At 42.3% G+C, this 71926-nt stretch overlaps 1 protein-coding gene across 1 annotated transcript; it reads left to right on the top strand.

Annotated features, from left to right (window-relative positions):
- Nucleotides 1–31348: 31348 nt before the first annotated feature.
- On the top strand, nucleotides 31349–71408 carry Igbp1 (immunoglobulin binding protein 1). Its single transcript, XM_048336159.1, has 6 exons — nucleotides 31349–31574; nucleotides 31881–32174; nucleotides 41490–41688; nucleotides 45239–45318; nucleotides 55030–55142; nucleotides 70906–71408. Exons 1-6 carry the CDS (start codon nucleotides 31384–31386, stop codon nucleotides 71052–71054), a joined length of 1026 nt encoding a protein of 341 aa, XP_048192116.1. The 5' UTR covers nucleotides 31349–31383; the 3' UTR covers nucleotides 71055–71408.
- Nucleotides 71409–71926: the final 518 nt, after the last annotated feature.

Below are 71926 nucleotides of genomic sequence, written 5' to 3'. Positions count from 1 at the left end.
ACTATCTGAATGGAGTTCAGAGCCTCTCTTTTTATATTTACACATTCCACCCTTTGAAAGAAAGCAACAGTTCTGCAAGATAGTACAATCCACATCGGAATCTTAAAAGTTCTAGCATTTTCTCCTGAATTCACATCCATGATGGATTTTGAGTTTTATGCCATTTTGTATGGCAATCTCTGTTCCTTACTTCTGTTTCCATGGTGTAGAGACCCACTACAATACCATACCTGAAAACAAAACCAGTAAACTGTAGTGACCCAGATAAATGCCAGTAGAAGCTTTGAAATTCCATTAGTTTATGATGCTGTTATTGTTGTTGTTTTGACAGTGCTGCGGTTAAAACTGAGGGCTTTGTCCTTGCTTGCAGATGCTTTACTGCTGGGCCATGCCTCCAGCATTTTTGTTGTTTTGCATTAACTTTCTTTTACTGTGGGCCAGGTGCGTTTCTAGATTTGCTATACAGTAGTCCCCCCCAATCCACAAGGAATCCATTCTAAGTCCTGCAGTGGATGCCTGAACCTTATATGGATTGTCTTACAAGACTTTTTTAAAACTCAAGAATTATTTGAAGAATTTTACATGTAGTATTTTTGTATACCTTGATTCACTTGACTCAAACCATAAGAAGTGAAACTATCTGAGATAGCAGTTTGAAGCCAGATGGTGCAGGAAGTTCTGTGAGACTTTTATCTCCAGTTAACTACAAAAAAAGTAGCTGGAAGTAGAGATGTGGCTCAAGTGGTAGGGAACTATCCTTGAGCAAAAAGAGGCTCAGAGACAGCACTCAGGCTCTGAGTTCAAGCCCTGGGACCAACACACACACACACACACACACACACACACACACACACACATACACACACACACACACACACTCACTCACTCACATGTGAAATTATAGATAAAAGGGGAGTATTATATTCCTCGTTCTGATGATTTTTTTGCCTGTACTGCTGCCTCACACTCTCACTTTGCTTGCTTGCCTATAACTGGCACATTACCATTTGAACCACACCTCCAGTCTTGCTTTTTGCTGGTTAATTTGAGATTGTGTCTTGCAGATTTTTCTGCCCAGACTGGCTCTGAACTGTGATCCTGCAGATCTCAGCCTACAGAGTAGTTAGGATTATTGGCATGAGCCACCAACATCTGGCTCCCTCTCTGATTTTTGAAGATAGGAAGCAACTCAAGTCTCCCAAAGCCAAGACAGAGAGCCTAGAAATAGCTCTGTAAGAACAGTCACTGAATATTAACAAACATTTTGCCTCTAGCAGAATAATTCTTTGCACTGAATTTAATAAAAGCAAATTGATGTAGAAATTCATATGTACCATAAGAGACTCATTAAATGATATTGTATTTTTCTGCAAACAAAATACCTTTCCTTAAATAAGAAAAAATCATTTTAAATAACAAATACTTTCCTTTTTAGTAGGAAATAATCAGCTTTTATTTTTTAATGAACAAAGATTTCCCTAACTAGTATTGTTTAAAATATTAACCATTTCAGAAATGTGGAGTACCAACTCTATGCATAATAGCTAAGGTTATGGGGGTTATGTAGCACAGTGCTAGAGCACTTCTCTAGTGAGTGTAGGCCATACATTCCATCCCAAGTACAACACACAAACACACACACATACACACACATCACAGTCTTCTTTAAAACACACAAAAAATTAACAAATAACTCAAAAATTAACATTTTAATGTTTTCCTAACAAAGTTTCATATTTTAAGAAATCATTAGAAAATGAAACTGCCAAGTAATTTGTAAGCAAATAGTCAATTTCCTATATAATTCATTTTTACCCCACTAAAGTTTTAGATAATATATAAAAACTCTGTTGTTGTTTTTTAAGTCAGAAGTGGAAGTTTAGAAGTGGTAGAGCACCAGCCTTGGAAAAAGCTAAAGGACAGTGCCCAGGCCCTGCATTCAAATCTCAAAACTGGGGCTAGGAATATGGCCTAGTGGCAAGAGTGCTTGCCTCCTATACATGAAGCCCTGGGTTCGATTCCCCAGCACCACATATGTAGAAAACGGCCAGAAGTGGCACTGTGGCTCAAGTGGCAGAGTGCTAGCCTTGAGCAAAAAGAAGCCAGGGACAGTGCTCAGGCCCTGAGTCCAAGGCCCAGGACTGGCCAAAAAAAAAAAAACAACAACAACACAAATCTCAAAACTGGCAAAAAAAAAAAATGGAGGGGGGCGGGCATCATAAGATTTCAGGACAGTGATTGAGACCAGGTTGTTGGACAATGTGAATAACAGTAATAGGAGATGGGCACTGGTAGCCCCACTTATAATCCTAGCTACTCAGGAGGCTGAGATCTGAGAATCTCTCCACTCAAAGCATGCCATCAGGAAAGCCCATAAGATTCTATCTCCAATTAACCACCAAAAAGCCAGAAGTAGATGTGTGGCTCGAGTGGTAGAGCACCAGCTTTGGGTTAAAAGGCAGTGCCCAGGTCTTGAACCCAATCCCAGTACTGGCACACACACACACACACACACACACCAAATAGTAATTGGAACAATAATCATTACCTTCTGTAGGACTTATAAGGATTATAGCACACAGTTACCAAAGCCACATTTCCACAGGACTTTATATATATTAAATGTTCTCCTCCCTAATTCAGTGACGTAGGTATAGAGTGGTTAAGTAACTTGCCCAAGATTACACATTGTTCTTTTAAGAAATTTTTAGTGAATGCCCAAAAGAGAAAGATAATTGATGCAAGAAAAGGAAAGTTGCTTTTGTCATTTTAAAGTAGGCAAAGTTGAGTGTATTTGTGGCCTGAAAAGTGAAGCCAGTGAGAGGAGACAAAGAGTGAAGGTGTTTGAACCCCACAAAGGAGCCCATATATGTTCAGCTTTGTTCATGAAAAAGGCATTCTCTAAGATCTGCAGGGGAAGGTGTTATACAGGAGAGAGCAGAGAGCCCAGTCAGGTGAAGAAGTTGATTGAGGATTCCCAAGCCACAGGAGGCCAGGAATGGTTAAGGACAACTGGAGAAAATCTACAGAATGGATTGCTTGGTGATTATCACAGTTGAAGTGATGGTGAGTGCTCATGTCTAGATCCCACCCCAGGCCTATCTAGCCAGACTATTTGAAATGGAGTGAGTGCTACCACCTGCATTTTCAATAAGCTCAAAAGATGGTTCTGACGACCTTTCAATGTGAGAAATAGACTGATGACATCTGAGATAATTTTTCCCAGACCTCAGACTTTTAGGCTTAAAAAAGTCTGGGTTTGTTATTGTTGTTGTTGTTATTGTAGTTGTTATTAGTGGTGGTGGCGGCAGTGGAGGGGTGTGTGTGTGTGTGTGTGTGTGTGTGTGTGTGTGTGTGTGGTACTGGCTTTTAAACCCAGGCCTTTACCCTTGGTAGGCACACACTGGATTGCTTGACTCATGCCTCCAGCCCCAGACCTGGGATTTTCAAATAAGTCCTTCAAATAATTCTGATGCCGACACAGGTTGGTGCACCACACTGAGGGGAATTTTGCCTCTAGGATGACAAAGACCAAGCAAGATGGGATTTGGAGACAGATTTCAAATATGGTTTTTACCTGTGCAATATTTGGCAAGTGTCTCTCTGTTCCTCAATTTTCTTATCTAGAAAACATAGTTACTTGGGGGAGGGTGGGGAAGGAACCGTGGAGCGGGGAAGGTAGGAGAAAAATGAAGGAGGAGGTAACAAGTTTGATAAGAAATGTACTCACTGCCTTACGTATGAAACTGTAACCCCTCTGTTCATTACTTTGACAATAAATAAATAAATTTTTAAAAGAAAAAGAAAACATAGTTAATAATAAATAGAACTCACTTGGCAAGGGTGTGAGAGTCAAATAACTATATATCAAAATGGTTAAAACAAACACTTGACACCTATAATATCAGCACACAGGTGATAGAGGCAAGAGATTTTTTAAGGCCAGCCTAGGCTACATAGCAAAACTCCATCTCAAAATAACTTTAATTCCGAGTGCCAGTGGCTCATACCTGCAATCTTATCTATTCAAGAGACTGAGCTCTGAAGATCACAGTTTGAAGGCAGTCTGAACAGGAAAGTCTGTGAGACTGTTATTTCCAACTGGTTAGCAAAAACAAACAAACCCAGAAATGGAGCTGTGGCTCAAGTGACAGAGCACTGACCTTGAGCAAAAAGGTCAGAAACAGCACCTAGGCCTTGAGTTCAAGCCCCAGGACCAGCGCCCACGGGTGTGCACGTGCGCGCATGCACACACACACACACACAAAACTTAAACACTCAGCATCTAATAGATATTAGCTATTAGTTTGACTAATTATATCATTTCATAAAAAGTAACACTGTGAAAACAGATTCAAGAAAATCACCTAAGAAGTGGGAAAGCCAATCTTGTGACCACTTCTGGAGGACAAAGAGGAGCTGAAATCTAACAAGGGTACCTTTTCCTTGCAGGTCTGACCAGGAATCTCTGGTTGCTAAACAGTCACTAACTGGCAAAGTCAAAATGTGGAACAACTTCTGGTAAAGTTAGTGAAGACAACCAAAAGGGAATGGTGGGGAAGTAGACATAAAACTACTAAGAGTCAGTAGGGCTGGAAATGTGGCTTAGTGGTAGAGTGCTTGTCTAGCATTCACAAAGCCCGGGGTTCGATTCCTCAGTACCAAATGAACAGAAAAAAGCCAGAAGTGTCGCTGTGGCTCAAGAGATAGAGTGCTAGCCTTGAGCAAAAAGAAGCCAGGGACAGTGCTCAAGCCCTGAGTTCAAGCCCCAGGACTGGCAACAAACAAAAACAGGACTTGGTAGCTCACGCATGTAATTCTAGCTACTCAGGAGACTAAGATCTGAAGTTGGCAGTTCAAATCCAGCCCAAGAAGGAAAGTCCATGAGACTTTTATCCCTAATTAACCACCAAAAAGCTGGAAGTAGTGCTATGCCTTAAGTGGTACAGAATTACCCTTGAGCACAAAAGCTCAGCAACCATGCCCTGAGTTCAAGCCCTAGGACCAGAACAAAAATTTTAAAAATTGATTAGAGTCCAAGAAAGACCAAATAAAAGAGTAGCTGAGGACCAGGTTTATATCTATGATCTTATATTCACCTAACTAAAGACCTTAGCATGCTTATTTATGTATGTAAATATGGATGGATGGACGTGTGTGTGTGTGTGTGTGTGTGTGTGTGTGTGTGTGTCTGTGTGTGTGATATTGGGAATTGACCTCATGGCATTGGCCAGCATTGTACCACCTGAGCAAAACCTTAGCCCAAGCCTTTCCTTGTAAGCTGAACCTCCTTGACAGGTACTTGGTGCCCTACCTCTAGCCATGAGGCCAGGCTGCTGCCTAGCCTCTTAGTCTGTCCTTCTTCCCCTTTACAACCTAATCCTGCCTAACTAAAGGTGACATAGACAGACTGTAGAAGCACCACAATCCAGGTCCAGTGAGAAACAGTTGAAGGATCTTGAGCTGTTTAGTTTGAAGAAGAGTAGATTTTGTACCTCAGATGGGTTGCTATAAGGCAGCAGGAACAGGTGCAATATGAGAAGGATCCAAAGGACAGAATTGGGACACATAAGAGGTAGACACCATAGGGAGATATTTCATTTCAATACACAGAATTAATTTTATAATAAAATAGTTCAACCATGAATCAACTTGCTTGCAAGGTGATGAACTCCCTGTCTCTGGATGAGTACAAATTGAAGTTAGGTGAGAGTTTTATAACCAAGTCCAAGAAAATAGCCTGTTTGTAGATAAACTGCATTTTTTTTGCCAGTCCTGGGGTGAACTCAGGGTCTGAGCACTGTCCCTGGCTTCTTTTTTGCTCAAGGCTAGCACTCTGCCAACTTGAGCCACAGCACCACTTCTGGCCTTATCTATATATGCAGCTTCATGTATGAGAGGGCTTCATGTATGCGAGGCAAGCACTCTTGCCACTAGGCCATATTCCAAGCTGACAAACTGCATTTTATCTGTGTTCAGCATTCTGGTTTTATTCTGTAACCCTTGGCTTTCTTATCCTTGGGCTTTAACACATCATTCTAACATCTGGTAAGCAGGTCACATCTAAATATAACTACGGAATGGATGTTGAGGAACACTCTCATTTTCCCATAGGCCCCAATTAAGTCTGTGCATGTCTCTCCATTCTGGCTACTGTCTCCTCTCCCCTCCCAGATGACCACAAAGTAGGACACGTTTCTCTAGTTTCCTATGTCCTGGCTGCTGAACCAATAGTCCCTTTCAAAGTGCATTGGAGATGACAAAATAGGCAGCATCCGCAGGTAATCCAGAAACTCTACAACTCCAATCAGGGTCCCAAAGAAGTTGTCCACATTCTATAAACAATTGCTTCTTCTGATTTAATGTGCATTAAACCTTCCAGGGATCTTATTACAGTGCAGGTTCTGATCTAGGACTCTGAAGTTCAGGACTTTTCTCCAAATCCAGATGATTCTGATACTGCTGGACCATGGACAAGAGTTATGTCAACAGCAGGGTTGTTACTGCAGTTGTAGTTAGCATTGTTTCATTGCTAGTGATCTTTCATTATGTCATGGTAATGCTTTCAAATGCTCATTTAAACTAGTATAAGTAAGTGAGGGGAGCCCACAGATTCTGAAAAGGGAATGAAAGGATGGATAAACCAGCTGCTCTTCAAGTGCGGACATCCCAGAGTCTCCCCCGATTTCCCTTGCCCAAGTGAAGGCCACCTTGGCACTCCTTTCAAATTTCTCCATTTAAAACAAAGGATTCATTGTGTTTCCTTAAATACAATGAGCAATAGATATCTGTATCTCAAGCCCTGTTGCTCATGCCATCACTAAACCAAAGGGTTGCTTGTAGTTGTTGGGGGTTGGTAGATGACAGGACAGACTCCAGGCTGGAGGCTCCTTCCATAAGAGGCCCATCTAGTCAGAAAAGGGTGTTAAGGAAAAAAAAAACCATGTAAGCCCACGTTTGTAATCACTGATGGGAAAGTTCCACCCCACACACCAAGGATACCCCCAGAAAGATTTTTTTTTCAAGCGTAGTCATCCTGTTCATTGCACACAGTCTGGGTTTTGAGCCAAACAAGTCAAGCATGAAAAACACAAAGGATTTCAAGAAGGGTAAAGGTTCTGAGAACTAGCTGCCTCCCCAGAGGGAAAGAAGAGCTTTATCCAAGGCTACTGGGTATACCATACTCTGGTTATGTGGAAGGGTGGTGGGATTCAAAACCCCAGGGGTGTGTTCTGCTGAAAGTGACTCAAATGGGATCCCTGTGTGCCTATCTCTCAGCACATCTGGGCCAGTTAGACCTTTGGCTGATTAATATTTAGGAGATGCCTTTCTACCTGCTAGTGTGTCACTGAAAAGGCAAAGATTGCAAATGGCAGCCCCAGCTGGTCATGAAGGTAAGATTTAGGATAAAGAAGTGACAGGATTCCCCCCCCCCCCTGCCCGTGGTGTCTGCTCTCAGGTAGACTTAGACTATTGCTGACAGTCTGTAGACAGACTGTGTTGAACTATGGCAAAAAGCTTGCTTTGGGAGGCCTATGAGGTTGGGCTTCAGGCTCCTTTACGTCCTAGTGCTGAGACCTTGAATAAAGTTACTTCACTGCTCTATGACTCAATTTCCCCACATGCAAAAACAAAGAGATACTACCTAACTTAAGTGTGGTATAGGGATTTAATCTAGTACTTTTCAAAGCACTAGAAGAGTATGGATAAGAGAAGTATTCCTTCGCTCGACTTGGCAGAATATGTTTACTAAGGATGTGTTTACTAAGAAGCCAACCCTATCCCTTGCACTGATGCCAAGTTGGAGAGGCTCTAGATGTCATGCCCAATAAACAGCCATATGATTAGAAGAAGTCTGGATAAAACTTCTCGCTACCTTCTTTTGTGCCTAACAGTATGCTATCTGTCAATACATGGCTAGTCCTTTTGGCCCAGAAGCAGGTCTGGAAGGGATCATAGATCTATGCCAGGATCTCCACAGTCTGGTCTTGTCACCAAAAGAGGTCATTTGCAAGACAGCTGGTCTGTAGACTGTTAGGAAAACGGAGGAAGAATGAAAAGTGAAAGCATAGGTCTCGGCCATCCCACAGGACTATGCGGAGATAATCACAGGCAGGAGAAGAAGGTTCATAAGGAGGTTTATAAGTGGGGCCATAGTTCCCATGGGAGAGGGAGCTACATGGCGTCTGCACCTTATCCAGGTGGCAGCTTCTCTCTCTGGGGGTAAAGGGGAAGTAGTTAGGTAGTGAGTAGGAGTGGCTCATTCGGTATGGGTGGATCTGGGGGCTAGTGGGAGGAGCTGAGGACCTGAGGCTAGGGAAATGCTAACAAAAAGGAAATGAAATAGGTCAGACTTGATTCTCAACTGGGTAGGACTGTTTATTGAGGCATAACAGCAAGGGACACTGCCTTCTCATGGGTATGGAGGTTGTTCAGGGAGGTGGGGTTGGAGTTGGGCTTTTATGGGGTCTAAGCAAGGACACAAAGGTTATTGGAAAGGGTTTTAGGGCTGGGGAGGTGGGGACTTTCCATTAGGCCCTCAGTGGAATGTTGATGGCCAGGCTTAGGTCTGATTGCCCTGCCTGCACATCAAGCAGGTCTGTGCTTACCTGAGGTATGCACCTGAGATAATAAAGTGGGGGAGGGGTCAATTCTTCACAGACCAGTGTTTTTTTAATCTGAAACTAATTAGTTTGTGAAATATTTTGAACTTTGCTCCTTCCATCCTCGAGTCCTCACAAGTCCTATTCTTTGGACTTTCTCTATTCCCGCCCTTCACTTGGCTCACTTCTTTTCAGTCTTTCACCTTAAGTATTGTTTTTGCATTCCTGCAGGAAAACCTTCCAGATTGTTAAAGGAGGCTGGATTTTTAGACTTCGGCTTAGCACTTTGTACTCCCACAAGTAATGAAACAATTGCACATTTCTATACAAGGTCTTTTTCTCCTCTAGACTGCATGGTGCTTATTTTCTCCATAACTGTAATCCCAGGATTTAGCAGAGTGCCTTTACTTGACCCTTCCAGTCTTAGGTTTCTAAGGTCGCATAGACCTCTGTAATGCCCAGTAAAAAGACCATGGTTAACTGTGAGAATCTGAGGGGTGGGAAGTCCTGTCCCGTGCTGACATCACTGGCACAACCCCCACTGGGGGGGGGGGGCGTCCAAAGGGAGTTCGACCTCATGCAGACATCACCGCCACACCCTCCTGCTGGGGGATACCTGGGGGGGTGGGCAGGCAATAGGATGTGAGAGGCCGGGAGTTACAGAAGTGGGGGTAGAGATATGTGAGAACCTGAGAGGCAGCAAGTTCTGCCCCACCCTGTCACTGCCACTCCCCCCACTGGGCCATCCCCGTGCTTCCACTGCGGGGCAGGGACTGTGTATAAGAGGGTGGGAGTTGTGGGGCGGGGGCAGAGAGAAAGGAAAGCGGGAAGAGGTGCCTTGTGGAGTGGAGCAGTGCCCCATGCAGACAGGAGAGGCCCAATCTCGGGCCTGCAGAGCGGAAAAGTCCAAAAGGTCCCAGTATGGGCTTGTAGAGCTGAGAAGGCCAAACCCTGGACCTGTAGACAGGAGAAGCATTCGGAAAGGAGATGCCTGCGCAGAGCCGGGAGGCCTGCTAAGAGCCGAGAGACCTGCGGAGACAGAGGCCTGTGGAGAACTGTGAGGCCTACGGAGTGCTCAGGCCCTGTGGAGAGCTGAGAGGCCTGTGGAGTGCGAGGAGGCCTGCCGAGAGCCCAGAGACCTGTGGAGAACCGCGAGGCCTATAGAGTGCTCAGGCCTGCAGAGAGCCAAGAGGCCTGCGGAGAACAGAGGCCTCCAGAGAGCCAAGAGGCCTGTGGAGAGGAAGAAAGAAAAAGAATTCACCCCCTTGGAGGCTGTAGCTGCTCCTACTTCTGAGGTAGCCCAGGACAATGCAGTTGCAGACTGACTAGTAAAAGTCCTTTGTCGCCTTTCACCATGTCTCCATGGATTTTCTCTCTCCCAGGCCATTGCATAACCATCCAGAGTCCAGTCTAGAAAGTCTTTGGGATACTCTTAAATGTGCCTGTCTTCCTTTTTCCTTCTCTTTGTTGGTACCATGCTTACTGAAATAGTGAAAGAATCTCCAGCAGCCATTTAGCCTCCAGAACAGTGAAGTGAAACATATTAGCCAGTAATCCTGAAAGCTCTTTTGGGTTCTGACAAAGGAGAGCATGCCAGTGAGAACACCCCCAGTCCTGAAGGGTTCAGATCCCAGAAAATGATCTTTAGTCCTGTGTGACAAAAATCAAAGTCCCTTGCTTGGCACATATAGTCAGGGACTAGCAGATGTATTGGAGAGGTCTACGTTGGGGAGTCTTGCTCAAGCTGTCATGAGATTCTGGTTTCTGAAGTTGGGGACTCAGGAAGCTTTTCCTCCTGCAGAGTGCCAGAGAAGAGTTCCAGAATGAACGGGAAGTACAAAGGGGAGCCAGCCTCCAGGCAGCCCTGAAGGCACCATCCATCAGAGGCTCAGATTGCAACTGTTCTTTCTATGTGCTAACTTAAAAATAAAATTCCATTCTGGACAAATTTCTTTATTGCATGCAAGCTGCTCTAATTTCAAGAATGTCAAATATGCAGCCAAATGCAATTACATTTTAAGCACAGCACTCACTTGGAATATAGCACAGATTTTTAAACCAATTTTAATCACATTACAGAGAGGGCAGACATGCTCACCAATCTGTAATTTCACCTTATCCAGAGAACCTTTCCTGATTAGATAGAAGAGTGGCCAATTCACTAGCTCTGCCCTACCTGATCTCCTGCTGTCAGCTATGCTAACCTTATGCGTGCATTATGGAGATGTGTTTGTTGATTATGCATTCCTATCCAGGTTACCTGTTTGCTTTGTTAGTCATGTGCCCTTTAGATCTGAGCAGCCTCTTAGCCATTGTATTCTCATGCCTCTCAGAGAGCATAGGCTTAGCCTAGCATTCCTTTCATGCTGAGCTCTCCCCAATCCCACCTGTGCCCAGATACATAATAAGGTTTCTTTGAGAATGAAAGTTTAGGGAGCCATAGGCCAAACCAGGATGGCTGCTGTACCAGTGATGTGCCTCTGGCTTCTAAGTACTCTCTGAATTTAGCCGTAAGTTCATCTTGAATGCCATAGTCTCACCCTAGTCAGACACAAGAAGATTGGCCATTGTCAGGCCAATTCACAGGTCAATGTCACTATTGTAAATGTATTCCTGTATTGGGTGGCTAGAGAAAGAACTGTCTGGGTGCTCTTGGTAATACCCAATCCACTGGCAAAGGATTGGGAGAATCACATCCAGGGGACAGTGAAAAGGTGGAGACCAGAAGCTTTCAGATTAGTTACAGAGTCTGTGGTGGACTGGCCTTGGAGTTTCTCCCTTTGAGAAATCTACATTGCTGGGCTCTAATTTGTTCTAAAAGGCTTTAGGACCACCATTCAGGCAGTAAAGCACTCCAGGCTTCACAGTCTGAAAGTTACACTCACCTTCCTCTGGTTGGCTCAGTTCTGTCTGTCTGTCTTTCCCTTACTCTTACCTCTACTCTGACTCTTGGTATCTCTGATTATCTGTCTTCATCTCAGTTTCTTTCTCCCCTATCTATATGTTATACTTGTCAATCTGTGTGTCTTTCTCTCTTTTCTTTCCCTCCTCCAGCCATCTTTATTCATGTTTCCATCTAGTGTCTCCTCTCTCTCTCTTTCATCTCCTTCTCCTCTTTTTGGTTCTCAATCTATTCTCTTTCTGAATGTGTTCAGCTACACAAATATTCGTTTTCCCCTTTGACAAACCCACAAATCTATAAGGATAGTTTCACCCTGAAATAAAGAGAAAGTAGCCTCGACCCCAGATGTCAGCATCAATCAGAACCTCCTTAGCTTTGGTCCTATTGTCTGTTGAACTTACAGAGCTCAGACCCCTCCCCCCCCCACAGAAACTGCTACCCCTCCAGAGCTCCACTTGTTGGATGATGATTTGCAGAGGTCCTTAGCATCAGGTGGAGAAGTCAGGAATAAAAGTGGACAAAATTGAGTAAACAATTTTTTGTGCTAGTCCTGGGGCTTAAACTCAGAGCCTGGGCACTTTTTTTTAAGTTTTTATTATAAAACTGATGTACATAGAGGTTACAGTTTCATACGTTAGGCATTGGATACATTTCTTGTACTGTTTGTTACCTTGTCCCTCATACCCCCCTCCCTCCCCCCCCCCAGCCTGGGCACTTTTGCGCTCAAGGCTAGCACTCTACCACTTGAGCCACCACTCCACTCCTGGCCTTTTGGTAGTTTATTGGAGATAAAAGTCTCAAGGACTTTGCTTCCCAAATTGACTTTGAACCACAATCCTCAGATCTCAGTCTCCTGAGTAGCTAGAATTACAAGTGTGAGCCACAAGTGCCCAACTAACAAATAACTTTTAATGTCTCCCCTTCACTCACTATTCTAAGATAGTACACTTATAACATTCTTAAACCAGAAACGACCACAATATTCAGTTCTGGATGCCATACATTAAGTCAAACAATCTAGATTATGTCCAGGGCAGAGCTAGTAGAATGAAGCAAGGGCTAGATAATATCGCTGTCTCAAAACCAGAGGAATGCAGTGCCTACACTATGTCAGACACTGAGCTAACTACTGGGCATGAAAATTAGTCAAGCACAAACTTTTGGCACCAGGGAACTAAAGAGAGTGATCAAATTTTCAAATAGAATTTATTAACAATATTCATTGAACACTTACAATTTGATACACACAGTTCTAAACTTTTTTTTCTTGTGTTAATATGACTTAATCTCCATTTCACAGATGAGTAAATGGAGATATACAAAAGTTACATTGGTAACAGCTTATTAGCAGGAGGCTTGATTGAAAGAAACAAGGCTACCAGATCTGAAAAAGAGAAGATTCAAAGGAGCAGGGGTATCTTATCTTTAGATTTTTGTCAAAACACAAGAGAATAAATACATTTATGTGAAAAATTCATTTCCAGTCATATTTCTAGAGGATAGGGCTGGAACCTAAGATTAGAAGCAAATCTAGAGAAAGAAGAAAATCTTAGGAATCAGAATTGTCTATGGCTAGAACAAGCTGACTGGAGAGAAAGGAAGATGATTAAGCAGAGGTTGCATGACCACTCAGGAAGGGAAGAGAAGAGAAAGATGATCCTTAATGTCTCTTGTAGTTCTAAAGGTCTGTGAATCTCCATTTTTTTTCTTGTTGCAACTCACAAGAAAGCCTGCCTGTCTGCATGAACCAATTCTCAACTGTCAGAAGCAACTGCTCAGTTGTTCTTCCTCTAAATTTGGAGTGTTAACACTAGCACTTAACAGAGCATCCAGTGGTGACGATTGGTAGAAATAACCATGCTTGTGAAGGACTCAGGCCTGTCCTTCAGGACCTTTAGGCTATTGTAGCATAGGCCCAGATATGTCAGGAAGCAGCAGCCAAAGCCCTTGGTAAGACTTCTCAGATTGTCAGAGAAGTCCAATGCATTGAGATTTTCATGGTTTTCGTTTGTTTTGCCAGCCCTGGCTTGAACTCAGGGCCTGGACACTGTCCCTGAGCTTCTCTTGCTCAAGGCTAGCACTCTACCCCTTGAGCCATAGCATCACTTTTGGCCTCTTCTGTTTATGTGGTACTGAGGACTCAAACCCAGGGCTTCATGCATGCTAGGCAGGCACTCTACCACTAAGCCAAATTCCCAGCCCACACTGAGTTTTTACGGGCAAGGAGATGCCTGAGAGCTGTTTGTACCATTGCTATACAGAGCCTCTGCAAAGGAGAGCTGTAAGTCTTAATGAGTTTCTGAGGTTAGTTGGGTACTGGTGGCTCATGCCTATAATCCTAGCTACTCAAGAAGCTGAGATCTGAGGTTGGTAGTTCGAAGCCAACATCGACAGGAAAACCCATGAGACTCTTATTTCCACTCAACTATGAAAAAAGCTAGAAGTGGTGCTGTGGCTCAACTGGTAAAGAGCTAGCCTTGAGCACAAAAGCTCAGGGACAGCATCCAGGCCCTGAGTTCAAACCCCAGGACCAACTCCAAATAAATAAAAATGAAAATAAAAAGTCCTTGAAGTTAAAGACAAAATGTTGCTAGAAAGATCCAGGAAAAGATCTAGGAAGCATAGCATGTCAAGGGGAAATTCCAGAATCTACGATGCTAGGCTTGTTTCTTTGAAGGCTCAAATGCTTCACTGGAAAGGCTACTTGTAGGCTGGGGAAAAACAAGAATACTTCCGTAGGTACTTCTTCTATTCCATGACTCACAACTGGGTGCAACATATTTTCCCTTAAGTGTACAACTTTGGATCTAGACACTATCTCAACGAATCACAGAAAAGACTGCATAAAAATTGCCTAGAGATTTAGAGCTGTCAAGGCAGAAAGACAGTGGAATAGAGACTGGCCTTGGAACAAGTGATATATTGGTCAGTGGGCTATCCAATTTAGAAAGAGTTCCAGGTCATGCTGAAGTGGTAAAAAGCAAGAAATCTACCAAAGAAATCTCTTGGATCTGCTGTCAGTGGAGTCCTAGTTAGGTCAAGTGAGATGGGTCAAGATAATGACACTCATCTTGGATGTTGTCTCATGGCTACTTTCATTCTGATTCTACCAAATCATGTCTGGGTGCCAGCTGGCAAGCTCCCAAGCTGCAGATAGGAGATTTGGTTTTTAGAGAGACCAGGTAGTTGCCAGCAGTTAAGCTGGAACCGATGTTTTGGGTGGAGAGGAGTGGGGGTTCAAAAGCCACTTGTGATACAATGCCTGACACCCAAAATTGGTATGTGTCTTCGTACTCCTCAGCTTCAAGTGGCTACAGGACATCAGGGCTCAAATGCAACTGCCACAGGTTAGGTAAGCTAAAGAAAGAGCTGCAGTGAAGAGAATTTTTGGACAAGACGAACTCCTACAACAAGGACAAATCAACCAAGGTCCTTTCTTTCAAGACCCAGAATGTAGTTGTTACTGAGGTTAATGTTCAGCACCAAAGGGGCCTAGGCCAGGCAAGTCATGTGATTGAACTTCTCCAGTGGACTGAGATTAGTCACCTTAATAAGTAGTCACGTCAGTGTCAGGGAAGTTGGCTCAAAGATTCAGAACTTGAAGGTGGCACAAGAGCTGGGGTGCTCCATGGCTATCCAGGAGATAATAGTCTAAGAGGTTAGATGCTGGGATGAGGGGGCAGAGCTATGGAAGCTAATGAGGAGTATTGGGGATGGGGTGTACCCTGCCGCTGGCTGCCCAAAAGGTCCAAGAGTGCAAGCTTGAATCTGGACTCAGCTGGGACACCCTCCTGGAATTTTTTTGGGGGGAGGGGGAAATGTCACCAGGCAGTGGTGGCTCTTGCCTATAATCTTAACTACTCCGGAGGCTGAGATATGAGGATTAAAGCTCAAAGCCAGCCTGGGCAGGAAAGTCCTTGAGAATCTTATCTCCAATTAACCACCAAAAAGCCAGAAGTGGAGCTGTGGCTTAAATGGTAGAGCACTAGCCTTGAGCATAATAGCTCAATGACAATACCCAGGCTCTGAGTTCAAGCCTCAGAACCAACACCAAAAAACACCAAAAACAGTTTGAGAAGTTGAATTGTTGCACACTCCATATTTCATTTTGCCAGAAACATTTGGAAGCTGAGGTCTCAGCAGGAAATATCTACCCTGGCTGTGGACAATCAGAAAGAGAAAAGAGTATCCTTGGCCTACAGAACAATTGAGTGGAGTTGAACAGGAAGAACTGTACCCTGTTCACTCAAAAAAAAGTCCTTGGGCACATCACATGGTATTGTCAAATACATTCCCTCACTCCATGAAGTAGGGGAGAGCTCTCCTGCCTCACAGATGATGAAAGCTGTTCAAAGAAACACAGTGACCTGCCAATGGAAAGGATTTTAACCCAAGCCTGGCTGACTCAAACTCAGTGTCCTTTCTACTATTTATCTTGTCTCCTTGAGTGTATCTTTCTCTAATTTGAAAAAAGCCTTTGTTCCCTATGGCAACTGTGAATTTCTCTCTATCCATGAATGAATCTGGTGATCCTGTGGTACAATACAATGAATACAGCCCTTGAATGTTAGAACTGGAAGAGCCCTTAGAGACCATTTCTCTCTGACAGCCCACTCATTTCATTGCTAGAATGACAAAAGGCTCTGAAATTGGAAGAGGCTTGTGTAAGGTGATAGCACAGCAGAGCCAGCCTGCCAACCTTCTGTCCCAGCTCTACAGATGAGGGGAAAGGAGGAAAAGGTCACAACAAATCCGTTTCAAGATTCCTTCAGGGCAGAAGCTGCCTCCCCATAGTCACTCCTCCTTAGAGTCTGGGCACTCAAGGCCAGAGGAACCTACTTCTAGCCCTTCCCTTGTGTGTGTGGGTGGCAGGGTGAGGGTGGAGTTGGAGACATCAACTAAGGAAGTTCTCCTTCCTATTCCCACTCCCAGGGAATAGGACTTACTGGGTAAAAATGGCTTCAATTCTTGAGTTCACCCACCACTAACCAGCCTAATAATCTTGAGCAGTGAAGCTTCCCTAAGTCAGTGTCCTCATTTGTAAAATAGTGCTACTCACAATCTCACAAAATTTCTTTGGAGAGTCAAAGAAACACTGTGAACACACGGCACTTAACATAAAACTATACACCTATAACCATTTGTCTACTGGGTTTTTCGGTTTTGTTTCTGCCTTTCTTTTTTGCCAGTCATAGGGCTTGAACTCAGGGCCTGAGTGCTTTCCCTGAGCTTCTTTTGCTCAAGGCTAGTGCTCTTCCATTTAAGCAACAGCTCCACTCCTGGCTTTTTGATGGTTAATTGGAGATGAGTCTCATGGAGGCTGGGAATGTGGTTTAGTAGTAGAATGCTTGCCTAGCATGCATGAAGCCATGAGTTTGATTCCTCAGTACCACATAAACAGAAAAATCTGGAGGTGGCACTGTGGCTCAAGTGGTTGAATGCTAGCCTTGAGCAAAAGAAGCAGTTGTAACTGCTCCTAGCTGTAGTTAGAGAAAGAGACTTCTGAAATTTTCTGTCTGGACTGGCCTTGAACCATGATCCTCTCTCATTGTTTGCCTCCTAATTATCTAGGATTCCAGGAAGGAGACACCAGCACTTAGCTCTCCTTTTCTTATCTATCACAAACTCCCATAGTTTTATGTCAAACTGAGCTAGGAAGACAAAAGTCCCTAGCAGAGGACTTTTAGACAAGAGACAGCCTCGGGGCAGCACCGACAACAAGCAAGCTCTGTTCTCATTGAATCATACAGCTGGGCGCCTTCACTTTCCCCCTAACCATGAGCATGGGTCATTATGCCTTGGGTGTTTTTTGGTTTTTTTTTTTTTTTGTTTTTTTTTTGGCCAGTCCTGGGCCTTGGACTCAGGGCCTGAGCACTGTCCCTGGCTTCTTCCCGCTCAAGGCTAGCACTCTGCCACTTGAGCCACAGCACCGCTTCTGGCCGTTTTCTGTATATGTGGTGCTGGGGAATCGAACCTAGGGCCTCGTGTATCCGAGGCAGGCACTCTTGCCACTAGGCTATATCCCCAGCCCGCCTTGGGTGTTTTTAAGTAGCCAAAAAGTAGGACCAACATTCTCCTCTGGGGGAAAGATAAGGAAGAAAGGCCTTTGATAGTTTTTGAGAAAAAGCAGCAGGGGAAAAAGGCAACAGGCAAAAGAAAGTTATTGATATTTTCTAACAAGACTCATATCTTGGAGTATCAGGAAATGAATAGACCAGGGTTCTCTCAGTCCTTAGAGGCTATTGTAGGGAAATCCCTCCACTGAAAGGAAAATCCAAGGGGCTGGGGATATGGCCTAGTGGCAAGAGTGCTTGCCTTGTATACATGAAGCCCTGGGTTCGATTCCTCAGCACCACATATATAGAAAAAGCCAGAAGTAGCGCTATGGCTCAAGTGGTAGAGTGCTAGCCTTGAGCAAAAAGAAGCCAGGGACAGTGCTCAGGCCCTGAGTCCAAGCCCCAGGACTGGCCAAAAAAAAAAAAAAAGGAAAATCCAAGTGCTGAGGAAAGTGTCTAGCCTCCTAGGCCTTGTATCATAGGGCTCTGACTCAGAGATGACAAGGAAGGCAGAGGTAGGGGGGGGTGCTGAAATTGAGACAGACTTTGGCAACTATTGGACTAGGTGTCCCTCCCTCCAGTCGTTTAATTATCACAGTTCAAGGTCCTGTGTGCATAGGAGATCCTCAAATCTCAACCACATTAAAAAAAAGTCCTAACTTGCCCATGACCCTGCTTCTGGCTCTGGCTCTGGCTCTTTTTCCTTTTATAGGTAAGCTCTTGAAAAAGTTGGTTACTTATATCCTTTATAAAATATCCACGAACTTCATTCCTACTACAACTTCCCTAAAGGAAACTCAGCTAGCACATCTCTCACCTGCCTCCTGCTTAGGGCTTCTTCCAAGACAGCTGGACCTCCAAAGCTATCAATTGTGAAATCATCCAATTTCCTGCTTAAAACTCTGATGAACTGGGTGCTGGCAGCTCATACCAGCTCGCTACTTAGGAAGCTAAGATACAAGGACCACAGTTCAAAGCCAGCCCAGACAGGAAAGTCTGTGAGAGTCCTATCTTCAATTAGCCAGCAAAAGGCTAGAAATGAAGCTATGGCACAAATGGTAGAGTATTAGCCTTGAGCCCAAAAACTCAGGGACAGCACCCAGGCCCCGAGTTCAAGCCCCAGGACAAGTACACTAAAAAACAAACAAAAAATACACATAAAACCTCTTTGTTGGTAGAATTACTGGAATGTCTACAAGTAGTTACTGTCCTATGTCTCCCTTTATTTTCACATACTGTTCTTTTACTTGGAATTCTCTTTCTTTCCATCTGGATAGGCTGCCATAATTTGACCAGTCCTGCAATCTGTAACTGAAAGGTCATCTGTGTTGTGAAAGCTTCCCTGATCCTCCACTGTTTCTTGGCTTTAGTCTTCTTCTAACCATCTAATTGGCACAATCCTCATTCTTGCTGGCCAGTTCCTTCCCACCATGTCTGGTCATGTTATCTCTGCCACTTTCCCTGCTGTCTTCTTTAATGGAACCATACACTATAACACTTTGCTAATGCACACAGATATAGAGTTGAATCTTTATACCTACCCTGTGAGTTCTGTGCTCTGATTATCTCCATTTTACAATTGAAGAAACCAAGGCTTGAAGATGTAGGTCACTTGCTCAGCATCATCCAGAATAGAAGATAGAGATTCAAACCTTGATTTATATAAAAGACTTAACCATGATGCTAACATACTTCGTGTATATCCAATTAAGGGACACAGTGGGGTTGCTAATGCTAAGCAGAAGTACCTTGAGGCATCCCAAAGGCCAGTTATTGTGGCTACATAAAGAGAATAAGCCAGAAGTAGTGCTGTGGCTCAAGTGGTAGAGTACTAAGCAGGGACAGTGCCCAAGGCCTGAGATCAAGCCTTGGGACTGCCCCACCCCCCCAAAAGACATAAAGAAAGATGCCTGGCTCCCACCTGTAATCCCAGGAGGCTGAGATCTGAGGATCCTAGACTCTTATGAGACCATGTGAGACTCTTTATCTCCAATAAATTACAAAAAAATAAAGCTGGAAGTGGAGCTGCGGCTCAAGTGGTAAAGGGCTAGCCTTGAGCAAAAGAAGCCCAGGGATAGCAGCCAGGCACTGACTTCAAGTCCTAGACACACACCCCTCCCCAACACACACACAAAGATGTAAAGCTTTGGTATTGATACTGTTAGCTTCAAGATCTCTCATGAAATCCCCTGATGATGCTTATGCAGAGGACCGTTTTTAAAAAAGAAGCAGCTGCAGCCCTGGGCAAGACTGACAGATAAGGTTTCAAAAGCAAAAGGGGAAACAAAAGAGGCAAAAGGTCAGGCTCCAACTGCCACCTGGTGGCCAGTCTTAGCGAGACATGTGGATGGATCTAGAATTGCAGCTTAGGTATTAGCAAAGTGAACCCGGCCTCACATTACTTCATTTACTCATTCAGCCATCTGTCTGTCCATTCATTCCTTCATTCATCCCACAAATGTGTATTGTAACAGATACAGTCTGGAGATCAGTTATCAAAACCCCTGATTTTTCTCCTCTTATTCTCTTGTAGTGATAGGAGAGTATGTAGCACGTGCAAAGCCTTGGGTTCAACCCCCAGAGTATACACACACACACAGTGTGTGTGTGTGTGTGTGTGTAAGAGAGACAGAGAGAGAGAGAGCATTAGATGGTCATGCCTGCTGTGTAGTAAAAGCAAGAAAGTAGAGGCTTTTCCATTTGTGTAAAGTGTTACTGAGGAGGAACAATTGCAGAAAAGACTTGTGGGAGGTGAAGGGGTAGCCACGAAGATGCTCATAGGAAGCAGGTCTCTAAGTAGGAAGACAATCCAGGAAAATAGCAAAAACAAAGGAGCAACAAAAAGGTAGGCAGGGGCTAAAGTATATGAATGAGTGGGTGAGCAAGGGAGTGAGCCATTTCCCTCCAGGGTTACACCCAGCGAGTGACACTAGGCATTTGGTCTCAAAAGTCTGTGTTCTAGGGTTTGGGCTAATAAGGAGGATGAAGAAGATTGAATATGGTTTAAATTGATTTTTGAAACTATGAAAATAGAACAAAAACTGTTGAAATTGTTTTGTGAAGGGGGAGGGAAGAGTTTTTTGGGGGGAAGCCTGTGTTCTGTGGAACTGATGGGAATAGACACAAAGAATCGTATAACAGACAAGGAATCCAGAAATAGACCTAACAGATTTGCCCGGCTGATCTTTGCATTTTACAAAAGCAATTCCTTAGAGGAAAGAAAATCTTTCCAATAAATAGTACCAGAACAATTGGAAAACCATAGGAAAAAAAAACAAACCTTCACTTAAACCTCACACTTTATATAAAAAATGAATGTGGCATATATCATAAACTTGAAAGTAAATTTTTCAGAAAAATAAGAGAAAGTCTTAGGGAGCTAAGGTTAGGCAAAGTATTTTTTTAGATTTGACACCCAAAGCACAATCTATACAAGGGAAATATAACAAATTGGAATTCATGAAATATATGTTTTCCTCAGTCTGACTTATTTTGCTTAATGTGATGATCTCCAGTTCCATCCATTACCCAGAAAATCACATTTTCATGTTTCTGAAAGTTTGAAGTTGACTGGTTTTGAGATTGTACTAGAGTTATACAAAATGTCAGTTTGGGCAGGATGGTGGAGGGTCTCAATGTCTCTGTGATTCTGCAAAATATTCCAAAATAGAAATTTAAACTAAAACAAAATACCATGAGAGATTCTAAACAATAAACTTGTATTGTTCAATCAAAAATGTTTACAGACTTCTACTATCTACTATCTAACATCAACAAAAAAGCCCTTTTAGATTTCCTAGCATTCGTACCTGACAAATCAGTTCCTCAAATCAGAGCTACTTATGATCTGAATTACATAGGGGATATTCAAGATGACATGTGGAGCTGGAGGATAGTCGTTCATTATTCTAATCTTCAGAAGCTGGTTTACTCAGGAGGCTAAGATCTAGAGAATCAAAGTTCAAAGCTAGCCCAGGCAGAAAAGGTCACTAGATTTTATCTCCAATTAACTAGTGAAAAGCAGGGCTGGAAGCATGGCTCAAGTAGCAAAGCACCAACTGAGTAAACAAGCCCAGTAAACTCCAAGTTCAAACCCCAGTACTTCATCCTCAAATAGATTTCACTTGGCCCAACAGTCTTATATTACAAATGGGGAAAATGAGGCTCTGATTTAAGAGGCCAGTTGTCCAAGGCCACACAGCAAAGGAGAATGGTGGAAATCAAATGCACCCAGTTTCTATGAGGCAGATAAAAGAGAGAGGGAATCAAGGCCAAGTGCCTTTAGCACTGTGTACTTCTTTAAATTGAAAGCAAATGACCAATTTGTAAGGTATGGTACCTAATCAAAACTCTTTAAACCATTTTTCTTCTCCATTTGTGGAGAGAGGGACTGGTATGCCCTTATAGCTGGGAAAAACAGAGAAGTCTGCAACCACTACCAGGAGTCACCCTTACCTTCCACCCTCGAGTTCTATACCACTAGTAAAGCCAACGTAGAGATAGCCTGGGGGAAAGGCTGACAGGGTCACCATGGAGACGACTTGGGGACAGGGGCATTCAGTTTCTATGGTGACAGTTTGAGAATCAGAGATATGACTTGGAAAGAATGTTTGGTAGCATGGCGTTATTTCCATGGAGATGAGCAGGGGGCTCTCTGAGGCTCACTTAAAGGTGGGGGTAGGGTAATTAGAGAATGAAGCCACTTATCTCCATGACAACAAATGGGGAAAGGGTAGACTCACTCACCAAGCAGTTGGCAGGAAAGCATTCTATCTCTGATAATAGAGTGTGGCAAGAAGTTCACTAAGACCATATTAAATGCCAGTGTTCCCCACATGTGGGAAAGACTGGACCAGTCAGTATATCTGCTATATACTTAGAACTCTTGGGGGAGCAATTGAGGCATGATTTAATCTCAGCTCTTTAGCAATTGCTCTACATATAGAAAGTGTTTAGTAGGCCCTGCTTGCCTATCATAATCCATAAAAACAGGGGTTTTTCTGTCTTGTTATCTCCAGGCCTAGAGCAATATTTCAAACATAGCCAACATTCAATACATCTATGGCAAATGAATTACTTAATTCTTGCTGCCTCTAATATATTGAAATTCTCCAAGTTCCCAGAATATACTATGGCCATTTGAGAAAGTTTGGGCATCATGTCCTGAAGAGGCCTTTCATAAGCACTCTGACTCAAGGTCTTCTGCTGGATGTCTCCATCAAAACTCTGGGAGTCACTGTAGCAACATTTCCCATTTAGCATTGAAGTAACTTCTCTCTCTCTCTCTCTCTCTCTCTCTCTCTCTCTCTCTCACACACACACACACACACACACACACACACACACACACACACACACACACACACACACCTAGCTGTTAAACCCTCAGGAGCTAAGACCATACATATTTCTATAGCTAGCACAGTACCTGGGATACAAAATGCCCTAAATAAATGTTTAATTGAACAGAATGCTTGAGAGGCAGAGATTGGGGAAAAATCACAGTTCAAGGACAAAAAGAAGTTTGTGCAACTCCATCTAAACCAGTGGCTGGGTGTGGTGGCATGCACTTATTGTCCGAGCTATGAAGGAAGCCCAATGGCTGGGCACAATGGCATTTACACCTGTCATCGACAGTGACTACTTAAGGAAGCATAAATAGGAGGATGGCAGCTCAGGCCTTCCCTGGCATAGAGATTTTGCCTCAAAAATAAACAACCCAAAAGGAGGTGGAGGCATGACTCGAATGGCAGGATATCTGCCCTAGCAAGTGACAGGCTCAGAGTTAACTCTAGCATCACTGAAAAAAAGTGAACTGGGCACCAGTGACCCATACTTATGATCATAGCTACTCAGGAGGCTGAGATCTGATCACTGTGACTCAAAGCTAGCCCGGGCAGGAAAGTCTGTGAGATTATCTTCAATGAACCAGCAAAAAGACAAATGTAGAGCTGTACTTCAAGGGGTAAAGCACCAATCTTGAGTGAAAATGCTAAGGAACAGTACTGAGGCCTTGAATTCAAGCCCCAGTACTGGCACAAAATAATGGAAATGGAGTTAGGGCTCAAATGGTACAGTGCCAATCTTGAGTGAAAAATTCCGAGTGTGAGTGCAAGGCCCTGAGTTCAAGTGCCAGCATGTGAATTACTCAGCATGTCTGCCAGCAGGAAGTAAGCGGTCAAGACAATTATTATTGTTGCTGTGATGATGATGGTTAGGTCTTCCCAGTAGAACAGTTCCTCCCCCTTTCTTCTTCATCTGCCTGAAAACAGTAATCACCGGACTCAATCTCCTGTGAGTCAGCAAAGGACCCCACTCTGAGGTCACTTCCTCATTTGCTGAGGTCATTTCCTGAACCACCCTGGTCAAGCCTTCCTCAGATACTGAGAGGTTCCCCTGGCTCTGAGATCACTTCTGTATTTGCTGTGGTCCCACCTCCCATCTTTCCCTATATAATCTGCCTCCATCTTGTGCAGGCTGGCAGTTTGTTTTCCCCCAATAAACTCTTCTCTGCTTGAGTCATGTGGCAGGTTTCCTTTCTGGCAAATCTAATGATGATGATGATGATGATGATGATGACGACGACGCATTCATTCAACAGTAGGTCTCTACTAACTGGTGTCAGGTGCTGAGATGGGGTAAGTAGTGACGAAGTGGACAGTTTCCAGTTTCCCTGGCCTCAAAGAGCTTTAGTGAGAGTCTAGTGAGAGACATATGTAAGGATAAGCACAACACAGTGCCTTCACAGTCAGATGCAGATGAATGAAATGCTGTAAGAGGAGGGAATCTCCCTTAAAGAGGGAAGATCAAGAAATGCCTCGCAGAGGGAGTGATCTTTAAGCTACTTTGAGAAAATTGTCAGGCAGAAAAGAGAGAAGATGATATCCTGGATAAACAATAAAGCCATACAGATGCTTGAAGGCCTAAAAGAACAATATTGGTTTGGAGAAACAGAAGAGTTCACTAGAGGTGAAGCTTTAAAATCCATCAAGGAACAAAAGAAACAGGCAGATCAGACCCTTATCGTAAGTCCTGGTAGGGAGTGTATCCTTTAACAAATGTTCCTTAGTATCAAATTATTCCCATTATACATTGTTTTGTCCAAGACCAGGATTTGAATTCAGTATCTGATGCTTTCACTCATTGCCTCTCTACTACATGCGCCACACCTCCAGCCCCATTTCATCTACATCAAAATGTAGGAACACATTTTCATTCAAATCCTTACCAAATTACTATTTATATGTGCTGTTCTTTAAATTCCCATGCCTACCATTCAGGTAGCATACAACAAATGTAAAGAAGTGAGGAAGGAAATTCTCCAAGATTGTCCAGCTACTCAGTAGAAACCAAATCCAGATCCCAGGGGGTACTTTCTGAAGGTTGTATCACAGTCCTTAGAGTTAAAGAAAGAAGTAAGGACTGAAATATTTCATTAATGTGATCTTCACTGTATTGGAGTTCTGCCTTTCATGAACTTCTGACTATAAGCAACCACCTGAAAGCTGCTTCTGCTGGATCCTGTGAATTAACTAAGTCCCTCAACTTAGTATCTGTGTCCTTTGTTCTGAGCTCTTCTTTGCTGCAGTCCACTTGCAATCACCTTGGGTTCCAGGAAACAAGCTGATAAGCATTTTTGGTGGAAGGTAAAACATCTCTCAAACAGGCAATCACTTCTTCTTAGTATCCTAAAGAAAATGGCCAGCCAGGCATTGGTGGCTCACACCAGTAATCCTAGCTACTTAGGAGATTGAGATCTGAGGATTACAGTATTTTTGGTGGAAGGTAAAACATCTCTCAAACAGGCAATCACTTCTTCTTAGTATCCTAAAGAAAATGGCCAGCCAGGCATTGGTGGCTCACACCAGTAATCCTAGCTACTTAGGAGATTGAGATCTGAAGATTACAGTTTGAAGCCAGCCCAGGCAGGAAAGTCTGTGAGACCCTTCTCTCCAATTAATTACCTAAAAACTGGAAGCAGAGCTGTGACTCAAAGTGGTAGAGCAAAACAATGCTCAGAGACAAGCCCAGGCCCTTAGTTCAAGCCCCATAACCAACAAAAAAAGGAAAACTCCAGAAATCATCTTGCTCTTGTTCTGTTCCAGCAATAAAGCAAGTTCCAATTCATGTCCTTTGAATTGCTCCAGATACAAAGGCTAAGCCAATGGTTAATGAGACCATACTTCTGACTTGAGACTGTTTGAACTGTGCATACCTTTTTTTAAATCTCCTACACCTGATTCTTCCTGTCTATGCCAATGAAGATGACTCAAGATGTACTGAAGAGCTATCTTTTCAGGAATGCCATGTAAGGAATCTCCCTTCTCTGCCCTTTCCGATGTCTCTTAATTTGGCATACGGGGGTGAGTGGCCAGACTTCACTTGGGACTCCTGGACTTTGGTCCTAAGGACCAAAACTAGGTTTCGTTGTCACTAGTCAGGGCAATTCAAATCCTAAAAATACTTTGTGAAGCTGGGCACGATGGCTTATGCCTATAATCCTAGCTACTCAGGAGGAAGAGACCTAAGGAGTGCTATTTGAAGCCAGTCCTGACCAACTGGAGAGACTCATAAGCTTCAGATGACCAGCAAAAAGCCAGATGTGGTAGTATGCCTCGAATAGTAGAGTGCCAGCCTCGTACAAAAAAGCTAAGAGAAAATACAAAGCTCTAAACTTAATTCCCAGTGCCAACACACACACACACACACACACACACACACACACACACACACACATTTAAAAAAATTTATGAAGAAGATCTTGAGCAGTAAGCTGTAGTAATACTTTTGTCAAGATCCAATATGTTCTTGACATTACACTGTACACAATTTGAAGTTCAAGTAGTGTTGGTAATAGTATTACAACATTAGTAAATATTACCCATTTAGGTTAAAACAGCAGTGGACTCTCCAAAACAGCCCAAAAGGGAACTAAACATCAAACTCATCATCAATGTAGACAGATAGCAAAAGTACTCTAATATTTCTCCTAAAAACCATGCAATATTTTATCCAAGATAACATATCTATATTAAAATCCACTGGGGAGACTAAATCTCTCACCACTATCAAGGAGTCACAGAGGGAAGTATTTAACAGATAATCTTATTTCTTCAGGGATTCGCAGATTACTTGAGATAGTAGTGTTACGCAGATAGTAAGATACGGAAGATAATAAACATAAGATACTATTGTTCCCCTAGACTCTAGCTTCTCTCCTTTTTAACCCAATCTGTATACTGTGGCTTTATGACCTTAACCAAGTTACCTAACTCTCAGGATCTTTAAGTAAAGTGATAGGGTTGTGCTAAATTAGCCTCAAGGCCCTCGGAGGTGCCTGGGGTATGCTGCTCATGGGCCACAAGCTGAATTAGTAAAGAGTTCTGTGTCCTCTTCAAACATATCATTCCTTTTGGAAACGATGAAATATGGTTCGGGAAGAGTTAAGCCCCTACAAAGAGTTTACCATTATATTTATTGGTTTCTAAGGGCCCTTTCTACTTCACCTAAACTAGAAGTGTGTGTGTGTGTGTGTGTGTGTGTGTGTGTGTGTGTGTGTGTGTGTGTGTGTGTAGACTGAAGCTTGAACTCAGGGCCTCTCACTCTTGCTTAGCTTTTTCCACTCAAGGCTGGAACTCTACCACTTAGTCTATACCACTGCTGTTCTGATTAACTGGAGGTAAGAGTCTCACTGAGCCAGGTGCCCATGGCTCATGCCTGTAATCCTAACTACTCAGGAGGCTGAGATCTGAGGATCGCGGTTCAAAGCCAGGCTGGGCATTAAAATCTGCAAGATTGTGTAACTCAAAGTGGTAAAGCACTAGCCTTGAGCTGAAGCACTAGGGGACAGCGCCTTGACCCACCCAGAGTTTAAGCCTCAGGTCCTACAAAAAAAGTCTCAATAATTTGTATGTCCTGGCATACAAATCTCAGCCTCCTGACTAGCTAGCTAGGGTGACAGATGTGAGCCACCAGAACTTAGTGGATTTTTCATTTTTCATTTATTCATTTATTTATTGTATTAGAGTACAGGAGCTTGAACTTAGGATGTTGTGTTCTTGCTCAGCTTGCTTATTTGGCACTCTACTACTTAGCCAAGAACCCAGCCTGCATTTTGCTAGTTAGTTGAAGATAGTCTTCTGGATTTTTCTATCCTCCAGGCCTCAGCTTCCTATGTAGCTAGGATTGCATGTATGAGCCACTGGTTCCTGGTAAACTTGGACTTCAAAAATCTCTCATCTGCTTGGCAATGGTGGTTCATGCCTGTAATCCTAGCTATGCAGGAGGATGAAATCAGGATTGTATCAGGTTTCAAAGCCAACTTGGGCAGCAAAGTCTGTGAGATTCTTATCTTCAGTTAATCACCAAGAAGTCAGAAGTAGAGCTGAGGCTCAAGTGGTAGAGCACTAGCTTTGAGCAAAAAAGCTCAAGGACAAGGATGGGAATGTGGCTAAGTGGCAGGGTGCTTGCCAAGCATGCATGAAGCCCTGGGTTCGATTCCTCAAACCACATACACTGAAAAGGACAGAAGTAGTGCTGTGGCTCAAGTGGTAGAGCACTAGCCTTGAACAAATGAAGCTCAGGGTCAGTGCCTAGGCTGCTTTGAGTTCAAGCCCCAGGACTGGCAAGAAAAAAAAAAAGCTCAGGGACAGCACTTAGGTCCTGAGTTAAAGCTCTAGGACGAACAACCCCTACCTCTCCCACACAAAATCTCCCACTCACACCAGGAATTTAATGACAAAATGCACAGAAATGCAACAAATAACTGGTTTTTATTACTTTTTCCTAACTTGTCAATATTAGTACCAACTCAAAACAATACGAAATGCAACACTTAAAATACAACAGACATTCTGAAAGTAATTAAAAACTCCTACAAAGACTATCATTGTGAAAGCCATAAAAACGTTCTAAAATCCTAGCTACTCAGAAGGCTGAAATCTGAGAATCATGAGTCAAAGCCAACCCTGGGCAGGAAAGCCTAGGAGATTCTTACTCCAATTAAGTACCCCAAAAGCTGGAAGTATAGAAGTGGGTTATGGCTCAAGGTAGATTGCTAGCCTTTAACAAAAAAAGGAGCACCCAGACCCTGAGTTCAAGCCCTGCAACTAACAAAACACAAAAACATTTTTTTAAATAATTAAAGCCGGAAATAGAGCTGTGGCTCAAGTGGTAGGGCACTGGCCTTGAGCAGAAAAGCTTATAGAGAGTAACCATGCCTTGGGGCTGGGAATATGGCCTAGTGGCAAGAGCGTAACCATGCCCTGAGTTCACCCCAGGACCAGCACAAATAAAAAGGGCTTACAAAGTTCAATATTGAATTCAAATTCTTCATTTTCCTCCTAGGCAGCAGTAAAGACATGTTTTGATACAAACAAATGCAAAGAAATGGAGTATATTTTATTATTAATTATCATTATTACTATTATTAGTAATACTGGTAGTAGTAACATTATTTTGCAAATCCTGGGGCTTGAAGGCTGAGCCTGGTGCTGTCCCTAAGCTCCTTTTGTGCAAGGGCAACACTCTACCACTTGGGCCACAGCTCTACTTTCACCCTTTTCTCTGATTAATTGGAGAGAAGAGATTGACATACTTTCCTGCGCCTGGCATGAATTACATTTGGCTTTCCAGTTAACAAGTTTCTAAGTCTTCTCTACAAATGCCATTTTCTTTGTAATCCTAGCTAAGGCTATCCCTAAAAGTTCAGTTTAGCAGAGTGACTAGAGATATCAGAAAATAGAATAGGTAATTTGACAGAACCTCACTTCTGCTTGAAATAGTAAAGCAGGGGTTTGGAGGGGAAGTTTATTATCATTGCCTGTGGAGCCTTTTTATCCTCTATTTGGGCCTTGTCTGATCTCCCCCTTACTTGGCACTGTTCTAGTTCAGGGCTTCATCTGTCCTACATGGAACCTTTCTCCATTTTTCTAAATCACACTTAATTGAAGGTTGATGGACTGAGTAGCAACTGAAACCAGCTTTGCCACAAGCTGGTTTGACAAGTTACTTATTTCCAGTCTAGGTTTTTCCCTTGATTCTTGAAGTTCCCTTCCAGGTTTGAAATTCTATTATTGCATATCATGTCTAAGAAACCTTCTGACCTATTTATAGCAAGCAATGACTTGTCTTTTCTTGGTTTTATGACAGCCAGTACAACGCAATATGGTCGTATATTGCACTCCAGTTGTTTTAATATGATTTCCCACCTTCTTACCCGTGTTTAGTTGAAAGCTTATTTTCAGCAGTAATGTATCTTCTATTTAATTCTCCTAGGACAACTCAAGTGGTAGAAGGTAATCAGTATGTTTTATTTTTGTTTGCCAGTTCTGGGGCCTGAACTCAGGGCCTGGGCACTGTCCTTGAGACTGTGCTCAAGGCTAGAGCTTTACCACTTGAGCCACAGCACCACTTGTGGCTTTTTCCAAGTAGTTTATTGGAGATAGTCTCACAGACTTTTCTGCCTAGGCTGGCTTCGAACCTCGATCCTCAGATCTCAGCTTCCTATGTAGCTAGGATTACACGCGATGCACCAGCACCAGGCACAGGTATGTATTTATATCTATTTGCTCAAAGCAATGATGTCCTTTCTTTCAAACTTCTGGAATTATATTTTACAGCAAATGCTGTTCAGTAGCAATTTTTGAGCCAACAAATAAGAGCTTTAAGTTTTGTAGTGCATATATATTTTTCAAGGTGAAGAAACAAGTGAAATTAGTTTGAAGAATATATTTTATTCAATATATAAAAATCATACCACAAGTAATCAAATTAAGTATTGCGATATTATGACATTTTTGTAATATCTTCAACATCTGGTGAGTCGTATATTTGTAGCATATCTCGATTTAAATAGCCACATTCAAGTGCTTGGTAGTCACTTATTAAGTAGCGAAGTTCTGCATTTTTCTACATTTTTCTCTATTCATATAATACTGAGTATTAGAAAGTAGTCAGAGGGGTGTGAAGATGAATCTAATTGGATCTGGTAGGTGCCATGATGGGGATACACAGAAGCCCTGACTTGGCTGGCTGAGGGGCGCGGGGTGGAGGGGGAGTCAAAGAAGGTTGCACAGAGGAAGTAACATTTGACCTGGGAACCTGGTGGCATGAAAGGAAGCTGGTTGTGGGGAGGTCAGAGTTGCCGGTTAGCAAGTCCTGGGGATTTGGGAGAGAGGCTCTTCAGGGTGCCGGCCCAAAAGGCATAGTCCTGTGTGGTGTGGGAGAGAGTGACGCGAAAAGGGAGGGTAAGGGCAAGGATTGGTGGGGAAGAACGTGGGGTTCATTGAGTTGGGTGACGAAAGCTGGAGGGGGGACGCCACTTCCACTTCGCCGGTGTGCTTAACCGACTTACCCAGAGATCGCGCGGCAGCTGGAGCCCCTGGCTTCTCTGACTCCTCTATTTTGGGGGACGACTAACCAAGTAGGAAAGGCGCACATCAGACCGGCCCCTAAAGCTAATGCGTCCTCCCTCGGGGCCAGGATTCAGCATCGCCACCCCTGGGTCTTAGTGCCTACGAGATATCCTAGTCTCCTGTCTGCCACAAGTTACGGAGGATAAAGCAACTAGTTTTCAGGTTTTGTGGTGTTTGTTTTTGACAGATGTCTAAGCCCTTTCACCCGCCTTCAGGGGAAATGAGTCTATGGAAACCGTTGCCAGGGCCAGCGGACTGCAGTTCCCAGAAGTCTAAGCGTATCGGTAACGCGCGACCACTTGCCAATGAAGCACCACTTCCGGTGTCGTTCAGGCTCGCGGGAATCACCTTTCATAAGATTGCCTTTAACCCCGGAAGTGGATCTGCCCCGTTCTTCCCTCTTCAAAATGGCGGCGTCAGGCGATGAGTTACTGCTGCCGCGGCTCCCGGAGCTATTTGAAACTAGTCAGCGACTTCTAGACGAAGTAGAAGTAGCGATGGAACCCAGCGCTTCCCGGGCAATCCAGGATAAAGTGTTTAAGGGGCTTGACCTGCTTTACAAGGCTGCTGAAATGTTATCGCAGCTCGACTTGTTCAGGTACGGAGGGGAGAAGGTAATAACCGTTGAGAACGAAGGTGATAAATTATTACTAAGGGTGGAGCCATTGAACCGGAGTGGAAAGCATTTTTAAGACCGTTTGGTTCCCACTTTTCACTGCCATCTTGTGTCCACCTCCCTTGGCTCCCTAGTACGCATTTTGGGTGGGAACGCCCAGCTGCCACTTCATTGAAACTAGCCACTCTTCCCTTTCCGCTTCTTCCCAGCCCTCCCCTTCCGCAGGAAGCTAGGACAATAATTTGAGTACTCAGCCAGGCTTCATAGCCTCCTCTTTGCTCTTTCCAGCCAAAATGAAGATTTGGAAGAGATTGCTTCCACCGACCTGAAGTACCTGCTGGTGCCAGCATTTCAAGGAGCACTCACCATGAAACAGGTCAACCCCAGCAAGCGCCTAGATCATTTGCAACAGGCTCGAGAACACTTTATAAACTACTTAACTCAGTGCCACTGCTATCATGTGGCCGAGTTTCAGCTGCCCCAAACCAAGAGCAACTCACCTGAAAATCACACTGCTAGTTCCTCCATGGCCTATCCTAACCTCGTTGCTATGGCATCTCAAAGACAGGCTAAAATAGAGAGGTGGGTCTATAGCTGTAATCTAAAGCTGCAGTGCTATGGGGGTGGGTGCATGTCTTACGGTGTGTGGGGACATAATGATTTGCATCATTCTTGGTTCTAACTGAGTGTAGGCCCTTGTGAAAGAAAACTTGCCAGAGTTTTTCAAAATCCACTTGCTGGGTTGGGAATGTGGCTTAGTGGTAGAGTGCTTGCCTAGCATGCACAAAGCCATAGGTCCGATTCCTCAGTATCAAAAAGAGAATGTTGTAAGTAGCTTTGTGACTCAAGTGGTTGACTGCTAGCTTTGAGCACAGAGAGGCTCAGAGCCCAAGTCCTGAGTTCAAGCCCTAGGACTGACAAAAAAATGCCTCTTGCCATTGTTGAGACATATACCTAACCTTCAGAGTCTTACTACCTTAAGCTTGCCAACAGCAGCAATGTAGTTTAACAAAGTATCTCTTGATATTTTCCATGTTACAGCATTCATTATGTAGTAAATATCTCTGAAGGCACAAACCCTCAATTGTTATTCCATTTATATTCTGTTTATTAAGGCTGCTCTATTCTAACAAAGTATTTGATTAGATGCTTATCATCCTGCATTGATCATAGTCCTGTCACAACTTCACCACGTATGTAACCTTGAAAAAACTGCTTCCTTGGGTTTGTCTTTTTTTGTTGTTGTTTTGTTTTGTTTCATTTTTGATGCCAGACCTAGGGCTTGAACTCAGGGCCTAGGTGCTGTCCCTGAGCTTTTGTTGCCCAAGGCTAGCACCATAACACAGCTCTACCTCCAGAGTTTTGGGGGGAGTTTATTGGAAGTAAGAATCTCATGAAATTTCCTGCCCAGGCTGGCCTCAAATCACAATCCTCAGATCTCAACCTCCTCAGTAGTTAGGATTATAAGTATGAGCCACTAGTGCCTGGTTTAGGTTTTTTTTTTTTTTTTTTTTTAGTCACTGTTTAGGACCTGCTGGGTACTAAAGATATAACCGGAATGAGTGCTTGGATAAGTGTGGGTGGTACTTGCCACGAAAGAAAATGAGCATAGAAACAATATCTCTGTAAAGTCTTATCATACAAGGTATACAAGGTAAATGAGAAGACAGAAGGAGCACCTACCTCACTAGAAGGAGAAAGAAAAAAGAGTTCCCTGGAGAAGGCAGTTCCTGTGCTGAGTTTGTTTAATGATGAGTAGGAATAATATCCAGAAGAAGAGAGCAATTTACTGATAGTGTTGATAAGGCCATAGACACATTAAAGAAACATTGCTATAGTAAGAATGCATGGAAAGGGAACCAACCCATAAGTGACTTAAGTGATGCTCAAACCTAAGGTGGCAGAGAGGAAGAAGGAATGATGCTGAGGAATTCTATGGGTTCCTGGCCAAGGTGTGCTTCGGATATGAGAAAGGTAAAGGAGCAATCATTTTGCTAAGAATTTGGGAAGGTAGTTGAATCCCAGTTCCATTATTTAATTACTCTGTGATTTGGAGCAACTTATTTTTCCCAGCTATAAAACTGAGTTAATAGGTCCTTCCACATGGTTTAAGCATTAAGATAAATAATCATACAATCATAGCACAGTGCTGACATTGAATCAGCTATAGTTTATATACTTGTGGCTAAGAGTATGAGTTAGAGTCAGAGACCTGGGTTTTAGTCCCAGCTTTACTTATAGGCCACTGGATTTAACCCATCTGAGCCTCATGTTTTCTCTTGTGTGAGATCAACTAACAATGGTACCTATTTCATAGGATTTAAAAGCATAAATGAGGTAAAACATAAATTAGCACAATATCTGGCACATCTTTTAAACATTAGCTGTTTCAGCTCTTTAGCTGTAGACCATGCTAAAGAGATATACTCTGATTAATATTCTGACTGAGATCCACTGAAGAACTATTTCTCTTGAAAAAGTAGAATGGTTCTAATTTGTGCACTAAACCCACTTAGATCACAGAGGGATGACAGTAGAGCAGTAGCATAGGGATCGTGAGGATAATATTTACTTATGAAGATTGAATTTGCAGATAACTTGATTATTGGTTGTAAGAAGTGCAATAGAAGGAAGCAACAAGAAAGATGTCTGTTTCTGATTTAGGTATGTAGCTACAGACTTCATGGAAATGGTGATTGGAGGAAGAATAGATCATGAATTGGGAAGGATTGGGAAGGGTATAAATTCAGTATTGAATTTTATTCTTTTTTTTTTTTTTTTGCATTCTACCACTAAGCCACATTCCCAGCTCCTTCAGTATTGAATTTTAAAAAGTACCTAAATGGTGTGTGAGGCATGGCTCAAGTGGTACAGTCCCAGTCAGTGACTGAAGTCATCAGATACTGAGTTTGAGTCCCAGTCTCAGACAAATAAAAGGTAAAACCAAGTAGAGGTGTCAGGTAGCATTACAGAGCTGAAAATTGGTTGATATATCCAGCAACTGTAGATAGAGCCCCACCTGTGTGCCAAGAACAATTCTAGATGTTAGAGAACTAAGCACATACACAGTAAAGTAATAAATAATTTAAGTTCAGGTGGTAGGGACTATGAAAAATAAAGTATGGTTAGGGAACAGTCAGTGATTTTTAAGATTATGGGATAGACAGATACAAAGTGGAATTCATTACCCTATCTTTTAGGATAGTATTGGGGGTAGCCCATTACCATATAACAGGTAATTGAAACTGTGAATCTTGTATACAAATAATTGTGCCAAAAGAAGAGTGTAAATGCCATAGAGATACAGTGTTGTGAAAATGATAAGGGAGTGGTCACACAGAATAAGGAAGTGGTCATATCTGGTTATTGGAATAAGGAAAAGGCTTCAGAATATAAGGGCATGAAAGGTGAGTCTTGAAAGAGAATAAAAATAGAAATTACAGATTTTCTGAATATAAAAGTAATTTTTTTTCAATGTAGAAAGTTTGCAAAACAAAAATATTTTAAAAATCAAAATAAGCTTTTTCTTAACACTCCTGGATGTCATTGATAATTTTCTAATGTATTTTCTTCCATGTATATAGCTATTTTAGCTAATAAACTTGGAATAATATTCTAAATTGTTCTGGTCCTGGGGCTTGACTCAGGATCTGGGCATTGTCTCTGAGCTTCTTTTGGTCAAGGCTACCACTCTACCACTTGAGCCACAGTGTCACTTCTGCTTTTTTTTAGTAGTTTATTGGAGATAAGCATCTGTTGCCCGGCTGGCTTTGAACTTAGATCCTCAGGTCTCAGCTTCTTGAATAGCTAGAATTATAGGTGTGAGCCACCGGCTCCTGGATCTTTATTTGTTTATTTATTTTCTGTATGCTTTGGTTTGGTTGTCAGTCCAGGGGCTTGAACTCTGGGCCTGGGTGCTGTCCCTAAGCTCTCAGGACAAGGCTAGCGCTCTACCACTTGAGCCACAGTGCCACTTCTAGTTTTCTGGTGGTTAATTGGAGTTAAGTGTCTCAGGGGTTGGGCACTGTCCCTGGGCCATTTTTTCTTGGCTTAAGACTAGCACACTACCACTTGAACCACAGCACCAGCTTTTCTGTTTATGTGGTACTGAGGAATTGAACCCAGGGCTTCATGCATGCAATGCAAGCACTCTACCACTAAACCACATTCCTGGCCCTCCCATATCTTTTAAACCATAGTATATAATGACTGTGTATGTTCCATTCTATAATTATACCATAATTATTTAATCTGTTATTAGATATTTAGATGTTTTTTCTTTTTGGTAATACTAAGTAATGCCTTGAACAAACATCTTTAACTCCTTCGGTCACTATCTCCTTGGGATAGATTTCTTGGGATAGAAGGACCGGTGATAGAGTCAAAGGATCTAAAAAGCTCTTGGTATGTGGTAACAATGTTGCTTCCCATAGTAAGTTTCAGAATAAATTCCAATGTACTAATCCTCAGTGTTAACACTTAAAAATGTGGTGGCTCACACCTGTAATTCTAGCTTCAGGAGGCTGAGATCTGAGGATTATGTTTCAAATCTGGCCAGGGCAGAAAAGTTCCTGTGGTGCTTATCTCCAATTAACCACTCAAAAACTGGAAGTGATGCTGTGGCTCAAGTGATAGAGTGCTAGACTTGAGCACAAAGAAGCAGTGCCCAGGTCCTGAGTTTAAGCCCCACAATCAACAAAAAAAAAAATCCAACTGGAGAGGCTAGTCCTGGCTTAGCCCTACAAATGCCTGCCTAGCAAATATAAAGCCCTGAGTTCAAACCCCAGTACTTCCCCAAAACATCCAACTGGGGAAAAAAAACTGTTTCATTGTTCTGTCTTGCATTCTTTGGCATTATCTTTATTTTTTCTAGTACCAGGGTTTGAACTCAGGTTTTGGAGCTAAACTTTGCATTTGCTCAGCTTGCTTGCTTGCTTTTCTTTTCTTTCTTTCTTTTGTCCATTATGGGGTTTGAACTCTGGGCCTGGGCTCTGTCCCTGAGCTCTTCAACTCAAGGCTAGCACTGTACCACTTGAGCCATAGCACCACTTCTGGTTTTCTGGTGGTTAATTGGAGATAAGAGTCTGAGGGATTTTCCTACCCAGACTGGTTTTGAGCATGATCCTCAGATCTCAGCCTCCCGAGTAGCTAGGGCTACATGTGTGAACCACCGATGCCTGGCTACTTGGATTTCTTGCTCTGCAAGTAATGTATATAGAGAATACTGAAAGAAAAGAGGCTGAAAGACTAGTTAATAGTATCCAACTAGGATGAAATGGTAAAAATAAAGGTACAGCAATCAGAACTACTTTTGAAAGAAGCATTTATACAATTAAAAAACATTATTTGGGGTGGGGCTCTAGCTCAGTGGTAGAGCACTTTGCTAGCATGTATGAGGTCTTGGGTTCAATTTTCAGCACCACTAGCAAAGGAACCTAAATTACTTAGGTCCTAATTTGCTTTCTTTAACTCTCTTTGCTCATGGCTTTAGGCACTGAGACTATCCTAAATAAAATACCTAAGTGGTACATCACCCCTCTTATGTTTATTTATATATATTGTCTAGTTCTCCTTTTTGAGAAGTCAGTGTGAGTTCATCTGATTAACAGCACCCCAATCCTTTTGATAGAAATAAAGAAGTAGAAGCTGGCTAAGTAATGTGTCTTGTTTTGGATTTACTGAATTTCAATTTAGGTCCTAAAGTGACAACTGAATAGACATTCCCACAAAGGATTAAAATGTGTTACTAAAACTTTAGGAGAGTGTTTTGTAGCTGATGCAGAAACATAAGGGTCTTCCTTTGGTAAGTATTGATGAGTTAGACAAGAACATACAGAAAGAAAAAAGCTAAGGATTGAAACTAAGGGGGAAAGAAAAAGAGGAAAGAGCAATCAAGTTAAAAACTCAACAAGGCACAGAGAAGGATTTTCAAGAGGCTGGAGAAGAAAGAATATGTTATATCCTCTTTGAATTCTCTCCCTACCTATTCTTCTGCTACTGTAGTACTTAATTCATATTACTTAGCAGAACAATTAGACTTGGAACTCCTCAGAGTCAGAGACCATGGTACTTAGTGTCCTTATTGTATCTCTTGGTGCCCATCCCTGTAATTTAATCGTATTAAGAACTTGGTATCTAGGAGACACAAATAGAGTGGTAATCAGAAAAACGGAGGCAATGTAGTATAGCACTTTTTGTTTTTTAATCCTAAGACTCGGGTCCACCAATTTCTTTTTCTTTTTGTGGGCACTGGGCTTGAACTCAAGGCCTGGGTACTCTCCCATTAGCATTTTTGCTCAAGGCCAGCACTCTACCACTTGAGACACAGCTCCACTTTTTGCTTTTTGGTGGTTAATTGGTGATAAGAATCTCACGGACTTTCCTGCCCTAGCTAGCTTTGAACTGTGATCCTCATATCTTAGCCTCATAAGTAGCTAGGATTTCAGGCATGAGCCACTGGTGCCTGGCATAGCAATTTCTGCCGCTTAATAGATGGAACCTCATCTAGCCTCTCTTAGCTTCTGTTTTCTCATCAGCTAACAATATTTACATTGCTGTTTACAAAGCATTTTAATTTGTATATTTTTAATTTCTATTTTTTTCCATTTGATCCTCTAACAACCCAGGAAATAGCTCCCATTATAAAGGTATGAAATTGGGTCCTATAAATTTATTTGCCTTAAATTAAATAGCTAATAAGTCGTCAGGCTAGTAATTAAACCCAGTTGTTCAGCTTCTCAGTTCTAGTTTTCTTCTCTCTATAGCATAGAAAAGAAAAGAATGGTCATTTGAAAGGTATAAGAGGGTTGAGGAAGTTTATTTCTAAGATGGGGAATGATAACAGTAGAGTGAAAACTTAGAGCTGATGAATAAAGTATGATTGATGGGAAAGTGAAATGATGAGACAGCTCCTTAAAGACAAGATAAAGGAGGAAGATGAAGGTACAGAGATTTTTAAGAAGATGAAGGAAATTAAATATCACTTACTGGCTGACATTGAGTCTCCACACACACAAATGACCAAATTTGAAACAAAGTTGTAATTTCTAATTCTCCATAGCTGCTTAGAAATAAAAGAGTGAAATGTTCAGAAAGGTTACAGGATATAGGATTCTAGAATATGTAGTGTTTCCATGTTGTAGTCTGCCATGGGGCATTTTGAACAGTGACATCACTTGGGGTCTTGGGAACCTAAGATTCTGCCACAGTGTCTAGGTAATTGTGGAAGCTCATACCTAACTTCACCAAGGCACATTTTATATTTGTTACTTGTAGGGGTTCCTTATAAGTTCTCAGTTGAGTACAGAGTTCTTTTACAAGGCAAGGGGGTATAAAAAAAAAAGCACTGGCCTGAAAGAACAGGTTTTGAGGAACCAAGAAGTCTAAAAGGAAAAAGAAGTTATAGAAGGGAGTAGAAGAGAAGGAAGGGAGAAAAAGATACATGTAAAGTGCGACGGAAGTTGGAGGGAAGTGGAGGTATGGTTAAAGTGGTGGAGTGCCGGCCTTGAGTGAAAAAGGAAGTGTGTGAGGCCCTGAATTCAAGCCCCCAGTACCAGCACACACAAATAATGGAGAAAGAAGACGAAGAAACTTATTCATAGGATCACTAGACTGATGTAGAATTTATACTGGATTGTATGTGATCATAAGGGTATAGCTATTGGGCTCTTGTGATCCTCTGTTGTGACTTGCCTAAACCTGTGCTAATTATTCCCAATAAGGGAGACCATAGAGTCCATGTTTCTTTGGGTCTGGCTCACTTCACTTAGTATAATTTTTTCCAAGTCCTTCCATTTCCTTACAAATGGGGCAATGTCATTCTTTCTGATAGAGGCATAAAATTCCATTGTGTATATGTACCACATTTTCCTGATCCATTCATCTACAGAGGGGCATCTGGGTTGGTTCCAGATTCTCGCTATGACAAATTGCGCTGCAATGAACATTGTTGTGCTGGTGGCTTTACTTTGATTTTGTTTGTAGTTTTTTGGATAAATACCCAAAAGTGGGGTTGCTGGGTCGTAGGGGAGTTCTACATTTAGCCTTCTGAGGAATCTCCATACTGCTTGCCAGAGTGGCTGAACCAGTTTACATTCCCACCAACAATGAAGTAGGGTTCCCTTTTGGACACATCCCCTCCAACAACTGTTATTGTTAGTTTTCTTGATATATGACATTCTTACTGGGGTGAGATGGAATCTCAATGTGGCTTTGATTTGCATTTCTTTTGTGGCCAGTGATGTAGAGCACTTTTTCATATGTCTCTTGGCCATTCTCATTTCCTCATCAGAGAAGTCTCTTTGTAGGTCTTTAGCCCACTTGATGAGTGGGCTATTAGTTCTTTGTGGTTTTGTTTTGGAGGAAAGTAATTTTTTTAGTTCTGCATATATTTTAGATATGAGGCCTTTGTCCGTTGAATGGCCGTTAAAGATCTTCTCCCAGTCTGTGGGCTTTCTGTTTATCTTGCAAGCTATGTCCTTTGCCGTGCAGCAGCTCTGCAGTTTGATGCAGTCCCATTTGTCCAACCTTTCTTTGATTTGTAGCCTTTCTGGGTCTTTGTTCAGGAAGTTCCGTCCTGCGCCAAGGAGCCCAAGTGTTTCTCCTACTTCTTCCTTTAGTGTTTTCAGGGTGTCTGTTTTGATTTCGAGGTCTTTAATCCATTTGGAATTGATTTTGGTGCAGGGTGATATATAAGGATCTAGTTTTAGTTTGTTGCATGTGTTGAGCCAGTTTTTCCAGCACAATTTGTTAAAGAGGCTATCTTTCTTCCAAACTATTGTCTTAGCCCCTTTATCAAAGATTAAGTAGGCGTAGTTCTGTGGGTTCATTCCTGGGTCTTCAATTCTGTTCCATTGGTCTTCAGGCCTGTTCCGGTGCCAATACCAAGCTGTTTTTATTACTATAGCTTTATAATACAGCTTGAAGTTGAAGTACTCCTACTTCTGCACCATTATTCTGTACACTTGACATTGCTTCAGAACACTTAGCGCTCTCTCTCTCTCTCTCTCTCTCTCTCTCTCTCTCTCTCTCTCTCTCTCATTATCTTTTTCACTCATGGCTGGCCCTCTTATCACTAGGGTGAAAGCTACATGAAAATGACTTGTTTTAAAACTGCTATCTCCAGCATTAAAAGAGCCTTCACGCAATTGGTACTGTAGAGATACTTGTTGGAATCATGATAGATAGCCTATTTAGAATGCAGCTAAGGTAGTTAGGAGCCTTAAAATGAAGGAAGATGAGTTAGGGAGCTAGGAATGTTTAGCCCAGAAGAAAAGATGACCATTATTTAGGAATTTTTCCATCAATGTCAGGATAATGAGTCCTAAGATCCTTTGAAGACATTTCTTTCAAATGAAAAAGCTTTATGGGAAGTACTATGATACTGAGCTCCCATTCTACCAAGGGTTAATTTAATCACATGTTGATAGGATAGTCTCATCTTGAAACATAGGGCAGGGCTTTCTGAGATCAGGTTATATGTCCCTTTCTCTAGCTTCAATGTGATTTTTAGCCCCTGCTAGGCTCCTCTGTGCCTTGTCCCAGGAAACTGCCTGATGACAAGATAAAAATCTTAATTGTGAGCTGGGCACTGGTGGGTCATGCTTGTAATTCTAACTACTCAGGAAGCTAAGATCTTGATTGTGGTTAAATCCAGCCCAGGCAGAAAAGCACTTGAGACTCTATCTCCAATAAACTATCCTTAAAGTGCTGGAAATGGAGCTCTGGCTTAAATGATAGATTGCTAGCCTTGTGCAAAAGAAGCGCAGGGACAGGGCCCAGGCCCCAGGACTAGCATGGACGTGTGTGTGTGTGTGTGTGTGTGCGCGTGCACGCACACACATCTGTGGCTTTTTGCTCATTATTTAAGTTCATGAATAATGCTTTTCTGTGGAACAGATACAAGCAAAAGAAGGAGATGGAGCATAGGTTGTCTGCACTGAAATCTGCTGTGGAAAGTGGACAAGCAGATGATGAGCATGTTCGAGAATATTACCTCCTTCACCTTCGGAGGTGGATTGGTATCAGCCTAGAGGAGATGGAGAGCATTGACCAGGAAATTAAAATCCTCAAAGAAAAAGACTCTGCTCCAAGAGAGGTAAGCCTGGCCACTTACAGTTTGGAAAAACTATTTGGATATCTTATTAAAATCTGTGTAAGTCTCCATAAAGTCAATGTTGTTCTTATAACGAATGGAGAAAGGCTGATTGCTCACTTTAGCTTATAACAAGTGTTCCCCAGGGTTTGCTTTGTTTCTCTTTGTACTGGTACTCAGGTTTGAACTCAGCCTGTCATTCATCTTTTTTGCTCAAGGCTTGCACTCTACTACTTGAGCCACAGTTCTATTTTTGGCTTTTGGGTGGTTAATTGGAAATAAGACTCTCACAGACTTTCCTGCCCTGGATTGGCTTTAGACCACGATCTTCATATCTCAGCCTCTTAAGTAGCTGGGATTACAGGTATAAGCCTGTCTAGTGAGTTCCATCGCTGCATTTGAAGAACAACCATTTCTAATACCTCTCTCCTAGGACTTCTTGACAATTAATAGCATAATTACATTGAAAAGCGTTCTAGAGGAGTCTTTATAGTTCCACTTTTCCACTGAAGGCCAGGCTGAAGAAAAAGGCTTCAGATTTGGTTCAGAGAATTGATGGGTCATGGAACTAGGCTTTAGAATGTTCTTTGAAGGAGCTATTTTATTTTAAATTTTATTATAAAGGTGATGTACAGAAGGGTAACAGTTACATAATAAGTAAGGTAAGGAGTACATTTCTTTTTATTTTTCTGTCAGTCGTAGGGCTTGAACTCTCACCCTGGGTGTGGTACCTGAGCTCTTAAGCTCAAGGCTAGCGTTCTACCACTTGAGCCACAGTGCCACTTCCTAGCTCACTCTTCAAGGGCATAATTCTTGGCCTTTCAGGGCTCCAGTTTCTTCTATCAAAAAGTAGGTGTGGGGCTGGTGATATGGCCTAGTGGCAAGAGTGCTTGCCTCTTATACATGAGGCTCTGGGTTTGATTCCCCAGCACCACATATACAGAAAACGGCCAGAAGTGGCACTGTGGCTCAAGTGGCAGAGTGCTAGCTTTGAGCAAAAAGAAGCCAGGGACAGTGCTCAGGCCCTGAGTCCAAGCCCCAGGACTGGCCAAAAATAAATAAATAAAAATAAATTAAAAAAAATACAAAGTAGGTGTGTTGAACCAGCTGGACTTCAAGTGCTTCTGGTTCTGACCCCTTCAGTCAATTACAGAAGAAGAAAGAAGGAAATGGCTATGCAATCTTGAACTTTAAGAGTTCAACAAAGGCAAGCTGGGAATATGGCCTTGTGTAAAAGTCCTTGACTCGTATACATGAAGCCCTAGGTTCGATTCCTCAGCACCACATGTATAGAAAAGGCCAGAAGTGGCACTGTAGCTTAAGTTGGCAGAGTGCTAGCTTTGAGCAAAAAGAAGCCAGGGACAGTTTTCAGGCCCTGAGTTGAAGCCTCAGGACTGCCCCCCCCCCAAACAAAAAAGATGACTTCAACAAAGCATAATTCTGCTATACTTGGGGTGTCACATCTAGTCTTACACAGCTAAGACCCAAGTTCTGGTGAACAGAGGTGACACTTAGGTCATGTAACTCTCCCTGAGCTTCTTTTGCTCAAAGTTAGCCCTCTACCTCTTGAACCAGAGTGCCACTTCTGGATTTTTTCTGTTTATGTAGTGCTGAGGAGTCAAACCCAGGGCTTCATGCATGCTAGGCAAGCACTCTATGACTAAGCCACTTTCCCAGCCACTGAGTACATTTCTTTTTAAACTGTGTTACCCCTCCCCTCATTTTCTCCCACTTCCTCTCCCCCCAACTCCTTCTCCTCCAAGTTGTAAAGTTCATTTCCAACAGTGTGTAGTGAGTATCACTTCACTGTTTGATTGGTTCACCCTTTGTCTTACCATTTCTGTAATTCCCCTTCCCTTTCCTAGATCAGGCAAACTTATATGCAAGACAATGAGTACAGAAATGAAAAACAGTGTCAGCAGGGAATAAGCCAAAGGACATTGAAAAAGAAAGAACTACAAACAGTACACTAAAAAAACCCTCTTGTTTGCATTTCTTACAGTTAATTTTGATAAGCATGATTTTATATGGTTATATACTACACCCCGATATCAAGAGGTTTCTGAATCCAACTAAGCCACAAGGAAATGAAGGGGGTATTTTTTTTCAAATTTTTATTATCAAACTGATGTACAGAGAGGTTATAGTTTCATACGTTAGGCATTGGATACATTTCTTGTACTGTTTGTTACCTCGTCCCTCATACCCCCCTCTCTCCTCCCCCTTTCCCTTTCCCCCCATGAGGTGTTCAGTTCACTTACACCAAACAGTTTTGCAAGTATTGCTTTTGTAGTTGTTTGTCTTTTTTTACACTGTGTCTCTCAATTTTGGTATTCCCTTTCAATTTCCTAGTTCTAATACCAGTATACACGGTTTCCAATATACTCAGATAAGATTACAGAGATAGTGTAGGTACAACCACAGGAAGGTGATAAAAGAACCTCATCAATAATAGAAGCTATAGATACAGATGGGACGTTGAAAGTAGTTACAACTGTGATATAACAATCGTTTCCATAACATGGAGCTCATTTCACTTAGCATCATCTTATGTCATCATAAGGGTATAGCTGTTGGGCTCTTGTGATCCTCTGCTGTGACTTGCCTAAACCTGTACTAATTATTCCCAATAAGAGAGACCATAGAGTCTATGTTTCTTTGGGTCTGGCTCACTTCACTTAGTATAATTTTTTCCAAGTCCTTCCATTTCCTTACAAATGGGGCAATGTCATTCTTTCTGATAGAGGCATAAAATTCCATTATGTATATGTACCACATTTTCCTGATCCATTCATCTACTGAGGGGCATCTGAGTTGGTTCCAGATTCTAGCTATGACAAATTGTGCTGCGATGAACATTGTTGTGCTGGTGGCTTTAGTGTGATTTTGTTTGTGGTCTTTTGGATAAATACCCAAAAGTGGGGCTGCTGGGTCATAGGGAGTTCTATATTTAGCCTTCTGCGGAATCTCCATACTGCTTGCCAGAGTGGCTGAACCAGTTTACATTCCCACCAACAATGAAGTAGGGTTCAAAGGGGGTATTTTTAAACCAAGTAGTAATTTTCCTGTGGGAGAGGAAAACTGAAGGAAAGCAAAGGCAGGGATGACATTGTCCATAAAAAGAAGTATTGAAGATATTTTTGGGGGGGAATATGGCCTAGTGGTAGAGTACATCCCTCGTATGCATGAAGCCCTGGGTTCGATTCCTCAGCACCACGTATATAGAAAAAGCCAGAAGTAGTGCTATGGCTCAAGTGTTAGAGTGCTAGCCTTGAGCCAAAAGAAGCCAAGGACAAAGTTCAGGCCCTGAGTCCAAGCACCAGGACTGGCATTTAAATTTTTTTTTTTTCCTTGAGGTAAGAAGATTCCTGGGAGAACTTTCTTTTTAGCAAAGTACTCAAGACACTACAAGAGAATTGTATTTTAAAGACTGGTACATAGAAAGGGAGTAAAGTTTGAATCCAGAAATTTTTGTGGCACCAAAAGATGTGTGGTCCTGCATGTAGGGTGAGTAAAGTGGCAAACTCACCTCTGAAATTAATTTTCTTCTTAGGTGTCAACTTCTCACTCATCTCTTCAGGAGAGACCTCCAATGAAACCCTTCATCCTCACTCGGAACAAGGCCCAAGCCACGTAGGTATTACTAGGAAGCAATAACTAGAAGGTAATTGCTTGTGCAGCCAGTGTTTGTATGGTTTTGTGACACTGGGCATTTTTGAAAGGCCAAGGCTTCACCTATGAAAGCTGTTCTTTCATAAAAAGGATAGTAGCTTTCCTGTACTTTATCCATGTTTTTCCCAGACATTCCTTTTACTTTTTTTATTTTTGTTTTTATTTTTTGCCAGTCCTTGGGCTTGAACTCAGGGCCTGGGTATTCTCCCTGAGCTTCTTTTTTTTTAATTGTCAAGATGAGGTACAGAGGGGTTACAGTTACATACTTAGGGTAGTGAGCACATTTCTTGTCATACTTGTTACCCTCTCATTTTCCTCCTGCTTTCCCTCCCGCCGGCCCACCCCCCCCTTACTTACTTTCATCATTTTTTTTAACCTTCCCAATAATGGACATCGTCATTTTAGTCTACAGTGCTTATGAACTCTATGAATATTAACCATCAAACAATTCCTTCCGGGTCAAGTGATATGTACATTTCTTTTCTTTTGATTAGTGTAATTTGATACTTCTTTTTTTCTCATTTCTTCCCTCCTCCCCACTGCCCTTGAGTTGCTTAGTTTTCTTTCATCAGTATCCATTGCAGCTGTTGGGCCCTTCTACTGTATTTTTTTTTCACTTGCTTTCCACTTATTCTCTGCCTTCCTCCCACCTTCCCTTACATGTGCACATGTATACACCATATGTGAATGTGAGGTAAAGAATATAGGGTCCTCTAAGTACTATAAGACTAATAAAGAAGTCCTTTGCTTCCTTATCTTTGGTGTTCTTTTCAGTCTGGATATTATTTTAGGTACATATGAAGTAGTGTTTGGGTTTTACTTTTTGGTGCATTTCTCTCAAGAAATGGTCTTGCTGTGAATTGGTATCTTGGGTCCTGTTTTCTTTGTCTTGTCTCTTTCTTATTTAATTCTAACACCCATATATCAGGGAGACCATGCACCATTTGTTTCTCTGTTCTTGGCTTATCTTGTTCAATGTGATTTGTTCTAGTCCTGTCCATTTCCCTGTGAAGGCCATTATTTTATCATTTCTAATAGCTGTGTAGAATTCCATTGTTTATAGGTACCATATTTTTTGGATCCTTCTGTAGTGGGGCATCTGGGTTGTTTCCATTTTTTGGCCATTGTGACCAGTGCAGCAATGAACATGGAAGTGCAGGTGTCCTTGTCATATCCTGGATCCTGTTGCCTAGGGTTTATGCCTAGGAGCTGTATGGCTAGGTCATAGGGTATGTCTATGTTGAGTTTTTTGAGGAACCTCCAGACTGCTTTCCAGAGTGGTTGTACTGGTTTACATTTCCACCAGCAGTGTAGTAGGATTCCTCTTTCTCCGCATCCCCTCTAGCACTTATTGTTGCCTGAGTTCAGAGTACAGGCAATTCTGACTGGAGTGAGATGGTATCTTAGGGTTGTTTTTATTTGCATTTCCTTTACTACCAGGGATGCTGAACATTTCCTCATGTGTTTGCCACTTTTTATTTCTTCTGTAAAGTCTCTCTTTATCTCCCTTGCCCATTTAGTGATTGGTTTATTAGGTTTGGGAGGGATTAGTTTCTTGAGCTCCCTGTATATGATGGATATTATGCCTTTGTCTGTTGAATTGCTGGTGAAGATATTTTCCCATTGTTTGGTTGTCTTTCTAGTTAGTGGCTATGTCTTTAGCTATGCAGAAACTTTTTATTTTAATGTAGTCCCATTTGTCAAGTCTCCAATCTGTTGTACTCTAGAACTTCATTCAGGAAGTTCCTGCCTATGCCTGTAAGTTCTAGTGTGTCTCCTACTCTGTCCTGCAGTAGATTCAGAGTTTCAGGTCTGATGTAAAGGTCTTTAATCCATTTTGAGTTGATGTTAGTGCTACAGTTCACTTTTACTTTTCTGCACATGGCCTCTCAGTTTTCCCAGCACAAGTAGTTATTTTTTCCATTGTATGTCTTTGGTTCCTTTGTCAAATATCAGCTGACTGTAGGTATGTGGTCTTATTTCTGGGTCCTCTAACCTATTCCATTGATCTTTGGGTCTGTTTTTTTGTGACAGTACCAGGCTGTTTTGTTATTATGACTCTGTAGTAATGCTTGAAATCTAGTATTGTGTTATCTCCTGCACTGCTCTTTTGCCTAGAGTTGCTTTGGCTCTTCTAGGTCTTTTGTTGTTCCATATGAATTTTTGGATTGTTTTCTCTATTTAAGTAAAGAATGTCATGGGGATTTTGATGGGGATTGTGTTGAATTTGCATATCATCTTTGGCAATATGGCCATTTTCACGATATTGATTCTACCTATCCATGAGCATGGAAGATCTTTCCATTTCCTGGTGTCTTCTTTGATTTCTCTCCTCAGATTTTTATAGTTTTCACCAAGTGAATCTTTTACATCTTTGGTTAGGTTAATTCCTAGATCTTTTATTCTTTTCTTAGCTGTTGTGAATGGTGTAGTTTTCATTATATCCTTTTCTTTTTTTGTTGTTTTGTTTTTTACCCAGTCCTAGGGCTTGAACTCAGGGCCTGAGCACTATCCCTGGCTTCTTTTTGCTCAAGGCTAGCACTCTACCATTTGAGCCACAGTGCCACTTCCGGGCTTTTCTACATATGTGGTGCTGCGGAATCAAACCCAGGGCTTTATGTATATGAGGCAAGCACTTTACCACTAGGCCATATTCCCAGCTCATGATATCCTTTTCTTGTACATTATTGGTGTACAGAAAGGCTACTGATTTTTGTGGATTGATTTTATATCCTGCTACCTTGCCAAAATGGTTTGTTAGTTCTAGGAGTTTGGTAGTGGAGTTTTTTGGGTACTTCAGGTATAAGATCATGTCATCTGCAAATAGTTTGATTTCTCCTTTTTCCCCATGTGGATCCCTTTAATGGCCTTTTCTTGCCTTATTGCTCTGGCTAAGGATTCCAGAACTATGTTGAAGAGGAGTGGAGAAAGTGCGCATCCTTGTCTTGTTCCTGATTTTAGGGAAAATGTTTTTAGTTTTTCCCCATTTAGTATGATTAGCTGTTGGTCTATTGTATATAGCTTTTATTGTTTTAAAGAATGTTCCTTCTATTTTCTCTAAAGCTTTTAACATGAATGGGTATTGTGTTTTGTCAAAGGCCTTTTTGGGCATTGACTGAGATAATGATATGATTCTTGGTCTTATCTCTGTTAATGTGGTGAATTACATTTATTGATTTGCATCTGTTAAACCAACCTTGCATCTGTGGAATGAAGCCTACTTGGTCATGATGTATGATTTTTTTTAATTTGTTTCTGCATTCTGCTGGCTAATAATTTATTGAGGAACTTTGCATCTGTGTTCATAAGGGAGATTGGTCTGTAATTTTCCTTCTTGGGTCCTTGCCTGGTTTGGGGATCAGTACAATAGCTTCATAGAATGAGTTTGGGATTTCTCCCTCTGCTTTTATTTCACAGAAGAGCTTGAGGAGTATTGGTACTAGCTCCTCTTTAAAAGTTTTATAGAATTCTGTGGTGAATCCATCTGGGCCTGGGCTTCTCCTTATTGGAAGACTTTTGTTTCCTCTATTTCATTGTATGTTCTTGGTTTGTTTAATTGATTTATCTCTTCTTGGTTCAGCTTGGGCAGTTTATATTTCTCTAAAAATTCATCCATTTCTGTTAAGTTTTCCTTCTTTAGTAAGTATAGGTTCTGGAAATAGTTGTTTATGATTGGATGTCCTGGATGTTTGTTGTAATTTTCCTGTGGAATCCCTGGTCTTATGGATTTGGGTCTCTTCTTTTTTTGTTGTTATTCTTGCAAGAGGTCTGTCAATTTTATTACTTTTCTCAAAAAAACCAGCTTTTTGTTTTATTAATTTGTTGTATAGTTTTTTTTTAGGTTCTATCATTGATTTCTGCCTTAATCTTTGTGATCCCTCTCCTTCTAATAGCTCTAGATTTAACTTTTTCTTGCTTTTCTAAAAATTTTAATTGTATTATGAGGTTGTTTACTTGAGCTGTTGCTTGATATGTGAGCTAAGGGCAATGAACTTGCCCCTCAGCACTGCTTTTGCTCTATCCCAGAGGTTCCTTTGTGATGTATTTTCATTTTCATTGAATTATAGGAACTCTCTAATTTCTTCTTTAATTTGTTCTGTGATCCAGGTGTTATTCAGCAATGTGCTGTTCAGCCTCCATATATTTGAGTAATTTCTGTAGTATCCTTTGTTGGTAAGGACTAGTTTGATTCTACTGTGATCAGATAGAATACAAGGGATATCAATACTCTTGTATTTGCTAAGGCTCTTTGTGTGAACTATGATGTGATCTATTTTGGAGTATGTTCCATGGGCTGCTGAGAAGAATGTGTATTGAGTCACTGTTGAGTGGAATACTCAGGATATGTCTGTCTGTTAGTTCCATTTGGAATATGGTGTCATTTAGTTCTGACTTGGTAAGAGTGGAGTTTTAAAGTCTCCCATTACTGTTGTATTGGGTCTGTTTTGTTCTGTAGTTCTGAGAGTATTTGTTTGACATATTTAGGTGTTCTATTATTCGGTGAATATAAGTTGATGACTATTATATCTTCTTCATGGATTGTTCCCTGTACTAATATGTAATGACCTTCTTTGTCTTTTTGAACTGATTTTAATGAGAAGTCTAGCTTGTTGGAAATCAGAATGGCTACCCTACCTTCTTGGTTGGTGCATTTGCTTGGAAGAACTTTTTCCATCCCTTCACTCGGAGTTTGTTTTTTTTTGTCCTTGGCTGTGAGATGGGTATCTTGGAGACAACAGATGGATGAATCTTGTGTTCAGATTCACTCTGCTGCTCTTTTTCTTTTAATAGCAGAATTGAGTCCATTAATGTTTATAGTTATTATAGAGATTTATTCTTTTTCCTGCCATTTTCCTGTTTACCTGTATTTTTGCTTCTTTCCTTTGATCTCTATCTGATGTGGTTCCCTGGTCTTGACTGTTTTCTACTGATCAAACTCCTCCTCTTAATATTTTATGTAGAGCTGGATTTTTGTTCATGTTGTATTCCAGGAGCGAGAATAATCCACAGAGGCACAACTTAAGGTGGGAAGGGGTTTTATTTACAAAGGAACTTTATTTACAACCTAAAACCCAGAGCCAGAGCAGCCCTTCACCTCCAAATGCTGACCTGTGCTGACCTTGTCCTGGGCTAGTTGCCCAGAACCCAGAACTGACCTGACCTGACCTGACCTGAACCTTCACTCCTTAACCTCCAACCACCTCAACCTCCAACCCCCAAACCGCCAGAGGAGCCAGCTTCCTTCCTGCAGGCCTTGCCTCTCCTCAGGCTTCAAGTTCAAGCCTCAAGCCTCCACACAGGCCTTAGGCTTCCCTTCAGGCCTCAGGCTTCAGACTTTCCCACAGGCCTCAGGCTTCAGGCCTCAAGCTCTGGACTCCCCCGCAGGCCTCAGGCTCCTCTCAGCTCAGTTCTGCTCTTAGTCTGCCTTTGTCCACTCAGCTCTGCCCGCAGGCACCACGCGCTTCTCTCTCCTCCCTTCTCTCTAGCCTCCAGACAGGCAGCATATAAATACACTCAGGACCTCTGAATCCCAGCCCCCCCTCCAGTTGTCGGACCACTTAGAAGTGCCACCGTGGCTGTGGGTTAGGGCTTCCTAAGTTACCCCGACCTGTAGTCGCTGGACCCACTCAGAAGTGCCACCACTTAGAAGTGCCACCTTTGCAGCATGGGGTGGGACTTCCTAGTCTGCCCAGTCTTCCTAGTCTGCCCCTCCTGATGCCGCCTAATGCCACGCCCCCTCCCATGTGGCAGTGACCCAGCTTGGAGCCTGATTTCCTGGCCCCACAGGTTATTACAGTTCATATATCCCTTTAATTTTTCTCCCTTACGGAAAGTTTTTGTTTTTCCATCAAATGTAAATTCTATCTTCTCTGGGTATATCAGTCTGGGTTGGTAGTTATTGGTCTTCAGGGCTTGGATAGTACTCTTCCAGGCTCTTCTTGAATTGAGGGTTTGTGTAGAGAGGTCTGCTGTGTATAGATCCTTTGTTTTTGTGTGTGTTTTTTTTGTTTTTTGGCCAGTCCTGGGCCTTGGACTCAGGGCCTGAGCACTGTCCCTGGCTTCTTCCCGCTCAAGGCTAGCACTCTGCCACTTGAGCCACAGCGCCACTTCTGGCCGTTTTCTGTATATGTGGTGCTGGGGAATCGAACCTAGGGCCTCGTGTATCCGAGGCAGGCACTCTTGCCACTAGGCTATATCCCCAGCTAGATCCTTTGTTTTTACCACATTCAAAATGGGGTCTTTGTTACTTAGGTCTGATGATTTTACTGTGATGTGTCTGATGGTGTTTCTCCAAGAATCTGGTCTACTAGGTATTCTGTACTCTGCTGTTACGTGGATAAGCTTTTGTCTTTTAAGGTTGGAGAAATTTTCTGTAATAATTTTACTGAATAAGTGTTGCATATCTCTTTCTAGTATTCCTCTCCCTCTTCTATTCCAATTATATGCAGATTATATCTCTTGGCTTTGTCTTCCATCTCTTGAACTTCCCTTTGGTGAATTCTGAGTGTTTTTTCCACTTGCATGAGTTGGTTTGTTTTTTTTTTTCCAGCTCCTGATTTATCTTCTACTCCTACTGATATTCCATCTCACATAATCTGTTATATGTGGCTTCCATTGTAGTTTGCATTGTGGAAATTGATCTGTTTCTGATTCCTAGATCTGTTCTCAAGGTACTCATTTCATCTTTTAATGCGTTGAACTTCGTATCTATTTTTCCCTGCATTTCGGCCCTCAAGGTGTTAATTTCTTCTTTTAATGAGGAAGTAGTCTATCTTTATTTGCATGCCTTTCTTGACTTCCTGAAGTTCCTGTGAGATTTCTTCTTTAGGCTCTTGGAAATGTTTTTGAAATTCTGCTTTTATATCCTTGGCCAATTGTGTCATCACATCCTGAAATTTTTTTTTTTTATTCTCCATCTTTTCTTTGCTCTCACTGGAGTTTTTCCCTGGATTGCTGTTGGCTTTTGGAGTTGGAGTACTGGCTTAACCATTCATGAATCTTGTAATTTGTCTTTGCAAATTATACATCTGGGAAGCAGGAGTTGAAGGAGCCTTGTCCTCTGCTTTTCCTGTTGGTGTCAGCCTTTGCTTGACCCTGGGCTCGTTCACACTGGGCCACCAACCAAATGTGACCCCAGGCCAGCAGGTGCCTTCATGTGCACTTGGTTCTGCTCTAGCTGGGTGGGGGAGCTCTGACAGCAGGACTGATCTGCTGTGAGAACTGAATTGATTATACTCAGGTTTCAGGGTTAGGCGTTGGCTTCAGAAGGACTGGGCTTCCAGCCAGTTCACAGGGCTTTTTGTGCCTTAGCTCCAGGTTGCCCACCCCCCTGCCTCTGGCCAGCAATCCACCTCTTGGGGCACTCCACCACCACTTTGTCTGCCTATCCTGCGTGCGTGCATGCATCTGTATGTCTGTGTCTCTGTGTAGTCCAGCTGCTGCCAACACTCCGCATTTATGGGTGAATGGTAGATTCAGCGGCTTTCTTTCTCTGTGGGCCAGTGCTTTGCCACCTCAATGTGTTGTTCCTTGTAAGCCTCCCCTGACCCCAGGGGCTAGCTAGTTGCCTATTTGGTGAGACTTGGCAGGTTAGGAACCTTCCTCCTACTGGCTGCTGCAGCCAGAGTAAGTACTCGTTCCTGAGCATCTCAGCTGGGGAGTGCCTCTCCAGCTGCTGACTCTTGTGTGCTCCCTAACCAGTACTCTGGTAGATGTGGGGTCCTAATGCCCACCACGTATGGGATCCTTTGGCCCCCTGCTGGAAGCCGACTAGTGGGATGGGGAGGATGAGGGAGGCTCTGGTCTCTTTGTCCCCTTAAAATGTGGTGTTCTTTCTTAGGTGGGAGAGGGTGGGGTCCAGGTCAACTTCTGTGGGTCTCTGCTAGAGCTGGTCTCCCATTTGGAGGGTCCTGGTAGGGTACTCATTGGTCCTGGGGACTGGATGTGTCCTGCGGTAAGAGGTCTTAGGGTTTGGTTGTGGTGATGCCTCCTCTCTGCTCTCAGTCTCTACGCTGTCCAGCTCCCACGCCCACTGTGAGCCTCCTGCACCATGGGGAGTTTTCTGCTCTGGATTCTGCAGTCCGTGGAGTTCTGGGCAGCTGGGGCCTTCTCCCTGAGTTTCTTTTGCTCAAGGCTAGCATTTTACCACGTCAGCCACAGTGGCACTTGCAGCTTGTTTTGCTTATGTGCTACTGAGGAATTGAACCCAGGGCTTCATGCATGCTAATCAAGCACTCTACCACTAAGCCACATTCCCAGCCCCAGACATTCCTTTTACATCAAGCTTAAAAGTAAGTAATAAGCTAGGCGCTGGAAGCTCACACCTATCATCATAGCTACACAGGAGGCTGAACATCGCAGTTTGAAGCCACCAAGCCTCAGCAGGAAAGTCCATAAGGCTCTTATCTCCAATTTATCACCAAAAGGCCAGAGGTGGGGCTGTGGCTCAAGTGATAGAGTGCCAGCCTTAAGCAAAAAAGCTAAGGGACAGTGCCCAGGCCCTGAGTTCAAGCCTCAGGACAGGCACACACACAGTCACACACTTTCACAGAAACAAAACAAAGCAAAAAAAATTTAGTGGAGAATTGTAGACTTTACAATTTTTTCCATTATTCCCACTCTTCCCGCCTTTGTTTACAATTTAATTTTGAGTTCTTTAAGCTATTCCATTGGGTTACAGATGTCCCCTCTGTACTTTTAACTATAGATTCCCATTCCACAATAGCAGCACCACTGCTTTGGCACTGGTCTTAGGAACTGTTTATTGGATGATGATCCTAGGCTTATTTGTCTTCTATTGAAAGCTCTTGACTTCAATGCTCCTTCCTGTATGTCTTCTTTTATGCATCTTTACAGGAGTTTGTACAACCCCACAGAACACAGCTGGGTAGAGAATGAGGCCAAAACAGACATACTTCAATATTAAAGTGAAGAGATTTATTTTGGGGCTGGTCCTAGTGTCAACTCCGGGTCTGGATACTGTCACTGAGCTTTCTTGCTCTCTGTCACTTGAGCGACAGCTCCCCTTGTGGCTTTTTGGTAATTAATTGGAGATCAAAGTCTCATGGACTTTCTTACCCAGTCTGGCTTTGAGCCACAGTCCTCAGATCTCAGCTTCCTAAGTAGCTAGGATTGTAGGTGTGAGCAACGGGCTCCAGTCCTGGGGCTTTAACTCGGGGTCTGGGCACTGTCTCTGAGCTTCTTTTGCTCAAGGCTAGCACTGTTATCACTTGAGCCACAGTGCCACTTCTGGCTTTTTTTGAGTGGTTTCATAGAGATTAAAATTTCATGGATTTTCCTGCCCAGGCTGACTTTGAACTGAGATCCTCAGATGTCAGCCTCCTAAGTAGTTAGGATAACAGGTATGAGCCACTGGCACCCAATTTTGTCAGTCATGTGGTTTTAACTTAGGGCCTGGGCTCTGTCCTGGAGCTTTTTCACTCAAGGTGAGCACTTTACCACTTTGAGCCATAGCACCCCTTCTGGTTTTTTGGTGGTTTATTGGAGATGTGGACTTTGCTACCCAGGCTGGCTTTGAGCCGCAGTCCTCATATCTCAGCCCCCTGAGTAGGTAAGATTACAGACAAGAGCCACTGGCACACCAGCTTAAAGATGCGTTTTTAATGATAATGGTGCTGTTTTCATATTCTAAATGCAGTGTGATTTTTGCAGAGTATTTGGAGCTGGTTATCCAAGCCTGGCAACCATGACCGTGAGTGACTGGTATGAGCAACATCAGAAATTCAGAGCATTACCAGATCATGGAATTGCCAAGCCAACATCAGGTATGAAGGGGTGGAGGAAATGGTACTAATGGTTCCTTATTTATTCTCTCACAGATTCTCACCAAGTATTGTTGCTCTTAAGGAGCAGAAGTCATCTTGACATACAAGCATGGTGGGTTCTTGCTCTCCAGCAGTGTAGAAATAAACCTAGAAACAGCAAGCACAGTTATAGTGAAGTAGCAAAGAGTTTAAGAAAGGGGACGTGAAGACTACTCAGAAGAAAGAGCAGCGGGATGCAGAAACTGGTTTTCTGCCTATGATCAACAACTGGCCATTTTGTATTATCCTTCCCCCCTTCTCCTCCACCTTTAGGCAGTTTGTCAAATTGTGATAGATATGTTTAAAACAGGCAAAAACCCTTGTCTGAGTGTTAGCTACAGGATGGTGGCTTGCATGAGGGCTTGCCTGAGTCATGGCAGGATCCAAGATCCTCCCATTGGGTGGTGGCCACCAGTTGGTCAGGAAGGAGTTGGCCTGAACTAATTGGCTGTTGTTTTCCTTTGATCAGATCTTTGATCTGAGCAAAGATTCAGAGTAATAGATCCTAGGTTAAAAAAATCTTCTGAGCAGTATTATTTTTAAAAATAGCAAATCATCCCCAGGAGATAGAACAGTATCTACATTTTATGTTTATTTTATTCATTTTATTTGTTTGTTTATTTAGTGTGCATGTACATGTATGTGTATGTTTACATACATGTACATACCTGTTCTGGGGCTTGAACTGAGGGCCTAATTAAGCATTGCCTCTGTGCTTTTTTGCTTAAGACTGGCACTATACCACTGAAGCTACAGCTCCACTTTTGGCTTTTTGGTGATTGATTGGTGCTAACAGTCCCATAGAACTTCCTGCCAAGGCTAGTTGAATGCAGTCCTCAAATCTCAACTGCCTGAGCAGCTGTGATTATAGGCATGGGCCATCAGTGCTCAGATGCATAGTATAACAACTATAAGTTGAAGAAAGTATTTTTTAAAAAGCTATCCAAACCACTAGCAAAACCAAAACAAGTATAAATTGAAGGCAAGCCACACTTTAAAGCAAAGTATGATACTTAGAATTCTTAAGATCAGGGACTTTGCCTTTTTAAAAAATCACTGCACTATATACTTTTTAAAATTTTGTCTGTTGTAGGCTTGAACTCTGGGCCTGGGAGCTGTCCCTGAGCTCTTCAGCTCAAGGCTAGTGCTCTGCCACTTCTGTTTTTCTGGTGCTTAATCGGAGATAAGAGCCTCAGACTTTCCTACCTGGGCTGTCTTTGAACTGTGATCCTCAGATCTCAGCCTCCTGAATAGCTAGGATTACAGGTGTAAGCCACCAGCACCCAGCCTAAGGGGGTTAATTTTATGTGTGTGAAATAAATCTCAAAATGATCTCAAAATTGTAAAAAAAAAAAAAATATCAAGATTAAATCCCACAGATTATTTTAAGGGTAAAAGAGAAAACTTTCAGAAAGATAGATCCCTCTTGAAAATATCTGAAATGTAGTATTTTTTAACTGAAACTTGTTTGAATTACATGTCTTATTCTATGCTAAAAGCTTTAATTCTCAAAGATAGAAGGTAGAATTAAACTATCTGATATATGCACATTTGCAGGATCTTTTATCAATCTTGGAGTAATTACATTAACATTGCCACCAATATAAAGACTAAGAACAGTCAAATATTTTTGTTTTGTTTTGTTTTGTTTCATTTTTTTTTTGCCAGTACTGGGACTTGAACTCAGGGCCTGGGCACTGTCCCTGAGGTTCTTTTACTCGAGGCTAGCACTCTACCACTTGAGCCATAGTACTACTTCCAGCTTTTTCTGTATATGTGGTACTGAGGAATCAAATCCAGGGCATTACACATGCTAGGCAAGCAGTCTACCACTAAGCCACATTCGCAACCTTCAGTTAAATGTTTTGCATATGCTTTCCCCATTTCTTTTATTTTCACAAAGCTGTACTATATCTATATTTTCTGAGCATATAGGCATTTGACTTCCCATTTTATCCAGACTTTACAAATAACTATTGCAGCTAATCATTACAGCATTCTCCCATCTGTCTCTCACTACTATGCTTGTCTGAATCTTACTCTTTACGAAGTTGCTCAGAAAGAGAATGTGGGAACAATCTTTCCTGAGTTTCTTCAAGTGCATAAATGTATGCATACATTATACTCAAAAGTCAGTTTCCACCTTGGTTCACATTTTCCTCTTTGACTATCTTAAATATTTATTTGCTACTCTGTTTTATCTTGGCATGAAGTCTGGGTATGGAAAAATTTGAAGGCGATTTAAGTTTGTTTATAAGAAAATCACTTATGTTTACTGAGATGTCCATGCCATTTTTTTTCTTTAAAGTCTGGTACTTTTTTATTTTGTCGGTATGGGGCTTGAAATCTAGGCCTGAGTGCTGTCCCTGAGCTCTTCAGCTCAAGGCTAGTGTTCTATCACTTTGAGTTACTGTGCCACTTCAAGTTCTCTGGTGGTTAATTAGAGATAAGCGTCTCACAGACTTTTCTGTTCATGAGTTCCTCAGATCTCAGCCTCCTGAGTAGCTAGGATTATAGGCATGAGTCACCAGTGGCTGGCAGTCTGGTACTTTTATTAGAATGCATCCCGTTAGTCTTTCTGGGTGAAAGTTCTCAGGTATATATAGTACATTTCTTGTTTCCATTTCCTGGAGTTCATTTTGATAAATATTTTATATTATCAGAAGCACATAGGCATTGCGCCTTTGTATTCTCCCCCTAAGAGTATCCTCCTATAGTATGCTTTTACATAATGAGTTTTTTGTACTTTTTAATTCTAGGAAAGTTTTTTGTATTAGTTATTAGCATTTTTGTTTATTTGGTTTTTATTTTTTATTAGGATTAGTTAGTTGTGCAAGAAAATTTCATTTTAACATGTCCATTTATTAGTACAGTGTTATTTGTTTGTATGTTATCTTTTTAAAAATCAAATCCCAGGACCTCTTCTTATTTAGCCTTTTCACTGAAGGCTGCCACTCTAGTACCTAGCCACACCTCCACTTACAGCTTTTTGTCGGTTTATTAGAGATAAGAATCTCTCCATTTTTCCTGGGCTGGCTTCAAACTTCAGTCTCAAATCTTAGCCTCCTGAGTAGCTACCAGCACCCAGCTACAATATTGTCTTGATCATGGTGCCTCCTCTCATTCTCATTCCAGTCCCATAATATTTTAAGTAAGTTGGAATTTATTTGACAGAAGCCATAGTCAGAAAGACCATAAAAGCAGGAATAGTAAAACACACAAATGTGTTGATGACTTTGGGGGAAAAAAATCATTCCAGAAAGGACAGCCAAGTAAAATAGGAGATATGGAGGTGTGGACACAGAAAATGACTTCCTTTGGGGGCGTGGAAGAAACAATTGATAAACTATATAAACAAAGCTAAGCAAAATTTGAGCCACAGTGACATATATTAAAGAGGGAAGATGAGCTGGTATGTGGATAATGGAGAAAAATTCATTTAGCTTGTATTAAAAGCATATCTGCGTGTGGTGGTACATGCCTTTAATCCCTGAGACAGGAAGATCATGAATTTGAGGCCAATCTGGGCTATGTGGAAAGACCCTGTTTTTTAAAAAACAGGCACTGGTGGCTCACATCTGTAATTGTAGCTACTCAGGAGGCTCAGATCTGAGAATTGTGGTTAAAAGCTAGCCCAAACAGGAAAGTCAGTGAGACTCTTATCTCCAATTAACCACCAAAAAGCTAGAGTTAGCTGTAGAGTACTAGCCTTGTGGGGGAAAAAAAAAAAGGTCAGAGACAGCGCCCAGACCCTCAGTTCAAACCCAGAGACCATAAAAAAAAAAAGTAAATGTATACACACATTTGCCGTAGTCACTTACTAGAAATCAGTAGCCCAATAACAACGAGTCTATCTTGTAACCTAGATTCTGATATTCCCCTTTAGAAGAAACCAGCATATTTTAGCTCATTCAAAGCCTGGGATAGGAAATGTATGAGATAAACAAGAGTATCTTGTCATAAAAGATAGGGAAGAAGACTTGACTAAAATCATATCAAAAGGAATCATGGGCTGGGAATATGGTCTAGTGGTAAAGTGCGCGTCTCGTATACATGAAGCCCTGGGTTCGATTCCTCAGCACCACATATATAGAAAAAGCTGGAAGTGGCGCTGTGGCTCAAGTGGTAGAATGCTATTCTTGAGCAAAAAGAAGCCAGGGACAGTTCTCAGGCCCTGAGTTCATGCCCCAGGACTGGCAAAACAAACAAACAAAAAACCAAAAGAATCAGCAGACAATTTGATCAGGCCAATTAGGCTTGAAAATGGATAATTGAGCTGAGCGAAGTAGCATATACCTATAATCTAAGCTATTCTGGAGGCAGAGATGGAAAGAATTCCAATTTGATGTCAACCCTCGGTGAAAAAAGTTAACAAGGCCCCATCTCAACAACAAAAATAACATTATGGTGGTCTGCACCTGTTGTCCCAGCTTCAAGAGAAGTATAAGAAGAAAGACCATGGTCTAGGACAGCCCTGGGCAAAAGTGCAAGATCTAATTTCAAATATAACCAAAACAAAAGGTGCTGAGGATATGGCTCAAGTGGTAGAGCATCTACCTAGCAAATGTGAAACCCTGAGTTCAAACCCCCATACCACCAAGCAAAACAAAGAAGAATTGGGAGTTGGTTCAGGGTTAGATGCCTGCTTAGCATGTATGAAGCACTGGGTTTGTCCCTGGGTACCAAAGAAAAAAATAGGAAATAGGAATTACATGTATATGTCAGAGGTAGTGGTACATGGCTTAGCATGCATGAAGCCCTGTGTTCTGTCCCCACTACCACACACACAAAATGTGGTTGACAGTAGCAGTTATTTAATTCTTACAGCCAAACCTTGATTTCTTTTTTCTGTTTTTGTTTTTGCCAGTCCTGGGGATTAAACTCAGGGCCTGGGCACTGTTCCTGGGCTTCTTTTGCTCAACGCTAGCACTCTACCACTTGAGCCACAGTACTGCTTCCTGCTATTTCTAGTTATGTGATACTGAGGAATTGAACCCAGGGCTTCATGCTTGCTAGGCAAGCACTCTATCACTAAGCCACATTCCTAGCCCTGATTTTTTTTTCTCTAAAAGTTTGAATTTTTCTTATTTTTTAGTTAACACATAAAATTGTAACTATTTCAGGGGAATAACTTTTCTCCAGAAACATTATCTCTTTGTGGTGAATTCGATGAAAATATTTAAATATTTTTTGAGACTGGGTCTTGCTGCTCTCACTATTCTCAAACTCATGATCCTCCTGCCACACCTTCTTGAGTGCTAAGATTACAATTGTCACCACACCTGGCTCAAGCATGTATATGTATGTGTGTGTGCATGGCGGGGGGGGGGGGGGCTTGAGCTCAGGGCCTGGGCACTGTCCCTTAGCTTTATTCTCTCTAATCTGACACTCTACAACTTTAGCCTCAGCTCTACTTCCAGCTTTTTGGTGGTTAATTGGACATGAAAGTTTCAGAGACTTTCCACCCTAGGCTGGCTTCAGACTGCAATCTTCAGATCGCAGCCTCCTGAATGGCTAGGATTACGGGCATGAGCCACCACCTCCCAGCTTCAAAATGTTATTTTTTTTTTCCGGTTGTGGGCGTGGGCTGGCTTTGAAGTGCAATTCTCATCTCAGCTTCCGGGTAGCTAGGATTATAGGCATGAGCCACCAGCGCCCAGCCTAAAATGTTATTTTCTAATACTATTCTCCAATAAAGGCAACAGGGCTCTTTGGAGGAATGGATGGTCTGGGCAGATAGTATACCAAATAAGCATGGAGCATCTTGTTTTACTGAAAAAGAACTGAAAATAAAAAGAGTATAGGTGTTAAAGAACACAAGAGGCAACTGAAAGCACTCTAAGTAGCCAAAGCCAGAATATTTTAAGCAGGAAAAATGATTATGAAAGGGAATAAAATAAATACCCATGAGTCCGTAGTGATAGAAACAAATGGTTGCATAAATAAGCGAAAAAGAGACAAATGTCATCTATAAAAAATTCCATGTAGTTTATATAAACACTCCTGCTCCACATAGGGAGGAGCCTAATTCCTTCCTACTCTGGTTAGTGACTTGCTTTCAAGCCTTCACTGAATAGAGGAGAGAGGAGTAATGCAGAGCTGGAAATGCTGCAGCAGTTATTACCTTAGTCACATGTTTGAGGCTCTCATCACTGATAGGTCAGGTTGACAGAATAACATGTACCATTGGTATGTGATGACAGGACTACTTTACCCCTATCATACTCTCCAGTACACCTAGCCCTGGTCTAATTAGGAAAAAAAGAGGCAACATCAAATGAAGGACATCCTACAAAATACCTGAGCAGTATTCCAGCTGTGTCCAAGTCATCAGAAACAAGTAGTCTGAGAAATACTCATAGCCCAGAAGAGACTAAGGAGCCAAATGACAAGTAATTACTAATTTGGTATCTGTGATAGGATCCTGAAATTGAGAGGGGGCATGAGATGAAGCCTAAATAAATCTGAATACTGTGGATTTACGTTGTTAATAATGCACATAAATCATACTAATGTTAGATGTTAACAGCAAGGAAAACTGGCTACAAGCCAATGGGAACACGTCACTATCTTAATTTTGCTGTAAGCCTAAAAATTTCATCATTAAAAAGTTTTGCCAAGTCCTGGTATCTTAATTCTTATAATCCTAGCTTCTCCAAAGGCTGAGATCTGGGTCAAGTTTTGAAGCCAGCTAGATTCTTTTTCCAATTAATCAGCCTAAAGCCAGGCTAGAAGTATAGATCAAGTGTAAAGCACCAGCCTTCAGCAGGCAAGCCAAGCAGTGGTGTGACACTCTGAAATGAATCCCCATGACTAGCAAATGATAAATAAAATTAATATTTTAAGGAATTGTTGCATTTGACTAAATCCCTCACATATATTCATGATCTCATAATTTTCCTTATTTATATACTTAAGATAGGATTTCTTAGGGAATTGTAATCCCTTTGTATAATTACTGTAATTGAATGAATATAGAATTTGATTCTGTAACTCAGATTGGCCACCCTTATTTTTTTTTTTTTGTGGTTGTGGGACTTGAACTTTGAGCCTGAGTGCTGTCCCTCAGCTCTTCAGCTCAAGGCTATTTCTCTGCCACTTGAGCTACAGAGCCACTTCCTTTGTTCTGGTGGTTAATTGGATATAAGAGTCTCATGGATTTTCCTGCCCAGGCTGGCTTTGAACCGTGATCCTCAGATCTCAGCGTCCTGAGTATCTTATGATTTCAGGCATGAGCCACCGGTGCCCTGCACAAAATCTCCTTCCTTCCTTCCTTCCTTCCTTCCAATCCTGGGGCTTGAATTGAAGGCATGATGTCCTTGAGCTTCTTTTTGCCAACATTCTACTATTTGAGCCACAGAGCCACTCTCTCCTTTTTCTGTGTATATGGTACTGATGAATCAGACCCAGGGGCTAAGCCACATTCCCAGCCCTGTATTTTCTTCATATATTTATATATTTTCTATATTTTGTGGCTACAAAGAGGTTAAAACAAGAAAAGAACACTAGATCCCTAATCTGTTAGAGAAGATCAGATCCCCACATATTTTATTGTTTATTGTAGTCATAGGAATATTTCTCATGGGCAAACTCAGGGTAGCCAGGAAAATGCTACTTTCCCTTGTAAGAAAAAAATTAATTCAAGAGACATTGAAAAGTTCACTTTCTTTTGAGTCTACACTGCTAATAATTGCCATTGAGTCCACAGAACCTGTCCCAGGCACGTGCTAAGACAACACAGGCGCTCTTTTTTTTTTTTTTTTGGCCAGTCCTGGGCCTTGGACTCAGGGCCTGAGCACTGTCCCTGGCTTCTTCCCGCTCAAGGCTAGCACTCTGCCACTTGAGCCACAGCGCCGCTTCTGGCCGTTTTCTGTATATGTGGTGCTGGGGAATCGAACCTACGGCCTCGTGTATCCGAGGCAGGCACTCTTGCCACTAGGCTATATCCCCAGCCCACAGGCGCTCTTTTGTGATGGTTCAGTTTTACATATACAACAAAATGATATAATAAAAGAAATGGGCAAAAGAAGAAAAGTAACCTCCCTTCTTGGCAATTCACAAATCATATTTATTCATTCATTCATTCATTCATTCATTCAGGTCAGTCATGGGGCTTGAACTCTGGGCCTGGGTGCTGTCCCTGAGCTCTTCAGCCCAAGACTAGCATTCTACCACTTGAGCCACAACACTACTTCCGGTTTTCTGGTGGTTAATTGGAGATAAGAGTCTCATCAGACTTTCCTGCCCCGGTTCGCCTTGAACTGAGTAGCTACAGATGTGAGCCACCAGCGCCCAGATTTTTATTTATTTTTATTATTATTAAGATGATGGAAATATGGCCTAGTGGTAAAGTGCTTGCCTAGCATATATGAAGCCCTGGGTTTGATTCCTCAGCACCACATATATAGAAAAGGCCAGAAGTACCACTGTGGCTCAAGTGGTAGAGTGCTAGCCTTGAGCAAAAAGAAGCCAGGGACAGTGCTCAGGCTCTGAGTTCAAGCCCCAGGACTGGCCAAAAAAAAGTTTTAAAAAAAGATGATATACAGAGGGATTACCATTTCATAGGTCAGATAATAAGCACATTTCTTTTTAGACAGTATCACCGCTTCCTTCACTCCTAGTTTTATCTTCCTGTTCCCACCCACAAGTTATATAGTTCATTTTCAGCATAACATTTAGTGAGTACCATTGCTTCTGTTCCATTTGTCCAACCTTTCTCCCTTAATTTCTTTGCCCTCCTTACAACCCCTAAAGACAGAAAAAAGAACAAACAAGACAAAGAGAAAAAAAGTATCTCCATTTCCTGGAATTCGTTTCAATAAGTATTATTTTATATGATCAGAGGGACAGAGGCATTGTGCCTTTGTGTTCCTCCCATAAGAGTATCCTCCTTTGATGTCAGTGTGCGTGAATGCTTAAATCTTGAATGTTCTTCATTAGATAAAAAACAAGCGGATGAAAGGAGAGAAAGAAGGCAGAGGCCTCAATAGACCAGAAAAGGTTTTAATCATTGCTGCAAAGGGACTCCATGTAACACTGAACAGGGTCGGAGAAACAACTAGCTGGGAAGGGGTGGGGACAGTTAGACATTTATACGTTTGAGGGTGAGATCTTCTTTGGAATTTTTTTGTCCTGTCATGTTGGAATTTATTGTGCAAACTGTGCAGTTTGAGGTTTACAGTGCAAATTGTCCCGCACTTTCAGATCAGGCCAACCATGTTTCAGATAAAGTCAGGAATCAAGTGTTCCTGAGAGCCAGGAGGGGTCCCTGGGTAAGGATGGTCAGTAGGACTTGGGAATAACATTGAATTATGAGAACAAAGCAGATTTCCATCATTTGGGACCCTGATGGAGCTATAAACGATCGAGGCGCATCATAGTCTTTTCTAGCTACTTCCTGCTGACATGAGGGTCATTGTAGGGAAGGGTGGGGTTGGGTCTTGTGGATCTAGTTGCTGAAAGAAGAAAAATGGCCTTTACGTGTTCCCAGGTTGTGGCCGGAGAGATGGCTGTTTTGCTATCAGAATTTTTTTCTACTTTTTAAAAAAAAATTTTTTTTTTCATTTGATCACATAATTAGCTTTATTTTTTTTCTCAAATTTTTATTATCAAACTGATGTACAGAGAGGTTACAGTATCATACGTTGGGCATTGGATACATTTCTTGTACTGTTTGTTGCCTTGTCCCTCATGCCCCCCTCCCTCCCCCCCTTTCCCTCCCCCCCCCCTAAAAAAAAATTTTGCCAGTTCTGGGCCTTAGACTCGGGGCCTGAGCACTGTCCATGGCTTCTATCAGAAAGAGTGACATTGCCCTATTCGTAAGGAAATGGAAGGACTTGGAAAAATTATACTAAGTTAAGTGAGCCAGACCCAAAGAAACATGGACTCTATGGTCTCCCTTATTGGGAATAATAAGTACATGTTTAGGCAAGTCACAGCAGAGGATCACAAGAGCCCAATAACTATACCCTTATGAACACATAAGATGATGCTAAGTGAAATGAACTCCATGTTATGGAAACAATTGTTATATCACTGTTGTAATTACTTTCAACATGTGATGTGAAACCGTAGCTTCTATTATTGATGACCCTCTTGTATCCCCTTCCTGTGGTGTACCTGCACTATCTCTGTATCTTATCTGAGTACATTGGAAACCGTGTATACTGGTATTAGAACTAGGAAACGGAAAGGGAATACCAAAATCGAGAGACACGGGGTAAAAAAGACAAACGACTACAAAAGCAATACTTGCAAAACTGGTGTAAATGAACTGAACAACTCATGGGAGGGGAAAGGGAAAGGGGGAGGGGGAAAGGGGGAATGAGGGAGGAGGTAACAAACTACAAGAAGTGTATCTAGTGCCTAACGTATGAAACTGTAACCTCTCTGTACATCAGTTTGACAATAAAAATTAAAAAAAAATTATTTTTTGCCAGTCCTGGGCCTTGGACTCTGGGCCTGAGCACTATCCATGGCTTCTTTTGCTCAAGGCTAGCTAGCACTCTGCCACAGGGCCACTTCTGGCTGTTTTCTATATATGTGGTACTGGGGAATTGAACCCAGAGCTTCACGTATACGAGGCAAGCACTCTTGCCACTAGGCCATATCCTCAACCCTATCAGATTTTTTTTTTAGTAGGGTAAAAAGATTAAAATAAGAATGATCACTAGAAATAGTGATCATCAATGGTAAGAGCCAGGGTAGACTATAGACACCACTCAATTGACTCCTAAAGTTTACTTAGTAGAAGGCAGGTGAGAAGAACATGGCCATTAACAGGTCCAGTTACAGTCATATCACTAGGTCCAGGTGAAGGTTTGTGAAGCTGCTCTAAAAGTAGGGACTCTTCCCCTAGGGTCCTTGACTTGAATAAGAAAACTTGGTAGAGCTTCATTAAGTAAGTAAGCAAGCAGGCAAGTAGACAGACAAACAGGCAGAATGAGAATGTTTGAGAGAAAGAATGCATCCCGACACAAATGTTTACTTTGAGATAAGCACTTTGTGTCAGGAGGAGCTTGGAACAGGCACATTAGACAGCAAAAAAAAATAGCATTTTAGTTGTACATACTTACTTAAAGGTGATCACTTAAAGGGCTTTACCACAAACAAATGAATTTTAGTTAAAAATTTGACAAGCTTAATAGTACACAAGCAATTAGATGGACATAGAGAATGGGATGCTGGTTTTAAATCAGCATGTTAATCTTGACCTTAGGGGGGTGGGAATCTTTAGATTGATTTTTAAATGATAGCCATCTTCATATTTTAAATTAACTCTTAGAAAACTTTTTGTAGTCAACACATTTTTTCTTAATTTACATTTGTTGGCACGCAAATCTGATGACTTTCTTTGTGGTTTGAGTTTAAAACTGCTCATTTTCCCTTTTGGTCTGCAGAGCCAGTTAACTGTTGGTTACTGTTATTAGAAATGCACAAGGCTCGTGCGTCTGCTGAGGCTACAGCCCCCTGGGGCAGGGGCTTCTTTGTGAATGCCCATTTTCACCTAAGGGAATGACCAGGTAGGCAGCCTCAAGCCATAGGTCCTTCCAGAAGACCCCTGGTGCAGGGCCAGCTCTTCCTGGTCAAGTTCTTTTCTGTCCTCTTGCTCTGCTGGCGGTTGGCAGTCAGCACAAGTGACCATTTGTGGGAGAACCATCATCTCTGAACGTTGCTCCCCTCGATCTTAGGCAGTTTTGCCTCTGTTCTCATTTACCGTCAAGGAAGCTGGTCCGCTGCCTGCCCCAGGTCATGTTTTTGTTTATTTATTGTGTCATGAGTGGGATGTTTGTCCTATGAGTAGGAAGACGTCTTTTTTCTGGGCATGCATTCACATCTGGGTGAGGTAGTGAGCAGGTGGGTGGGTTGTACAGTGTCTTCTGGGAGGTTTTTGAGGAAGGCACTACAACAGGCTGTGTCCATGTAGATGGCATTTCCAGAATGGCAGAGTGTGGGCTTGCAAGGACCACCCTGACCCCTGTGTCTGGAGGACCCTCTGCAGTATGGATCCGCTGCCCACCCTTTCAATGTGTCCACAGAGGCAAAGACTCCAGAGCGTTGCTTCTGACCTTTTCTCATGGGCCCTTCCAACACTATCTACTCTGTGGACCTGGCTACCAGGGGTCATGCGTGTTTAAAAGTAATGTTTGGAGGTGTCCCCCTTTAAGGGGCACCTGCTAATGAAGCCTCTAGGAGTCAGTTTTGCCTCTTTTCCCTTCAAGCACAAGCTTTATTGCAAAAGGGACAGTTACATTTCTATTTCTATCACAGATTTCTGCTGACTGATAATTTGTTATTTTGTTCAGTAACTACTCTTGAATGTATTAAAACTGTTGAAACACACACACAAAGAAATGAACGAGGCTTCTCCAGTGTCAGAAGAGAATAGACAAAGGAGAAATACAGATTTCCTCAAGGCAATTTTGCGCAAAAGGGTGCATTACTCTACCCAGAGGTAGGCAGGCACACCAGGCAGAATAGTTTGCTAGGTTTTTATCACAATCCAAACTGTCCCTCCTCCTTGTCAAGGAGTTAGGCTCTAAGTATAATTGATTACCAAGGTTAGAAAGGGGTCTAATCCTTCTTTTTTCAAAGGTTTACAATTTTCTCCATCACAGCTGGTGGGGATGGGACTGGGAACAGAGTGGCTGGTGATACAGTTGAAGGCGGTTGGTGAGGTCAGTGGAAAGTTCCCACTCAAAAAGGAGTCTCATTCCTTTTGCTACTTCCATTGATAAAGATCTCTCCTAACAAGCAGCCTACTTGGTAATCCTTGTACACAAGATTCACATTCCTTACATGGCTGCTGGTCATAAGCAGCACAGATAATAGTTACAATTGAAGTTAAAAAGCAGATTAATTTCCTAGGCTCCATTGGCTCATGCCTGTAATCCTAGCTATTCAAGAGGCTGAGATCTGAGGATCACGTCCAAAGCCAGCCTGAGCAGGAAAGTCTGTGAGATTCTTATCTCCAATTAACCAGCAGAAAACCAGAAATGGTGCTATGGCTGTGGCTGAAGTAGTAGAGTGCCAGCCTTGAGCTGAAGAGCTCAGGGACAGCACCCAAGCCCAGAGTTCAAGGCCGATGGCCTACAGTCCTGGCACTGTCCTTGGCCTCTTTCTGCTCAAGGCTAGTACTCTACCACCTGAACCACAATGCCCCTTCTGGCTTTTTCTATATATGTGGTGCTGAGGAATTGAACCCAGGGCTTCATGTATGTGAGGCAAGCACTCTACCACTAGGCCATATTCCCAGCCCCAAAGAGGTTATTTTGAACATGTTCACACACATATGTGCACTTGTGCATGAAAGTTTTAATGCATGTTTACGTTTAAAAAAATAAAAATCGGACAACTGACCTTTGCATGATAGAACCACATGGTCAGTGCTAGAAAAAGAGGCAACACCAAACAGAACACAAGACAAAACACAAAACTTTTGCTGACAACAAACAAAATTTATCAAAAGGGGGGCATTTTGACTTACAAAGGGTCCTGAATTTACTTATAGTCTCTACAAAATTCCTTTTGTTAACCATGCAGTTTGGGGGGGGGGGGGCGGCGTGGAAACTAGACTCTTGTTTTCTACCCATTTTTAGACCACACACTTTTCTTTTTCCTGAAGGTACAGAAAAAAAGGCTTAGAGAGGGAATGTTTGAGTGATTGGATTGCTGCAGTTACAGAAGAGATGAGAGGAAGTTTCCTCCAGGGCGCCTTTTGCAGCTTCCTAGAGGAGTTTCACCTTAAGGGAGAAATTAAGACTCAGATCCAGAAGTGAGTAGACTGAAGAAAGAGAAAAAGAATGGATTATTTGTCTGAGTCCCAAAGACAAAAGATAACAAGTTTGTTTTGGGTCTGTTGCACCCATTATGGAATTTTGGGGTGTGAGAAGAGTACCACATCATTCAAGTAAGAGAGACTAGCCCCAGTGTGTTTGCTGGCCAGCCACAGTCAGTGATAGATGACTGGACAAGCCAGAAGCCTGATTTGACTGAAGTCTAGAATAGAGTGGCCACTTTGGGGACTGCCTGGAAGTCGCCAAGAGTTGATATCTGACTTTAGGAAGTCTCTCTTTTCCTTTTTCGCCTCTTTATCCTGATTTAAAAAAATGTTGAAGCCCTCATTAAGTAGCTCTTTTTCAAAAGTTTGGTGGGCCTTCTCTAGCTTTGGAGTTCAAGCAGGGCTGTTACTTTGTTGGTCTCACTACATTTTACAAGACAAAGTTGTGTTACCTTTGTAGTCTTATGCCCAACCCCACACAGGTCTGGCAGGCACAGGGGCAGCAGAGTTTGCTTAGAGAGGACAGTTTCAGCTAAGAGAATCTGAACAACAGAGAATGTAGTGACAGGATCAAGGAAGGAAAAACAGCTTGGGCTTAGGGAACCTGTGACCATTAGAGAAACTTATTCCTGGCTTGCAAAATTGTTGGGTCAGAAGTGCTGTATTCAAGCCAGTGAATGTGATTGTCCTGATCCTGAAGCCAAATTTCTACTCAAAAGCAGATAAGCTTCCATTATTTTAGATCTGGTTTCAAGTCCAGAATGGCTAGATTTTTTTGAGACACAAGACAAAGGGCTGTCCGCCAGAATGGACTGTTGGGATCCAATGTGGAGAGAAGTGAGGAGAAGGATGACAACCTATATTAGGGTATTCCTTAACTTTAGGTTAAGCCAACATGGTCTTCCACCAAGCAGCTGGGCGTCCCCAAAAGTTGATCAGCCAGAGAAGGTCCCTGGGACCCATGCACCAGAAGTTTCACTTTTGAAGGTCCTTCAAGAGGGAAACCAGAATTCTTATTTCACAATGCCCAAAGGGAGGTACTCAAAGGAGAAATGGCTGGTGATGGGTGTACCTGATGGAATGGTGAATGATCTCCAGGTCTGGAGGGGACGGGGGGGAGGAGGGAGAGAGAAAAGTGGACAGAGTCCCCTACAAGGATGGGAGTCCTCTGGGGAACTCTGTCTAGAGAGCAGGCAGAGACCTCATGAGATAAGAACAGGTTTTACTCATTGCTGCAGAGGGACTCCATGTAACATTGAGCAGGGTCAGTGAAACAAGGACTTGGGAGGGGGTTAGGTTTGTATACATTCAATCGTGAGATCTTCTCTAGAATTTCTTTGCCTTGTCCTGTTGGAAATTTATCATACATACTGTCCTGTTTAGGAGTTATGGTTCAAATTGTCCTGTTTGGGTTTTATGGTAGGGTACCCTAATGACATCAACAGTCCTGCACTTTCAGATAAGGTCAGGGATAAAGTTTCCCTGAGAACTAGGAGGGGTCCGGGGCTGGGGGGGCGGGTGTTGATCAGTTGGCCATGGGAGCAACATTGAGTTATAAAAGCAAAGCAGATTCCCATCAATTTTTATTTTAGTGGTTTTTGGATTACTGCAGTTTCTTACTGTTCTTGCTGCTGGTGTTTGTGTTTTTGTTTTAGATACAAGTAGTTAGCCACTTTAACAAGAATTCTTTCCCAGAGTACAATTCATTGGGTAGGTAGGGGAAAACCTTTTGTGTTTGGGCTTCTGAGGAAACTACCTGGGATGTCCATTTTTATCATTATACTCACTGTGTAACATATGAAACAATAGAGCTGTCCCCATGTGTGTGAGCCCTTGTTCTCATTGTCTGGTGTCTGTGTTCAGAGTAGAACTGTGACCCTGCTGTTACTTATTAACATTCCCTCAAATTCTTGTGCCCAACCCTTTCTCATTTTCCCACTTTAGATGAAATCAAAAATGCAGCCCGACAACAAGAAGATCAAAAAGAAAAGGAGGAAGAAGGTGATGAGAAAACAGTCCACAGAATGCGGGAATGGGATGACTGGAAGGACACCCACCCTAGGGGCTATGGCAACCGACAGAATATGGGTTAACCTTCCCTCAGTATGACCGAATGACTATATGATGGCAGATGAAACATGATAACGGATGACACAGCACAGCTTCTCTGCCCAGGAAAGCTGTACCTCTTTCTGTCCCTGGGATCGTGCTTCATCTGTTTGCAACAAAGACAAAGATAGGGAATCTTTCTTTGCATTCAGAGAAGTGTCAAATATTTAAAGTGTATTTGTGTACCCTAGATGATGACCAGTGGTCTTGTTTTAATACTATTGATTCTCATGGTGTGTTCTGATTTCTTAAGCAGATAGAAAAGAGCACTGAGAAATGCCTCTAATATTAATGACTATATGAATTCTCTTGAGAAAATAAAATTCCTTCTATCATGTGAGTCTGTGCAGAAATTTATCAGCTGGTTGGCTGATTGGTTGGTTGGTTGGTTGGTTGGTTGGTTTTGTGGGGATTTAAAGGATTTCATATAGGAAATATCCTGGTCATCGCCCTTTGTTTTGTGCAGGGGATTGTCCAGCATTTGAGCTTCTCAAACTTTCTTCTTCCTATTGGCTTGGTAGGAACCATGCGAGCATTACTGTACAAGGGGAAGAAGTCATAAACAAAAGCCAAGCCTCCCTCCCACCCAGCACTGGTTTCAGGTGAAGGGACCCTAAATAGGATCTGTAACCCAGTCTTACCTATCTTATCTTCTCTGACCTTGGCCAGCAGAAAGGAAAGCTCTTGAAATTTTATCCTTCACTCTCACAAAAACATCTGCCTAAGCTTGAAGGCAAAGGATAGCCTCAGACTATCCTGGCTCCTACTTTGGCTACCTCAAACCACCTTGGCCTGCTTTGCCTATGTGGTGCTATACCTGGCACAGTGTAAACTAGTGGTCTAGGAAATGTGCCAG

Source organism: Perognathus longimembris, chromosome 28 (genome assembly GCF_023159225.1).
Source record: "Perognathus longimembris pacificus isolate PPM17 chromosome 28, ASM2315922v1, whole genome shotgun sequence".
NCBI lineage: Eukaryota > Metazoa > Chordata > Mammalia > Rodentia > Heteromyidae > Perognathus > Perognathus longimembris.
Note: the sequence above shows the minus strand (reverse complement) of the source record. Positions and strands in the feature narration are given on the sequence as shown.

Bases quoted from the DNA above. Each gene is read 5' to 3' on its own strand.
- Igbp1 (XM_048336159.1), top strand. From the start codon at position 31,384: ATGGCGGCGTCAGGCGATGAGTTACTGCTGCCGCGGCTCCCGGAGCTA. The intron at 45,319-55,029 runs GTAGGTATTACT...TGATTTTTGCAG, and splicing joins CGGAACAAGGCCCAAGCCAC to AGTATTTGGAGCTGGTTATC. The intron at 55,143-70,905 runs GTATGAAGGGGT...TTCCCACTTTAG, and splicing joins AATTGCCAAGCCAACATCAG to ATGAAATCAAAAATGCAGCC.